This window comes from Saccostrea cucullata, unplaced genomic scaffold (assembly GCF_032062105.1).
Source record: "Saccostrea cucullata isolate Sc308-1 unplaced genomic scaffold, CSIRO_AGI_Scuc_v1 ctg3600, whole genome shotgun sequence".
Lineage (NCBI taxonomy): Eukaryota > Metazoa > Mollusca > Bivalvia > Ostreida > Ostreidae > Saccostrea > Saccostrea cuccullata.
Genome location: NW_026932600.1, coordinates 1 through 53,066, shown reverse-complemented (window position 1 = coordinate 53,066; position 53,066 = coordinate 1). Strand labels below are relative to the sequence as shown.

Here is a 53,066-nt window from a genome sequence, read left to right as displayed (position 1 = left end):
CGTATTCCATTTCAATGCTACAGAACGGGCTCCTTTAGTATGTTTCCACAACTGTTTACAGAATTTTATTGGTCTCTGTTGGTGTTTTTCCGTTGTCTACGAAGTTTTATCACCGCTCTCTCCCCTTTTTCCAAAACGTCCCATTTCCCATCAATGCCGATCCTGTCTTAATAGATTTTAAAATTTTGAAGGTTCAAGTTTTGCAACTTTGACGTTAAACTTTTTGTAAACTTCGTCATGTATAAGCCCTCCAAATTTCCGCGGAATTTTCAAAATACAAATGAAAATTCTAAAAAGATAAATACCAAAACTTTTTTTTTAAAAATAAAATTATTCGTTGTCCGGGTCATCATCCGAAGTTTACAATGAAGCCATAATTATGATTTCACACGTGACATTTAATATGATTTATATCTTCTAATATACGAGGGGTGATCAAAAAGATCGCAGACTATCTCTATATCTTCAAAACAACAATTCAGATTAGAATAAAATTCGGTTCACACATAGCCATATACAAGATCTATAAATCGCATATGCTGAATGAAGTTTTTCTCCTTGTTTGTGACGTCACAATGTGAAAATGACGTCACTATGTAGGTCATTTGTGACGAAAAATGGTTGTCTCAGTCCAACAAACGACTGTACAATTTCTTATATATCTTAGAAATTCTTCTACAGTATCATATAACAATTTGTACACAGTTTATTAAGATAAATGAGCTCCTATAAATTCAATTAATGATTGGATTGATCGTTTTAGTGAAGGAAGGCAGATGGTTAAAACTGATACTTGTCATCTTGCCCAGTGAAAGCAAGTTTGAAAAGATATGTGTTTTTAATTAAACAATTTGCTATCAAAGACCTCCAATTTATACTTTGAAAAATAGTTGAATATTTGAACAATGTTATAATTATTAAATACCTAAGATATTGTTTACTTTAGATTTTAAACAAATTAGATATGATAAAATGAAGGCACCCATTCTCTATCCACCTTGAATAAAGGTACCTCCCGAGACAGAAGATTCGTATTTAATGGTCGCCATGCTTATTTTTGGAAAGAATATTCTTATCAACCCATTCTGTTGCCGAGAGTTGACCATTTCGGACAAATAATTTGTTCTTGTCATAAAAATTAGCTAAAATGGAAAGAAATATAAAACTCAGAAAACTCTTTCAACTTTTGTGACAGAACGCTACGGAAGTGGTCACGTGACCGCCAATATCACCTGATTTGCGCATGCGCAGAAGGTGGTTGATGTGCATTAGAATTGGAGAAGATTAATTTAAAATATAATCAACATTGAAACCAAATATTGTTTCTTTTATGGAAGTTATTCAATTAGTTCGCAAACTTTTTGATCACCCCTTGTACATTTATCAAAGGATTATAAATAGGCTAATAATAGATGACAATATAACATTTATTTAAATTTTAGATTGTCCACTAACTTTTCGATAAGCCCTCGTGCATGCAATAGTAAAAACCGATAAAGAAATATGCTGCATGGACTAAATGGGTGAAGGCGAGGTTAAAACATCGTGTTTATTTTTATATTCATAATTTTTAAGTACTGTATCGTTAAAATCAAGAAGCAATTGTACATGTAATGAATGTAAAATTGTAAATCGATTTTTATTAAATCATGATCTTATAAAGCGTTCAATATACATGTATTATTTCCATTGAGTATTTAAGTAGCATACATAGCATAATTTTATTACCATCAAAAATAAATTTAGCTTTACATATACTTTATCCCGAAAATATTCTTTATTTGTAGATGATAAGACTCCTGGTTTTTCTATTCATTGTCAGTATGATAAATACTGTCCACTCCTGTAGAAGTTGCAGAAAGTTTGGGGTTTCATATGAAGGGAATAAACCATTCCAGTATGAAAGCGGATGTCGTCAATTCAAATGCCAGTGTAATTGCGACGGTTCATATGACTGTCCAATCATTAAGAACATCTGTGGAGGAAATGGATTAAGTATATGGGATGCAACATGGAGGAGATAGGTCTCAGCTTAATCAACTCTAATGCTGCAGCATTGACCAGTAGACTTTTGAAAAGATTTCTGCCCTACTACTACCGAATTGAAAAGACTATAACTCCACCGACCATTCTGAGGAATATTTATTATATTATATTAGATTGCATGATTTTAAACAAACGAAATTGTCTTGGTGTTTATTTCAGTGTGCATGTACAATAAAAAAAATATAAAATGAATTTCCGGAAAAATGTATTAAGAAAACAATTGAAGTGTTTTATTGTTGTAGCACATGTATACCTTTAACAGGCTTACAGAAAGTTCTTTAAAAAAAAAAAAAAAGAACATAACTCACCCGTGTTATAAATTGTCTACGGATTTTAACATTTAACAGATCATAATTTCGAACACAAAATCAATGATTACTCCTCCATGCCATTTTGATCCAACCTCTGCTACAACTTGAGGTTTGTGTTGGTCATGCTCTTCTTTGAAGTGCTCCAATTCTCCTTCGAGCAAGATTACGTGTTGTTATGGTCACATTACATTTAAATTACTGTGAACGATGTGAGTTAAGAGGGGGACTTTTGAAACCCCCAGTCTTTGAATCAGGAATCTGAAGAAGAAAACACCCCCTGTGGATAGATTAAGCCCCTTTGATTTCCCTTTTATTGATAGACAAAAAAAAATCCACCTACATCTGTGATCCTTGTACATGTAAAATTGTTTTTAATTTTTGTCTCCATATAAATATCATTTTATTTTTACTTATCTTCTTCTAAAGAAATCTTTTTTGATTTAGAAATTCTTTATTAAGATAAGTAATTTGTCAAAACATGTTTTGTAATTAAAGAATCTGTTTTCAGTATTCGTGAATATGTTGAAATAATACAAGGTGTCAATATGGACAATTAATCAATGTCATTTAAGTAAGATTTAAATGGTAAATTAAAGTTTCAACAAGCTGTAACATCGGGATTTGACAGTTTAAGAATCTGACGTTGCTCTTCAGTTTGTGACAGTTCGAACTGATCCTCGAAACAATCGTCTGCATACACAAGCGTCTGTCTGAGAGCGGAGAGCGCCAAAATATCGTCTGCGATTTTCTGCTGTGCTTCTTTAAAACATTTAAAACATTAGAGGGTGGAAACCCAATAACCTCAGACGCTTTGTCTACAGTTTGTTTACAAGCTTCACTGCTGAATATTCTGCGAACGTTGTCATCCACAAAAAGGGCAGATTTTATCAAACTTTGTCAAATAAACTATTTGTGGGATTCCAATTTAAAAATAAGACATTTCCCTAATAAAAATACTATAGTTACATGTAACTATAGTTAACTATAGTGAATCAAAGTGTCAAAGTTTTCGCCAAAGTATTTCAATGTGTCAAAGTTTTCGTCAAAGTTTTTCAAAGTGTCAAAGATTTCGCTAAAGTTTTTCAAAGTGTCAAAGTTTTCGTCAAAATTTTTAAAAGGTCAAACTTTTCGATAAAAATTTTAAAAGTGTCAAAGTTTTCGATAAAGTTTTTCAAAGTATCAAAGTTTTCGCCAAAATTTTTTCAACCTGTTAAGGTTTTCGCCAAGTTTTACAAAGGACAAAAATTTTGATAAAGTTTTTCAAAGTGTCAAAGATTTTACGATAAAGTTTTTTTAAAATGTCAAAGTTTTCGATAAACTTTTTCAAAGTGATAAAGTATCCAAGTTTTTCGATAAAGTTTTTCAAAGTGTCAAAGTTTTTGATAAAGTTTTTCAAAGTATCAAAGTTGTTTGTTATTACTGGAATTAATGGTTGCAACAGCAGCTTCGATTAATTCCATGAATGTCATGAAATTCAAAGAAAAAGGGCTTAATTGTGCCATAACACTTAATTTTCTTTAAAAGTAATAAAATTAGTTATAATACGAGTTGACAAAATAAATATGATAAAATGTAAAAGAATATGGGATGATTGATGACCATTTTTGAAATATGACGTCATTAATCTGTTATATTTCTAAGCTTTATGCAGAAACGTCTTAAAATTACTCTTTTTGGAGGTTATTTTCCTTTAGAAAAAAGTTCCGGCAACCGTCTACAGCTTCAGTTTTTTTTAAACATTTTGTGTAAAATGCTTTGAAAAAAGCACATTTATAAAAGATCTTTGTTGGCGATCTATGTGTTGTATGTTTCTGAAGGATCATACACTGAAAATTGATATCCTCTGCAACTTTGTAAAAAAAAAATATAAATTCATGACGTCACAATCATCACTTAAAAGGTCAAATAAGAAAAGATTTGTAAGTTTTTACTGCATAGAATTTCATAATTCAATGCGAATGAATTTAATTCCTAAAATCACTTCCATATTTTATATATATATAAAAAATACAATGTCAGATATATACTTAAACCGCATCTTGTTCTTATGAAGAAAATTTGTTAATGTAATACATGCTAAAAGTCCTTTAAAACGAAAGAAAAAGAGGCATTGCTATCTTAAATTCATATATCAACTCGTTTTTATTCAACAGCACATGCGTATATGTACGGCAGGCCAAACATTTGTAGATATCTACAATATTCTTTACTCATCTTCCAAATAATTTTTCTCATCAAAGGAAATAGATTAAATAATGAAAAATTTATCTTTTTTAAAATTCTATATGCTCAAAGCTTATTAAGAACCCCCTCTACACTGCACACTAAAGAGTTATGATTCTATGGTATTTTTTGCAGCAAGGACGATCTGCCCTTAGATCTTAATTCTAAATAACAGAATTATACAGTATAGTACACACAATTTGTAATCAATTCAAGTATAAATAACATTTTAGAAGGCCAAGATAAATCAAATGATCATGTCTTTTACGTGAACCTTCTCGATTCAAGTAATCAACAGTGATTCCTAATCACTGATACTGTGTTGTATTTGAATAATTTTCCTGGGTAAAAGCCACGTATCATATACTGAAAATAAATGATAGAAGCTTTAAATTTACACCTTTATATAATATATTTTTCTCAATGTAAAAAAAAAAACAATTTTGCATTGGTAGCCACATCCTTTTCTGTAGCGTGAGCCGTTGGGTTAAACTAAAATTAAAAGTGTATATGAAGATGCATTTTATTGAATACCAGAGTATATTTTGATTTTATTTTAATTATTTTAATTTATAAGCGATGATTTTTTGTTCCTTATATGAGGTTAAGGGATCAAAATTAGAGTGCTATATAAACAAGGAAAATCCCTATCTAAATATTTTGAAAAACATGCAGACTGACAGATTTAATGCTTTAAAGATACTTTCTAGAGTATTTTCATGGAGCTCTGATCAAATCTGAAAACTAGCCACTGCCAAATGGTCCACTGCATGAGGCCCAAAATCCACGGTGTTTCCAGAAAAAGATGACAGACGGTCATAAGCTAAAGAAAGTTGCATGTACGTATCCAAACATTAGTGTTGAAGGAAGCAATCCAGCGTCAAGGGCCCCGTCTGAGAATTCGATGAATTTTGTCATATCTCCACAACAATGCGTTAAATGCTGCGCATGTGCAATAAATACTATCGTTACGCTTTGGAATGTTCGGAGTGCTGCAGAGCTTTGGAATGTTCGGAGTGCTGCAGACTAGGTTATTGCCACCAATGTGTATCAATAGTAGATCCGTTCTAACCGGAAATGATGTTAATTTATTGTCGTGGGGAGCTTATTCTGCCAAATAGTGAGACCACCCCTGGTCAAACAAGACAATTGATACATGTACTGTTCACTGTCAAGGTGGAGATTGAAACAATCGTGGTTGAAGCTGACAGTGACTGATTAAAACTAGATCCCTTCTCCTTTATTTGTGTGAGGCTGATAAAGTCTCTGAGATGTCATCAACGAAGGAATGGAGGAAATTTGGATTAGGAAAAAACGATCGTTTTAAAATTCAATAAGTCTTGTAGTACTTCAAGGTGCACAGTTGGACAGATCAAAACAATGATCTTACAAATTTTAACTGCCGAAATACAGAACGATCAGTTGATTATTACAAGGAAAACACTTGCTTTTTGTCCACAACAATTTCGCGGCAGCATTCCAAGTAAACAAAGAAGTATATAAATAGGATGCCTTGCAGTAAACTGATTGGCTGAAACAGCTAGGGCCTTGATAAAATTTATGGGCGCGTTTAAACTGGATCACATGAAAAACCGGGTTTACAAATTAAAGATTTTGTAGAATTATAACAAAGATAAAGACATTGACAACCACAAAAATACAGACATGCAATTTTTAACATAAATCCGCTTTATTGGAAAATAAACCTTATTTTAAAATTCACCACATCGATCATAAAATAGTTCTTAGGAGAAGAAAGAGCAAAACACTACTTACAACTGTAGTAAGACTTTATTTTTGAGTTTCCTGCGCATGCCTGTGCTGTCACTTCCTTTCGGAATATGAGTTACAGTGTTGAAAAAACTTGATTTCCCAGCTCCAATCTAGCCTACTAATAAGATGTTCACTTCCGATAAACCCAATCGTCTAACGGCTTATGATTGGAAACCGAAAATGACTTCGGAAAAGCAAAGGATATATTTAAAAAAAAAAACCTGCAGTACATTTATTGATTCAGATCAGTTTCTTATTACATGTCTATTTTATATAATTTCTCTATCGTTTTACCAATTTTGACTTCTCAAGTATCTTTTGTTATTATACACTTCAATGTGAATAAATCCGAAGAGGAAAATTGTTGTTCTTGGAAAGTAGATCGAAATTGTATTGTAATATTAAGGGGAATGTACGACCACATTTAGTGCAGTGAGAACAAAATGTAAACATTTCTCCAAATGGCTCAAATACATTATATTTTGATCAAATTTTAAGTCCTTATGATAAAGATACAATAAATATGCATAACGGAATGCATGTTGTGCATACATTATCTATACTTTTGCAGAAAAATGCTTTTGATATGCTTACTAGAACTGCGCAGCTACAGAATTCAGCAGAGCCTTAAAAAATCCCCCCCAAAAAATACGCAAACTGTGCATTAATGTTCTCTCTACAACCATTTGTTGAGAAAATGTCTAAATTTTTCACTTTTAAATGATAATTTCAAATTCAAAACAAAGGTATCGCTGTCTTCAAAAAAGAGTGTAAAGAACCATGAAAGTAGTTCGTGGATAGCAGCACGTGGTTGATTTTTAGCACGGGCATTTTTGTTTCCAGACCTCTTCTTAACATGGAGGGACATAACAATCTTTAATGTAGATAAATTATAGTTGCAAAATATTTCAAATAATTGAACACTTTTAAAAGAGGAAATGTGTTATAGTGTGGCTTGAAGTAATTTATTTAGTATTATTACCGTACAGTTGTTAAATAGTGTACGTGTTGATATAAAAAAATTTTAAACTCTTTGATTCCTGGGCCCCAAGACCATAAACTGAGAACAGACTTAAGTCAAATATTCAAATTAATATACCATTAAAATTATTTTTGATAAGAAAACAAAATTTTTACTGCATATTTAAATTGGAATATTATTCAAACCTACAAATTCTTGGTAAAGGTATGTCTTATAAATAAGATGCTATTCAAAATCAAAATTTTGACTTAGTTGTTTTCGTTTTTATCAGTTGCTAGGCCAGGTTAGCACCATCAAAGTTGAAAATAAGAGTTTGTAAGTTTGCCACAGATAACTTATAATATCTTTTAAAAATTTTAATTATCATCAATGAAACACAAAATAAATTAAACACATAAAATCGATATGAATGACCTTGTTTTAGTACCTACTAGTACGAGGGGTGATCAGTAAGTTCGCGAACTATCTCTGTATCTACAAAACCACAATTCAATTTACAAAACATAGCCATACACAAATTCAATAAATAGCATATGCTGAATAAGCTCACAATGTGAAAATGACGTCATTATGCAGGTACTTGTGACGAAAAATGGTTGTCTCAGTGGAACTCGTTCAACAAACGTCTAAAATATTTGTGGTATATCTTAAAAATGCCTTTGAAGTAGCGTATAAGAATTTGTTCAAAGTTTATTAAGACAAATGAATTCCTAAAATTCAATCAATGATTGGATAGATCGTTTTAGTAAAGGAAGGCAAATGGTTAAATATGATACTTGATATGTTGCCCGGTGAAAGCAAGTTTGAAAAGAGATGTGTTTTTAATTAAGCAATATGCTATCAAAGACCTCCAATTTACACTTTGAAAAATACTTGAATATTTCAACAATAATATTATAGCTATCAAATACCTAAAGATATCGTTTACTTTTTGATCGCCCCTCGTATACTATGTCAAATAAACATTTACAATTTTCATTACAGCAGAGCAACATTTGAAAAGGAATGAAATCATTTAGAGTGGGCTAGGAGATTTAATGAATAAAAAAAACTTTTTTTTTCTAATTGCCTATTTTGTCAAAATTACAATTTTACAGAGTAAAGAAAAAAATCAACATAATTAAATATTTTATACCATCTTTAAAATGACGTTTGGTGGTCCTCCCAACTCAGGGAAAAGTTATTGGGTCCGTATTTATATGTGAGACAGAAATTCCTTTAAATTTAAACATATTTGTTGAAGGAAGAAAAAAAATATCGTTTAATGGGATGTCGAAAAAATGAGTCTGGACATTCTAGGCAGTAGATGGGAGAGAGGGCAATCAAATATTTTTATAACAAATTCTCTTATAAGGCTAGTACATGTTCCATCACATACTTAGTAATGCAATTTTTTTTTAATATTTGGCACTATTTTGAAAAACAAACATAGGATTTTGGGGGTGGGGAGGGGGGGGGGTAGCATGACTTTTTTTGCGATGATAGACATAGCATATGCAATGGACCTTTCTTTGCAAATATTGTGCTTGCTTCTAAATTTCAAAGAAACAACTCAATATATTTTATCAAGCATCGTATGTTCAATGAGCGAGAGCTTACACCTTTGTCAACATAATCAGACATGATGCGTTTTTATGTCCAAACATTACTCCATACAATGTGTAGGTCATTGCAAACAATCTAGCTATTTATGTGAGGTACCTGAAGGAAATCCTGTTACTGCCTATTTTTTCTAGCTAACTGCTAAACAAAATAGATATGTACCAACTTTTCAATGTAAGATATATAATTACAATTTGTTTTTCATGCACTGCTTATTGTTTAACATTTTCAAATTAAATGCTAAGCATCTTCCTTGCAGTACCCCATTTGAAAATAACTTCTATCGCCACAGAAAAAAGACCCCCCGTAAAAACATATGTTTAGGACATTTTTTATCTTTTTTTCTTGAGTTTTAAAGATACCAACCAATTATCAAGACTTGTTTCATGAAAAATTAAATATAATCATGGTAATAAACGCATCTATCTACAACAGATATATGCACATGCCAACCACGTGCTCAGTGGAATGATACTATCGAGGAAACGCGAGCTGTAAACAGAACAGTTTTTCCGATTTGCTAGTAGTGGGGTTAAATCGCATTTTTTCATTTATCAGACGATGCCATGTAACAAATAAAAGTACTAAGTAATATAACCTAATGATTATTACTTAGTAATTTCTTGTCTTGATGTTATTATGGTCGCATTTACTCTAAATTCAATGTTATTCGAACTCTGTGTACAGAGGAATGGCGGACGAAATAAACACATGACCTCAGGAAGACACCCATATGAAAAATCAAATTTTTAAGAATTATGGATAATGACAAGAAAATGCGAAACAAATGGTTGTAGCCATATTATCAATGAATCAAACTAACACCATTTTCAATGCATTTTTCATCTTGTGAATGCTCTAGCTGCGCAGTTCTAACATGATTAATTTCCTCCTAATTAAAACAAAATAAACTTAATTATTTACTAATTTTGGTCTCTAACAGTAGGTAATTAGTGCATTAGCACTTTGAGTAACTTTGGGCTAGATTACTAGAGTATTAAGCGCATTCTTGCTATTTCTTATTTTACACCAGACTAGATCCAATATGACTTGTACATCCCCCTTAAAGAGTGTTTCCATAAAACTAAAAAGATCATTCGTTTCCTTTTATTAAATTTCATTTATTTTCTTTTTTTTTTATAATATGATAATATGTAGAACTACAATCCAAATGATTTAAATGAAGGCTACAATTCTTTAATTCTTGGTATATTGTTGAACAACAGAGGGTCAATGTTATTTTTCTTGGTCAGAACTAATATGCTATTAATAGTGCACAGTTAGAAATTTAAGAAGATAAGTGACTGTCCTCTAGAGGGCTGAAATAAGCGACAATTGGCACCCTTTTTAAATTATATCATTCAATGAAATGAAATATTATATAAGAAGATTATTTTTGTAATTTTCATTGGCTAAAAGAACGTCAAGGGATATTCCTACTTTTGTAATATCCAGTACGAAAGCGCGTCCGCGGGAAATGATATTGCACGACACGCCGTTCGTTTGCACTGAAGTTACGTAGTACGTGACGTCATAATATAAGAAGCATGTTTTGAACCATTGTACGGAATGCCAGCCGAGTCTCTTCAAAGGACTATGTCAGTGCATTCACTTTGAGTGATTATCATACACCTATTTACTGGCAATGAAGACAATAGCAAGTTTATCGTCCCCAAGACAGCAAACTATTTCCCGAGGCGCAGCCAATTATTCCAATGCTGACTTTACTTTTGTTACGTGATAATATATACGTCACAATCCGTATATAATCAGAAGTTTTCCGAGATGAAAAGCGAAGGAAACAGAATGCTGCCGGTGAAAAGTTTGATGACTATTTCTCCATGGAAATATAGCACAAATATTATTTCACGGTAGGGGCTGTTTGGAAAAGATAGCATGTTTATTCGACATATTTTTATATAGAACAAATTCACAGAGGTATAATAAATATTAACTATTATAGACTTTTTGAAGGGTCAAAATGTGGTTATAAGGACTCATGGCAATATTAATATTAACCTCAGACACAGAATTGATAGCAAACTCGAAGGCTCACTGGTGGTTCAAAAATTATATATGTCATTATAGTTTTCCTGAAAGATTACATTCAGATCACTGAAGAAATTTTGAAAGTAAGAAGTCATTTAAGAACTTTGTTAATTAGCAGGTTTGAGTAAATAACGTACAACACCATTTCATCCCATGGGTATTTGTCTGGTTGAACGTTTTAACAAAACTTTGCTTTAAATGTTGGGAACCCTAGAAAATTACAAGAAAGATGACTGGAAATCTTATATTTTACCGTTGATTCATGCACGTTATGCGACCAAACAAGAGACGACTAGATTTTCACTACACCATTTAATGTTTGGTTGGCATCCAAAGTTGGCCAGTGATGCATTTTTGAATTTAGACATTCCTGAGATGTCTGATAAGCCAGTTAAACATCAAACATATGTTACCAAATTTAGGAAAAGCAAACATTTAACTTTGGTCATAATGTTGCAAGATCAAATATTGAAAATAATTCTGTAAGATAAAGAGAACTACGATAATAAATTTCATTTTTCAGAGTTAGAAATCAGAGACAAAGTTCCAGTTCGTCTTTTGGTAAACACTGGGAAATGTTAATTATCTGATAAAAGGAGAAAAAATCCATTTTCATATTAGATATTCCAAGTAGTGAAGTTTTTGTTTATAAAGTACAGAAGTCATCTGGCAAAGGACAGTGAGATTACTTCATAGAAACTTACTGTAACCTTTAATGTTATTGTCAGATGATGAGTGTCTTTCAAATAACAAGACCAAGAAAAGTTACAAAATCAGTTAACAAAAACATACGTGTCTACAGGAAGTGGATCCGGAACATATTATGGATCAAGTGATTCTGAATCCGAGATTTTACTGTTGACAACAGTGTTGTAATGAAAACACAAACATGGCTGCTGGGTTCGATTTTATATATGTTTAACGTTATACAGAAAAAGAAGGGTGACCTGAAATATAATAACAGAGATTTAATATTTCTCGCCTCACTAACACTTTTATGCGAATCAATTTAAACTTAGGAATATTAACAATTTAGAAAATCACTCCAGTTAAATAAAATGATCTAAATGATTGATACTTAATAATTATATCATATTAAGAAGTAATTTATCATTTATTTCTTATATCGTATATCCTAGACAAAATGTCACAATTTATCGTGAGATAAATTTGTGTTGGGAAGAGAGAAGAGAGAGCGTCTTCTCTCCTCAATATTTAAGGTTGGAGTGCTCGAGAAATTAGCATTGGTGCGAATACGCAGGGGACAGAGAAAAACCCGTTTGACCACTCACAAACTCGTATACTAGCTCTCACTGACCATTCACCCATATAAATGACTGAATGAATGAATAAAGCAGTGAATTAGCGTAGTAAATTCACAACGGATTTCATTAGTTACTATAATAATAAAAATATGCCTTATAATAATATATGAAAATGATATGAATGATAATGAGAAATATTAATTTAGTAGTTATAATTCACCCTGTGACATTCTCCTCCTCTTTGAAAAAAAAATGTGTCCTCACATTGCATCAAATAATATTGTTTAAAATATATCAACTGCAATAAAAATGATTAATATTAAAGCATATCATCAAACATATGAGTGCTAATATTTTGCTACATTTTCTGCTTTGTAGCAGATAACAGAGCCGTTTGTATTAGCACAAGCTAAAATACAAAATTATTTAACCAATTCATCAATGTATAATTGTCATAAAACTGACATCATGAATGGCTGAGCTAAAAAGCAATCCATGATTAATAATGTATCATATCTAATTAATTATAATCAACCAGCGAGCACGTAGGTCATAAAACTATCAACTATCACAACGTCCTAAAACCACTAACTGTAGATATCTATGTCATAAAACTATATACAACTAACTTTCTGCAATCTAGGTAATTCCTGTCTGTAATATTCCTGTGATATTCTCCTCCTAGATATACCATACCTGAGCCTCATGCTCACCTATAACTCAATCTCCATATCTATCAGGAGGATTTTTTACTCTAGTGGAAGGTCTTATACTTGGCTGAATAGTAGACAGACTCGATGTACAATCTCGCAAAAAATAATCTCGCATTTCAAATAACTTTCTACTCGATATTGAATTAAAAGAACCACTGCCCTGAATTTGACATCCATGTTTTAATATGTTTTCTTTTTTTATTTACAGATTCTAATTACATAGTTTTACAACACATATACATTTTCTGTAATTTTTTTTATGAGAGAGAGAGAGAGAATGAGAAATATAGCAAGAGAGATAGAGACAGAGAGAGATAGAGATAGAGAAGGGATAGTGATATAACAAACCATTACATAAACAGATTCTTCCAAGGCCTCCAGGCTTCGTTGATCCGTAGATATATCGACTTCACAGAAAAGTAAATATCGACCGAGCACGAACATTTTATTTTATTATTTTTTTTAACATAAATGACAAAACACAATTTGAAAATAATGGGAACAATGCACATGTTTCCTCTCTTTAAAGGGGCATGTACACAGTTTTAACTATAATTTCAAAATTTATTTTTCCATTTTTACTAACTTTTAACAAAGAACTTTCTGATGATTATCAAAAAAGAACGTCAGTTGTCAAGATAAAAGAGAGAGATTTAGAGCTCGAAAACTTTATTTTGTAAACAAGGTCCGTGTCATAGTTTTGATCATATAGGTCATAAAGGTCATAGGCGCTTTGGTCAAGGATACTGTATATTTTCTATATAATGCATTGTCGAGGAAATTCGAACTTACTTAACAGTTTCTTTTTAGTATACAGTGCGATATGTCATTTTTAAAGCGTGCATAAAATCGAATTTCCGTGACATTTTAGTGTATATGAAGCACAAAGGTTTACAAAAAACTAAAAATTAATACTGCACACTGAAAAAAAAATGTTACGAGTAAGTTCGAATTTCCTCGACAATGCATTATATAGAAAATATACAGTATCCTTGACCCAAGCGCCTATGATATAGGTTAATATACTAATACATGTTCGTTCAGAGTAGATAATTTAAACTAGAGGTACTGTGAGCGATGAGCTCACTAAATGATACCCCCCGCCTCCCATATGGTTATAACTGGTGAAATAGTCCATCTTTTCCTGTGGCCGGGAAACCCAAAATATCTGTCGGATCAAAAAGTAAAATAGGAGGTGCACAATGGCAATATGTAATAAAGATTCTGTGAAAGTTTCATCAAATTTCATTCATTAGTATGAGAGGAGTTGCGGATAAGAGATGGGTACCCCAAAGCGTAACAGACGGACGGACAGACGGACGGACGGACGGACGGACGGACGGACGTACAGACGGACGGACGGACGGACGGACGGACGGAAATACCGATTACTATATACCCCCACTTTTCAAGCGGGGGGTATAATAAAGAAGTTATTTTAAATACGATTCGACGGTTTCCATTGCTTTGCTGAATTTAATTTTGTTATATATTAGGGATGGCAATTTGTAACCTGCTAATCGATTACTCGGTCGGAAAGATGGCAATCGGTTAGAAAATCTGTAATCGGTTACATGTAGTCGGGAAAAAAAATTATATAAATTTGAACCTAATTTTGTTAGAAATTCATTTTTGAAAAGAAAATATCTTTAAATAAAGGTTATTAATTCAGCGTTTTTACATATCCAAGCTGACTTGGATGTAATTATGGTTCTCCGGATTGAGATTGTAGGGTAAATGGTCATTTTGTGTTAAAAATTTTAACAGTTAATTTCTGTTAAAACACCATGTCGTTACCCTGACTGTCCGGTATTTCTTTAATGATAATTAAATCACCGCTAAAAACTGTGAAGTAGTATTGTTTTTGCTGTTATCTATAGAATAAATTATTAAACAAACTTTGAAAATTAAGTGATGTATTTCAGATCCATTTAACATTTTTCTAATATTAATAAAGTCCTAAAAAGAATTTCATCGCCCGTCCTACTAGAAAATGTTTTTTTTTTTATTATTATTATTTTTTTTTTGAAAGCCGATATTTCAATTTGTTACCTTAAGTTTACTGCGTGGAGGGTCCTCCAAGATATATAAATTTTTAACTCATTTACCCAATGATCTGGGTCAAATTAAACTGTCAAGATTATAGCATTAATGGGACATCCAATTACTTTAAAGATTCCTCATCAACACTCCTTTTTTGGGTTTTTTTCTTCTTTCCCGCATTTCATGGCGACACTCAAATAAAGTTATAGTGATCATTGAGAAGGCAAGTGATTGACTAAACAGATGGACAGCAAAACGGGTATTTCTAAAAGGGGGAAGAATTATCAGGCATTCCCAATTTATAAGTAGCGCTGTACAATTGTATCATTCAGACTTAACACACTTGTCAGAGTTCGGGAATTACATGTTCCTAAACAACATTCAGGGAGCCCTAAAGTATTTTGCCAGTGAGGATTAAAGAAAAGAATATCCTTGTAAAGAATTAATTAATTTAGTACATGGAATTGAAAATTCTTTTGGGCAGATGTACGGTATTCATTTTGATGGTTATTACCCCCACCAAACCTGATTGTATGCCTGCAGATGCACACATAATATTAGGTGCCCATGTGGCCATATCCTCACCTTCAAGTTGCTTATGGAAACATGATGTTGATTGTTCACTGTTGTTACGTTGATGTTGATTAAAGAATGTTTTCGTATAGGCATTTTGAAGTAAAGAAATGTACATTAAATGATATGTTGATGTGTAGTGTACTGTATTATGGGTGTTTGGGTAGGATAAGTCTTTACTGCGTTTGATGATTGAATATATTTTAATTAGCTTAATATCTGTAAGTATGTGCTGTTATGAAAGTTTCTCCCTTAATAAAATCCATAATATTGAGTAATATTCATAATGTTGATTAAATAATATTTCAATCAAGACAATTAAATGTTAAGAGTTGTATATTAAATGGTATAAATGATGTTCACTCCTCCACGGCACCTGATCCCACCTCTGATGTTTCAGGGGTACGTGTTTGCTCTGCTCCCATTTTATATTGTTTTATGGACTTTGAGATTGAATACTGTTCGTTATCTCCATATCCTTCCTCATGATATGTTCATGTGTTGGAAGCATAATTGTGATCAACTCAGCATGATATTTGTTCTTTTGGAAGACACATAGAGAGAGAGAGAGAGAGAGTAGTATGACAGCAATAATTACTGTCTGTTGAGCCATGAATGTTAAATTGAGGAAGTTCATGTACACTTTAACCACCGAAGGCTCTCTCAATACCAGTGCAAACGAAATGTTCTATATTTAAAGTAGTAAAATATTAAGTTTAATTTTTTGGGGGGGGGGGGGGTCAGATCCAATGTAAGAAAAGCTTTCCTTATACATTGCTTATTCACTATTCAGTTAGAACACACTGAGTTATTTAATTAGTTTTGAAGTCTTCAAGAAATGTAGGCAAAAGCAATATCAGTTACATGTACGTGATTTTTCAAATTTTAGATTACATTACAGAGCATGCTAGCTGAAAGTTACATCACTAATTCTAATAAGAATTTTCTCAAGATATATTTTTACATGCGATATATTTTACAAAAATATGAAAACTAAAAATATTTTTAAACGAGAATTTTTTCTTAAGGAGAAGAGTTTTCTAGACTAAAATTTTTTTTTTAACTCATTGCCGTCTTATTTTAGACCTATCCCAATATTTAATACAACCACGAACCTAAAAAAAATTAAAAAACGTATATATTATACATAATATAAATATGAATTCTGACCCTTAACAACGTTTAGAAAGTAGTGTATGAAAACAACTGTAAATTTAGTGGTGTGAATCTAAAAATGAAGTTGAATTTCAGAAAACAATTAGAGTTTAAGCTTCAAATATAAATTTTCTACACCAGAACTATATACTAAGAATTATATACATGTATAATGTTATATACGAGAGAAACAGAGTGAATAGAAATATATTTTTGATCTGTAATATGTTTTTTATATTGTAGAAGTAATGTAAAATCTGATTGAAAAAAAATCGAAGGCAATTTACAACATTTACCCTTAGCAGCGTCATTTTTATTGGACTCAAGAGATCCTGTGCAGATGTGGGATTGTATTGCGAATTGCTACAAGAAGGATATGGAGATAACGAACAGTATTCAGTTTCAAAGTCCATAAAACAGTACAAAGTAAGAGCAGAGCAAACATTGACCTCCGAAACATTTGAGATGGGATCAGGTTCCATGGAGGAGTGAACATCCCCTACCGAGGGGACGTTCAATAAACAATGTCATTAGCTCGATGTCATACAATTAGAAATCATACGACATAAAACTAGACTTTCTATTATTATTGAATCTTTAATGAATTGATAACAGTCTATGTGACCACTTTTCATCACATAGTTTCATCGTGAGAAGCTGGGAAACAAGGGCTATTCGAAACATTGCATTAAAAATGAATGGTAAAGATTCAGTAAACTAGAGTGGAATTAAAAGCTTCATTAAAGCTGCTGTAAAACGTGTTAAAAATCTTAAAGAAATTTTCACTGAAATTTGTGACATTTACACCAACCAATGCCTGTTTTATAGACAAATAAGCAAGTGGATTTCAATGATAAAAAATTATATAATGGGCATCAAATCACTAAGCAGGAATCCACTACATTAAATTTCTTCATGACAGCGTCCAAACCCGCACCCCTGAAGAGTAAATGGGCTTTTCGGGATAAAAAGAAAGTTAATAATTTTTCACACTAACAATATTCGCCAGATCTTCTACCTTTTGACTTTTTTCTATTTCCAAACTTGAAATACCACCTTTCGGAAAGAAGAAACAAGTCCAGGAAATCATTTGATCTGCCTTTTTCCAGTATACTAAGGGTCATACCCAAAAATGAGTTCTAAATACAATCAGAAATTAGATTTAGAAAAATAACGGACATCTGTTTTAATCAAAGGAGATTAATTAGTAAAATCATGAAGATTAAATCATTGAAAAGCGTCTTTTGATTCTTTCCGAGCCCCGATGACATTATTTATTGTACGTCCCTCGTATAAATAATGGACTAACAATTGGTATGAAAAACGTCTGTCAGCATTTGACTACATGAACAAGTGTTGTCAAGTTGATCTGGTTGTTTTAATAAAATGACTTGTACGTATGTATTCAATAAGGAAGTTACTCAATATATGAATATATACCGTCTACTTTATTATACAAGTCTAGATCATTCAATTATGGAAAACAACACGGATTACCAGTTGTTACTACAAGAAAGACATTCCAATATTTCTGTGAGCAGCACAAGAATAATTGTAATTGGTGCTGTAATCGGGATCATAGGAAACCTTACCATTATCTTTTTCTACTTTTTTCGCATCAGAGAGAGAGGGGAGCGTTACTTTATTCCGTTATTGGCCATTGTTGATCTTGTGGCATGTTTGACAATCCCCCCTCTCTACATTATGGACAATATCTTTCTCTTCAATTACCCAAGTGATACTGTTTGTCGAATTCTTTCGTTTCTTCAGATGTGTGTTCCTGGAGCGTCGGCTCATGTACTTGTGGTAATATCTTTACAAAGGTACCTTTTGGTTTGCAAACCATTCGGTCCTAAAATGACTTTATTTTGGAAAAGAGTTTTCTTTGGAATAGCATGTGGAATTGCTATTGCATATTCTGTCCCGGTGCTACGAACTTCGGGGGTTTTAAGGAAGGTTGATAAGTTTATGAATCACACCGTTACTATAGAAATATGTAAATTTTCCGTTGACACTTCACCAGTATTAACCGTGTATTTTGGACTTTTATTCCTTATAATACTGGCAAACATTGGGATAACGACTGGACTCTATGTGCCCGTTTTGAGACAGGTTCAGCTTTCTTTTCGTCGGAAAATAAAAGTGAGAAGCACGCAAAATGACTTTAACTTTCCTTTGCATACCAAATCTTCACAGATAACACAATTAACTGAACTTGACAAAGGAAATTGTGGAATTGATGGCACAGAATTACAAAGAGTTAATGTGTCAATCGAAGAAAATGAACCACACAAACATGAACACATTGCAGAAACTTTAGAAGAAACATCAGACATCAACACACAGGAGGAAATCAAAGTTCAAAACCCTGATGGCACAGTGAAATGCAAACAGGCGCGTCCTAAAGATGGATCCGTGCAGACAAGAATCACAAAAATGTTTCTTGTCATAATAATTGCTTATGTATTGGCTTATATTCCACCGCTTGTAATTTTGATTCTTATTTATGCTATTAAAGATTTTAATTATATCACTCTGTCAGAATCTGAAACACTAGCCTGGCTTTATTTTGGACGGTTTATTTTTATGAATAATATTGTGAATCCCTTTATCTATGGCTACTTTGATACAAAATTTCGGAAACAAATACAGTTATACTTTAAACAATGTAAACGAAAATGCTTTTGTATTGAATGATTTTGCTCAAATTATTCAACATGCTTTGGGTTTTGGTAGCCAAAAAATAGAAACCACTTTTACTCTATTAAATGTGAATTTGAACACTTAGCTTAATTACAGTAAAATGTCATTCACATGAGGTCGTGGTAACGTATATGACGTTATAAAATATGAATCACAGCATGAATTAACCCTCAGAATTTCTGTTAATAAGCCGTTATAAGCTTCATTAGAGGGATATATACCCCCTCTTTATATAAATACACCATTTGCTGGCGGAGAACGCAAATTTTGTCCTATACTCGACACTTAATGCCATTGAGCAGGAAGGGATCTTTTTCGTGCCAGCACCCACTGCGACACGGGACCTCGGTTTATATGGTCTCACCCGAAGGACGGGTCTCCACGCCCCACCAGAAGGATCAACTCCTTATGCAAGTTGCATGAGATGCATGACTTGTAAATTGTAAATTTAAGGTTGAAAGTGTTCATCTGATGACTTTCTTTCTACGACTTTTTCAATGCACATGTATACTATACTACAGTTTAAACAAGATATATCATACATGTAGCATGGAATGTCCAATCGTCTCAGTTTGTTTTAAGGAGAACATCTTTGTGCAATTCATTTTTATACGCCATTATTGAATTACTGCATTCAACTAAAGATGGTAATGCTTTTTACTAATTGAATAATTTTAAGCTAAAAATTAAAATTAATTTCAATGTGATTTATTTGTTTTGTAAATATTTTGCCCTTTAAAAAGTAACAATAATGGAAAACAAATGACTACATTTTGTTTTTGATGTGCAGATGTAAATTCCATTCCAATATACACTAGTCAAAATTTCTAAGTCCCCAGGGAAGTTTTTGCTTTACACCGCTCTTATATTGAATTATTTTAACAGTATAATTTAAGAAGCATACAGGATTAAAAAGTAGCAAAACAATTTTTCGCACTTAATTTATTTATTGAAGCACTTTAACACAATATGCAGAAACGTTAAGGTACCCTAGAATTAAAAATTCACAACGTACAATACTGCATTATCCTCCATTCAAACGAATTCACAGCAAGACAACCGTTACTAAAAGAGTTCACACTATTTAAGAAAAAGTCTTTTATTGAATGTTTTTATATGTGGAGACTAGGTCGTCCTCTAGTTTCGCTAGATTCTGCTGCTGGAAAAGCTGTCTCACACTCAGATGTATCTTCTTCCATACATGTACGTTAGGGAACTTGATGCTTTTTAACAAAAAAGGTCATGGTCGAGTAATTACACATTTGATTACATTTTTTTTGGCCTTGACAGGTATTTATAGCAAATTAAAGGCAAAATTAAAAGCAACTAGTACATTGATATTAAGTTTTTGAACTTTTAGAAAAAATAAAAGTGGGGACTTAGAAATTTTGAGAAGTATACTTATGCTGAAAAATTATACTTAAAACTGTTTCTTAACCTTATTCGATATATTCAAGTGTTTTCCTCTACAATTCACACAGCAAGCGTTTTATATAATGTAGACATTCAAAACAAGATATAAACACAATTTAAAAGACTAATTATTAAGTGTTATGTACGAGTAGAAAATGTTTTAAGAAAATTGTTCTTCCTGTTTACTAAGCCATAACTGGATTACTAAAAGTATTAAATAAAGTATTAAATGAAGTACATTCTGAAATTACAAAAAAAATGCACTAAATTTACCTAATATGTAAATGAATCAAAGTACTCAGAAGTACAGAGAGCCGGGCTCATTTACAGAGTAGAATGGATTTCTTACATGAATCACGTTTATATTCTGATGAAAAAAATATTTTAAAACTATCAATATAAATGATAAGACACTGACAGAGTGTTTTTCAATCCTAACACCACGGTCCGATTTTGTCAGAATCAGAATTAATCTGGTACCCCCTGTAGATTAAAGCTAAAAGTTTTAGGGGGCAAAAAAATGGATAAAGAAGTATATTGGCTAAAATGCTCGCCTGAGCTTATTGGGAAAAAAATGATGAGATGTTGATCTCATAACATTATACAATTAAAGCTATATTTTAAGGTAAATGCAATGATTCAGAATCCAAAGGAGTAAAAGATTTATCAAGCCTTAAGGGTTAGGTAAACATTGTTTTTTGATGGTGGAAATCATCGAACTGACAGAAATAATCAGCAGTATTATACATTATTATATACTCCGCTTGAAAAGCGGGAGGGTATATAGTGATTGGGATGTCCGTCCGTCTGTCTGTGCGCTTTGAGGTATCCATCTCTTATCCGCAAATCCTCATATATAAAAAGTTGTGTTTGTGAAACAGCTATGCCCCTGTATGGCAACATAGCGAAGATTAAACTTTTCTTAAATGCAATTTAAATATATTTTGACCCAAAGAAGGGTCTTCTCACAAGAAATACAACTGCAAAATAGGAAAGCCCTAGCACCACTTGTTCAAAAGTAATGGCTAAGGATAAGTTTTTGAAAGGTAGGTCAAACTCAAAGGTCAAAGTTGATGATTTCTTAAGAAAATGTTTAATGTAACGAGGATAACATATGTGAAGTATGAATACCCTAGCCCTTACCGTTCAAAAGTTATGGCCAAGGTAAAAAAAAATCATAAGTACGGAAAACTCCAAGGTCAAGGTCAAAAGGTCAAGGTTTTTAGTATCCAACGAAAGGTAATGCCAAAAAACTACATATTTGAAGTATGAGAGTACTAGTATCCACCGTTTAAAAGTTATGGCCAATGTAAAAAGAACTTTATTCGGTAATAACCAATATTTGCCCCCCAAATCAAACTTTGATGGAGATATATTTAATTAAGTTCTTAAACAGGGGAGTATATGCTGACTTCAAAGCACTGAATATTTTCATAAGTAATGACGCCATATTTACGTAATGACGTCACAAACATTACGTTAATTTCAGTTTTTTATGAATTTTACAGAAAAATGTCAATATTTTGTCGATATTTTGAGTAAAAGTCACCGAGCGCATATGTGTTCAGGATCAATATTTTGATATAATGTGTAGAATGATAATATCAATGAAATATGTCAATATTGTTCCTGAACAAACTTGCGCTCTATAAATTTTAAAGCTAAAATTGTTGAAATTTTGTCCATTTTGTCCTCTTTCTGAAAAGGATATAAAATCGGACTAGTTTGTGACGTCATAAAAACAAAAAATTGTGAATACACTGCTTTGACATAATAATATTTTCTGTTAATTTATATTTCTCATACAACTTATTGAATTCAGCACATTTGAGGAAGTTTTCAAAATCTGACTTTTGTGGGGGCAAATATATGCAATATACCGCATATAGTTCTTTGGCATTTTTGTGTAAAATGGGATAACCTCCAAGGTAAAGGTCAAAAGGTAAAATTTGGTGGTACCCAAAGTAAGGTCTTGTCACAAGGAATATACATACTAAATATGAAAGTCATAGCTCCAATAAACGAAAAGTTATGGTAAAGGTTAAGGTTTTTGCGGACAAACAAACCGCCAGATAGACAGACGGACATACAGACGAACACGATAAAACTATATACCCCCGAATCTTCGATTACGGGGACATAAAAAGAAATGGTCTTTAATTAAATTTTCATATTAATATACATATAAAAAAGACATTACAACAATGAAAATGTTTGTTCTGATTTTCATATTAAATTCTCTGAAAAATATACTCAGAACTGAGTAAAAGGGTGGAGTGAAACAAGAATTAAGGTAGAACCTATGTCGGAAAAGTCTTTGTCACAAGATTTTCAAACTTTTCAAAATGATAAATTAGTACTTGCTTATCAATCAGTTAAGATATCATGATATGTTTCCTTGTTTTTTTTTTTAATCTAGAACAAGCTGTGAAACTTGGTATGGAATTTACACACTGCGACTTCACATTTTCAAATATTTTTAGGGGTACTTGTCATAAAGGGAATATGAAAAATCACAAAAATACTTCTTCAAACATCGTCGTTTATAAACTTTTTAAACAGAATAATATTAAACAATATTTTATCAAGAATAATTTCTTTTTTATTCAATTGACATAAAAGATAAGTCCACCATTAAAAAAAAATAGTCAAATGAACTCTATTATTTTTAGCCAATTATTCACACTATATTTGTAAATATTTTTTGAAAGTCTTTGTCATAATGTTTTCAATCTTCAATATGATGAAGAACATAGCCAAATGATTACAAAAAAATGATTAAAATATATACCTTTCCCCTCTAACTAATGAAAGATAGGCTATTTACCGATACTCATATTCTTGAACTTTTTGCACTTACACGGGATTTAATAATTAAATGACTGTTTGGGGTTACTTTCAGATTAAATATTTATCAGAAATTGTACTTTTTCTTTAAAAAGATCATATTTAATATAAAAATTGTAATCAAACACCAAAAATATGAATAGGTAACAAATAATTGTTAAATGGAACGCACATCATTTCATTATAGATATCACAAAAATGTACACCCGATCAAACGATCTACAACACGTACATCTTTGACTTAGACACATTTCATCAAGATATTACACTATATAGCTGGCAACTAAAGATTTCTTACGATTTATGCATTCCTTCAAAATGGTTACATACCATTCAAATTATTACGAAAGTAGTATGTACATTGTAATTTCATTACACTAGATAGTCTTGGGTTTGTCAACTTCAGGTCTAGATCTAGTAAATAAAAGGTGCCTACATATGTTCTCTTATTCCAGAAATATATTGCCATTAAGCATTATAAACCAAAAAATATATGAATTGAATCAAGATTATGTTGGCATGATTGAATTCTGTGAATTTCAAAATGCAATATTTTCTACCATTTTTATTGAAGCTGTAAAGTACGGGAAAAAGTGGCATTGAATTAATTATGACGTCTGAATGGGTTAGCACAGGTTTAACACATTTACAAGTTATGATGTCATACGAAGTAGGTTCTACGTTCTACGTTAAAAGAAATGTAATGAATACTGTGTGCTAAATCAAAAGTTTATGTCTACATGCATAGTTTTTGCATTAGAATGACTGCATTAGAATGACACTAGCCCATAGCTTTACAGAGCATATTTTTAGAACTTATACTTACACCACCCCCTTTCTTATTTAGGAGGTAGTCGATATTGAACAAAAGCAAAAATAAAACCACCCTACCTTTATTTTTCTAAAAGAAGGAATTAAAAATAAGCTAAAAATATTTTGTACTAGTCAAAATTTCTAAGTCCCCAGGCAAGTTTTTGCTTTACACCCCTCTTATAATAAATGATTTTAACAGTATAATTAAATAAATATACAGAATAATAAAGTAGGAAAATAATTTTTCTTACTTACTTTATTCTTATTTAAGCGCCATAGCACAATATGCTGAAAAGTTAAGGCACCCTTGAATTAAAAATTCACAACATTAAATACTGCATTATTCTCCATTCAAACGAATTCACAGCAAGATTACCGTTCCTCAAAGAGTTCACACTATTTAAGAAATTTTTTTTATGGAATGTTTTTCCATGTGGAGACTAGGTCGTCCTCTAGTTCCACTAGATTCTGCTGCTGGAAAAGCTGTCTTAAACTCCGGTTTATCTTCTTCCATGCATGCTCTTATTAGGGTTGAGATTCGGATGACAAGGGGGCTTATCGAAATTGTCTGTGCCTTATCAACAAAAGTTACATGTCTTCTTACATGTATCCCCCACTCCCCCAGTTTGACATTGAGGGGAGGACACTTCCGGTTCCGGTTCCATTGATTTTTCCGGATAAACTGTAGGATGATTTTATGGTGTTTGTTGAAAATCTAGCGATTTGTAACGGTTAAAAGAAATTCAGGTACGTTTTGTAGGTTTTTCTGGCGGTAATTAAAAAACTTTTAAGTAAAACAAAGTCATACAGTGAAAGGAAACAGAATTCTCGTTAACAACGACCAGTTTGGGTCATTTCAACTTCACTTTCAAATTATTGTATGGACATACACCTCATTTTAATCAAACCTTTTTTTCTGTTTTTCGTTATCAATTGAAGAAGTAAAAAGGTAAAAGAAGTGGAAGTAAAAAATATGAAGAATACACCCGAAAAACATATGGAAATCAAACTTCATGCTTTTTAACAAAAACCGTCACGGTCGAGCAATTACACATTCAATTACATTTTTTTGGCTTTGACAGGTAAGTATTACAAATTAAAGGCAAATTTGTAAGCAACTAAGTAGTAAATTGAAGTTAAGGGTTTTGGAATTTTTGCAAAAATAAAAGTCGGGACTTAGAAAGTTTGACAAGTATACTATTCTACTAATTTTTAACTGTTACTTTGCCACAATACTTTCAAGTATACCTCCACCATCATTTAAAGTATGCTTTAATCACAGCGAAGTAAATTATGATATGATAGTACTTGTGTGAAGGCTTAGCTTCATTTCAATATTTTATCTAGAGCCTCTTTCAGAATTATTGAAAGGTATAGAGTTTTATTTATATTTTTTCTTTTCATTTATTTTTTTTTTTTTTTTTTTGTTTTGATTTAACGTAATGTTCTTTTTTTGGGTGGGGATAAAAATTTCTTCCTCTTTCATTGTCAAATAGGATTTGCCAAACTTAAACAAACTAAAAATTTAAATGACGGAAAATTTAATTTTTCCTGTTGAAAAGTATTTAAACCTGATTTTGCATGGTTTGGTTTCAACAAGTGAAATATCATTCTTTAAGCAAACATTATAGGGAGGAATATTAAAAAGAAATTTTATTTGCTTGATAATTAAAGAATCTCTTTTCAAACACAATTTAAGCATTGAAAGACTACGTGAATCTCTTAATTATTTCATACGACTTTTGTATTTTCCTGGTTACAGAAAATATGTAAAAATTAGTTTCGCTGTAAAAAAGATATCAAAGAGTGTATATTTTGTATCACTTCAAAGGGGGTCAATTTTCAATGGGGGTCATTATTTTATAGGACTAACATATAAAATAATGACCCCCTAGGACCCTTTTTCTACAAAAAATGATTTTTTTCTACGGGTGGGGGTCATTTTTTGTCATTGAAAAATGACCCCCCGGTCATTATTCGATGGGGGTCATTATTCGTCTTTACACCGGCAATTGTTCTTTGAGCAATAAGCCCGGCTAAAAATGATTTGAAAGAGGCGACAAAAAATCAATAGCATGATGTAAAAGATAAAATATCACCGCTACACAAATGTTCAATCGCTTATTTTCAACTTATATAAGGTAGTTTTCTAGAAATAATAGAAAAAATTAAAATGTATGTAGGATATGATTTTGATTATAATTTTTACTGTCAATTAACGACAATGTGTCTTATCTCTTCCTTCTACAAGATGGATGTAATTTTAAAAAAATGTTGGTACCCTTCTAAGGCTCTTCTCATATGGAATACATAGATAAAATATGAAAGCCATAGATCAAACCGTTCAAACGTTAAGCCAAGGTCAAAGTTTATATAAATGTATGTCAACTCAAAGTTTAAGGTCAGAAGTTCAAATATTGTGATGCTCAAATAAATAAATTGTTACAGGGAAATACATTAAACATGGAGATAACAAACGGTAACCAAACCCAATACAAATCGGGAGAAGAGCAAACACGTACCTCTGAAAACATCAGAGGTAGTAGCTTCTGCCATAGAAGAAAAAGTATCGAAACATGTATATAAAATCCCTGGCAAAGACTATCAGGGTTTCGGTGAATTTCTTGTCTTTATTAATTCATGATTATTCGAAAACGTTAAACGCAAAAATCTTTTAACTGTTGTTTATCCAAAGACAAAGCTATGTTTAATATATGTATTAAAAAATCCATATTCTATCAAAGTGAATAGATTGCATACAATGCAAAACACGGATCTCTTCCAAGATGGGGTCACTTGTCTATATCGATATCTGTATTACTTCTACTGTATTTACCGCATTACCTACTGCGGAGGTTCAGATTTGGTAATATTTCTATATGTTTAATTCTTATTGTGGAGATAACTTTTACTGATTATCAAATGTAAATATCAAAATTCAATTCAGAAGGTATGAAAAAAAAAATTATCAATGAACAATTTTGAGTTAAATCTCATTAATGACGACTGAGAGTTTGTTCTGGTTCATTTAATCTTTACATTTGATCATTTCAAATTGTTGATTTCAAAAATTAAAAATTGAATATATAGTGAACTACATGTATCTTAATTAAGATATAAAGGCCAGAAAGTGCCTAGTACATGATCATGTAATGAATTAATATAAAACAAAACTTCGAATCAACAAAAGAGAGAACACAAGATTTCAATATAATCTCATAGACTAGGCTATATAGCATGTGCTGAATGTTAAACTTTTCATTTCCGACATTTTGTAGTTTTTATATGCAATATATTTTTTTTTATTTACAGCTCCGACTTCAATCTTGTACTAGTATTACTATTCAGACAATGAAAACATATTTGAAACTTTCTTATTAAAATTAGTGAAGAATGAAGTCACTGATATAAAAATAATAATGTTTGCTTTGCTTTTTATATTAAGAAGCTTATGAGGATTGTATCCCGGGGCAACGTTTGAGTCAGAAAAAATGAGATAGGACATACGGAAACTTGTCGAGAGAAATTAGATTTTCAGTACAGTAATTGACATATTATAATTTATTGAACAAAAATATCATGTGATGACTTTAACTTTCTACCGTCAACTTTTCTTACTTACGAAGCAATATACCTCCATCAAATGCATACAGATTATATATATCTAATTTGATTCGATACGCAAGAGCATGCTCTATGTATGAACAATTTCAATTGTTTAAAGTCATCATTTCGTAAGTTCTATGGTGAATTCAATGACCTTGTCAGTAAATACAATTCATCATTGAGTCATTTTATTAATCCATTATTTATACACTGAATCGACGACAGATTTTCTCGTTATTATCCGATCATGACGAGGAGTGCACGGCAGGTGTGACCGGTCGGCACTGGATGTTCAATCCTCTATGGCACTTAATCCCACCTTTGATGTTGTAGGAGGTACGTGTTTGCTCTGCTCTGCTCCCGTTTTGTATTGCTTTAAGGACTTTTGATCTTGGGCACTGTTCGATATCTCCATTTGTTTCATCTTACCTAACATAATTTAGTCTGAATAAAAAGATTAAATTAAATTCAGCTTTATTCTATGTGGATTATTTCTTTATTTGTAGATGATAAGACTCCTGGTCCTCCTATTCATTGTCAGTATGATAAATACTGTACATTCCTGTAGAAAATGTAGAAAGTTTGGAATCTCTTATGAAGGAAATAAACCATTCCAGTATGAAAGCGGATGTCGTCAATTCAAATGCCAGTGTAATTGCGACGGGTCATATGACTGTCCAATCATTAAGAACATATGTGGAGGAAATGAATTAATTATATGGGATGCAACATGGAGGAGTTAGGTCGCAGCCTAATCAAATCTAATGCTGCAGCATTGATCTGTAGACTTTGTAAAGATTTCTGCCCTTACAACTACCGAATTGTAAAGACTACATGTATATCTCCACAGACCATTCTGAAGAATATTTATTATACATTAGATTGTATGATTCATACATTGAAACAAATGGAATTGTCTTGGTGTTTATTTCAGTGTGCATGTACAATAAAAACAACATTTAATGAATTCCAGAAAATATATTAAGAAAACAATTGATGTTTTATTGTTGTAGCACATGTATACCTTTAACAAACATACAGAAAGATTTGAAAAAAAGAACATAAATCACCCCATGTTATAAATTGTCTATGGATTTTAACGTTTAACAGATCATTATTTAGAACACACAATCAGTGATTATTCCTCCATGCCACCTGATCCAACCTCTGCTACAGCCTGAGGTTTGTGTTGGTCATGCCCTGCTTTGTAGTGCTCCAATTCTCCTTCGAGCAAGATTACTTGTTGTTATGGTCACATTTCATTAAACAATGTGAGTTAAGAGGGGGGCCCTTTGGAAACCCAGTTTTGGAATCGGGAATATAGAAGAAAATACCCCCTGTCGACAGATTAAGCCCCTTTTGACTTCCCTTTATTGATAGTCAGAAAAAGTCCACGTACATCATTCTGTGATCCTTGTACATGTAAACTTGTTTTAATCTTTTGTATCCATATATTACTCGTATATCATCTAATTTTACTTATCTTCTTCTGAAGAAATATTTTTTGATTTTAAAATCCTATATAAAGATCAGTAATTGGTCAAAATATGTTTCGTAATTAAAGAATCTGTTTTCAGTATTGATGAATATGTTGAAATAATACAAGGTATTAATATGAAACATTGCAAAATGTCATTTAAGTAAGATTTAAATGGTAAATTAAAGCTTCAAGAAGCTGTACATATAACACTGGGATACTACAGTTTAAGAAGCTGAAGTTGCTCTTCAGATTGTGAGAGTTCGAACTGATCTTCGAGATAATCGTCTGCATACACAAGCGTCCGTCTGACAGCGGAGAGCGCCAAAATATCGACTCCTATTTGCTGCTGTGTTTCTTTTTCATAGTTCTTCACTGGGAAAATATGAGAGCGTGGAAGCCCGATGACCTCAGCTGCTTTGTCAACAGCTTGTTTACAAGCCTCACTGTTGAATATTCTGCGAACGTCGTCATCCACAAATGGACAAATTTTATCCAACTTCGTCAAATAAACTATTTGTGGAATTCCTAAAATGAGACATTTAATAGTAAATGCTATTTCTGTTACTGAATATTACTTTTATTCGAGCAATATGTCTTACATGCATGTTTTACAAGAACCCCGATTAGCGAATTTCTACTACCAAATTATGAAATTCTGTTATATTATGGCATTAACCATAAATGAATTTCAAAGAACAAGGGCTTAATTAGGCCAAAAAACTCAATTTTCTTTTTAAAGTAATAAAATTCGTTATAAAACGAGTTTACTAGATGAATATGATGAATTGTAAAAGAATATGGCAAAACGGATTACCATTTTTGAAATATGACGTTATTCATATGGTATATTTCTAAGCTTTATGCAGAAACGTCTTAAAATTATTCATTTCGAGGTTATTTTCCTTTAGAAAATAGTGTCGGCATTAAACCGTCACCAACTTTAGTTTTTTTTTTTATATATTTTATGTAAAATGCTTTCAAAAAAATCACATTTATAAAAAAAGATCTTTGTGTGCGATCTATGTGTTGTATGTTTCTGAAGGATAATCTACTAAAAATTTATATCCTCTGCAAAAAAGAAAATATATATATATAAATTCATGACGTCAAGATTATCACTTAGGGTGTCATATAATGAAAATTTGTACGTTTTTACTGCATGGAATTTCAATAATTCAGAGCGGATAAATTTTAATTCCTAAAATCACTTCTATATTAAAAAAATACAGTGTAAGATATATACTAAAACCACATCTTGTTCTCATGAAGAAAACATGTTAATGTGATACATGCTAAAAGTCTTTTAAAACTAAAGAAAAAAAATAATTGTTTCATAAATCAAATAACAAGCGTTTTTATTCAACAGCACATGCGTATATGTACGGCACGCCAAATATTATACAAATATGGACTCAATGTAGGTCAATATGCATTTATAATGACCCAGGATGACGGATATTGACCAAAGATACACAGAGTATATCGACCGAGGGTGCTAGCCCAAGGTTGACATTCCACATGTATCTGAGGTCAATATCTGTCATCCTGGGTCATTATAAATGCATATTGACCTACATTGAGTCTATATTTATCATATTATATGAATGATAATTTCCCAAATTTATATGTACAATGTATGTCTTCCTTATGTTTACAGAGATAGTATTAACCATAACGAAGTTGAATGTAAATGTTTCGGAATTTATTGAATGTCACTTAGAGGAACTTGTTTCGGTATTGAATTTTAACCCATACGGCCACAGCATAACAATAACACAAGATATCTATCTCCGAGTAAAACAGAGTACCCCCTCCCCCAGATTGAGAATCGCTTTATATACATTTGTAGAGGAAATGCACTGACAAAATAAAAATGCCTATCCATCTCTTCTACGAAAAGATTAAACCATACATGGCATGCTTGACAGTTGTCTTTATTGATCCGTTATCGCATAAACAGCGTCAAAACTCTGTTCTCCGAGTGGAAAAGTCGAATTCAACTATGGAATGGTATGTGCTTAGTATTCCCGAAAAATGTTCACAGATATCCCTGTAATTGTTGTGTTTTCTCAGCCTCAGAGTTCTTTACTATATGTTTTTAATTTTCCTCACCTACAACTTGCAAAGTTGCTAGTTTCCATGTTTGTCTAAAGCTAAAGTGAAAACGAGGCAGTTCGTGCAAGTCATTATTCGCTTTCAGCGGTAGTTATTTTCAATAATTACTACTTATTGACCAATCAGATAACCGGATTTCACAAAGTTATAAAATATTTTGAAATATTTGTAGATATCTTCAATATTTTTTACTCATCTTCAAAATAATTTATCTTTTCATCGAAGGAAATAAAGATTTAATATTGATAAACTTATCTTTTTCTTAAATTCTATATGTTCAAAGCTTATTAAGAATCCTGTCTACACTACACACTAAAGAGTTCTTATTTTATGGTATTTTTTGCTGTTAAAGTGGTCTGTCCATATATATTATTTTTAAATAATAGAATTTCACAGTATAGAACACTGTACACAATTTGTAATCAATTCAAGTATAATTGACATTTTGAAAGGCTATGATAAATCAATTGAACAAATTTTTCACATGAACCTTCTCTGCGCAAGTAATAAACAGTGATTTCTATTCACTGATACAGTGTTGTGTTTGATAAGATTTCCTCGGGGTAAATACCAAGTACCATAGAGTGAAAATAAATGATAGAAGCTTTAAATTTTAAAACACCTTTATAGAACATAGTTTTCTTAACATCGTACCCCGTTCAATCATAAGAGAATGAAATTCTTCCATTTTCTGCGAGACTGATCCTTGAAGAACATCAATGGTACTCGCATCCATAACAAAAGCTACACAATGTATTTTATCCTTAAAGGTAGGTTTTGTATTAAAGCCAGGGTCCTTTTCGGTAGCATGAGCCGTAGGATTAAACTAAAAATTAAAGTGTATACAAAAATTATTTTTTTTTGAATATTTTCCGTTTTGAATTTATAGGCAATGAATTTTTGAATAAAACATATGGAGATATCCATTTCCTCAAAATTTCCCCAGTAATAGAAATATGCTCAAAATTTATTTTCGGTAATTAAGTAAAGAATCCTACGTTGTTGATTTTGATTTTCGTGCATGCTAAACTAATCCATTTTATTCATCAAGAAGTCATTTTTTTTTTGCATAATGAACATTTATATTGCAAATTATCAAGTGAGATTTCGAATTTGCTAAATGGCTTTATCTAAAGTAGATGGTAAAGAATGCAAGTCTATTTATAATCTGCATTTTTGTTTACCTTGTGTTGATCAGGGAGATGTCCGTCTAATAAGGATACCATATCCTGATGTTTGATGCACATATCTTCCTCAATTCCACGTGTATCACAGAGGCGGAAGTTTAAATACCCACCAGTTTCCGGGTTTCTAATTCGATATTTTCGATACTACAGTGTAATTATTAACAAAAAATGAAAAAAAAAATCAGTTAACATTTAACATATGTTTAATAGTGCATTTAATTCTCAATTTTCATATGAAAATTTATTATTATATAGTTTTCCTTTTCTCTTGAAAATAATCCAGTAATTCAATCTTCCGAATTTTTAAAGATTTTTTGATATATAATAATAATGAATTGTCAAAATCTTTGTCGACAGTTTCATTAGTACGAATAAAAGTTAAGAAAATAGTAATAATATTTTGAATTTTTTTAATGTAAGTTTGAAAATCAGTTCAAAATCCTGAAAAGTTTATTGCATCAACCATGGAACAGATGGGCAAAACACTACTTACAACTGTAGTAAGACTATGTTTTGAGTTTCCTGCGCATGCCCGAGCTGTCACTTCTTCTCGGAATATTGAGTTTACAGTGTTGAAAAAATTGGATTTCCCAGCTCCAATATGCCCTACTAATAAGATGTTCACTTCAGATAAACCCGAATCGTCTAAGGGTTTATAATTGGAAACTGTGTCCTTTAATTTTCGAAATGTCTACGGAAAAGCAAACATTGCATAAAACAGAACATTAACAAATCCGCTGAATCAAATCTACGCCAACTTCTTGAAAAATCAATTTCCGCCAAATATCGTACGCGCCAAATAAAATACATTTACAGTATCATTTAAAGTTGAAACTATGTGGCAAAAGTCTTTGTCACAAGATTCAAACTTTTCAAAAAATGATAAATAATTACTCGCTCATCAATTAGTTAAGAGCACATGACATGTTTCCTTGCAATTACATGTAGTGCAGCCTTTGAAACTTGGGATGGTAGTTACGTTAGATTTGCAAATGAATATTTATCAGAAATTATAATTTGTATTTTAAAAAGATCATATTTGATAGAAAAGTTGAAATCAATCACCAACCATTAACAATTTGAAAATAATACATACATAATTTAAAAAATAACTATGAAAAGGAGTGCACATAATTTCAAGCTATAACTCAACACATTATACACAATCTTCAGCACACCTTTCCTGAAGATTTTTTTAGGGTTTTGCATTCCCTTAAAATAGTTGCAGACGCTTCTTACCACTGCGCCAAACAAAATTTAATAAAACAAAATATGATAACTTCATATATAGTGGACTTTATGATATCTTATATGGAATTTTGTGGAAGCATTGAGGACTTGGCCAAAAGCCACAGTGACCATGTCTTTTGTTTATTGAAGAAATATACTTGAGATGTCAACGAGTACCCACGTACTCGATCGAACGTCCGAGTATCGAATACAAAAACTGGTATTCGATTACTTGGATGTATATATTTTTCTAGTTCCAAAGAACATATATTCATCAATTTTTTTTAAAATTAATTTAAATGTGCATACGATAATTAGATTGCCGCCGCCTACACTTGTAAAACATCCGTTATCGCCAATGGTTGTATTTGTATATGTAGAGTAATTAGTGCCAAATTACCCACTTTTCTCACCTTTTGCGATCCTTAGTTGTTGGATGACTTCAATGATTTCTTTTCGATGAGGATCATTTAAGTATGGTCTGATGTTATCTTTGAATCATTTTAAATTTTTAGTAAACGTTACCGAAATCTTACATGCATAGGTATGCCGCTACCGACTTAAAAATGTAAAGAAATGGTAATACATATAATTAAATATTTTGAAAACAAGTCAGCTATCCGGAGTAAATTTAGCTGAGGGGGGGGGGGGGGTTAAAACAATTATACACGACAAGGGATCTCAAGAATGTCCGTTCCCTCTGCTTCGTTAGTGTGATCCTTACAAAGATGGGTAGCAGATTGATTAAAGGTCTTCCGAAACATAATTATTTATAATTATTGGTGTATCAAATTGATGTCTTTCGTGTATGCTTTTTTAAAATAAATCAATTAAGTACAATAAATCATTTCCTTTGGACTCTGTTTTTTAAACATGCACTAAAAGCATAATAAAAAGTTAAAAACAATATTGGTGTTTAAGAAAAATTACGGAGTTGTACATGTATTTTCATGTACAATTAAACCGAGTATCCGGGTACTCAATCGGAAAACCGTCCGAGTAACCGGTATTATCAAATATTGACAGATTTGACATCCCTAAAATATACTAATAATAATATTGCAAAATTATTACCATTTAATTTATGCACATGTATTAGTTTTAAGAAGACAAAGAATTACCTGTTCATCCCAGCAAGGAAACTCTCTCCATGTCTCATGAGAGGGCTTTGGAAAAAGTAAACTTTTACCAACTGTAACATTTTAGAGAGAAATGGTTTTTTTTCTTATTTCAAGAATGTTCACCGTATATAACGATTGTTTTAAATTCCCATTTGCTTTCTATATCTTAATGTAATTTTTATATTTGCAAAAAAATGTCAGAATTATCAAATAAAAACCAAAAACAATAGAAAAATAACAAAAAAAAAAAAAAAAAAAAAAAAAAACAGTACCAGTAAGTTCTGATTACAGATATTGAAACTTTTTTTAAAATTCAGTAAATACTTAAAATAACATAAACGAGGGTTGTCCCAAAAAGTCGTGGACAGTAAAAACCATTTAGTTTCTCTTTGCTAAAGTTAATTTCTTTTCTTGTCATAGCAACAAATAATATTTTATGACCACGCATTTCAAGTTTAATGACGATACCACTTTTAAAAAGAAAATTATGAAAAAAAAGAAAGCATTTATGGGTCAATATAAAAGAAAGCAGCTGAATGGTTCATATTGAAAATTGGAGATACAATTAAATATTTCCGTTTCTTTTTTTGTATCTAAATTGATAAAACTGCACAATATTTTGGGAAAAACAACATTTAGCAAACAGTAGGGAAGCTATTTTTTACAGAATATTCTCGTAAAAATTATCAAAACTGTGTTTTTCTCCAATGGTGTTACCTTATACAATTTTGTTGTATAGAACCAAGTGAAAAATTTATGAATGCAAGCTATGATAAACATTTACTAGGATTATTCAGGTTTACTGATAAGTCCAAAAGGTATCGTTGTCCAGTGATGAAATTTAAGTTTTCAATCATATTTGGACATTGACATGAGACATAGTACAATAATTAATAGACGCACGCTAAACTGTGCTGTAAATGTGGTGCCATGTGTGTATAAATCAAAATAAAGTAACATAGTTTATGATTTTTTTAAGGAGTGAAATTAGGTAATTAAAGTAAAATTTAAACTTATTAAAATGAAAAATAAGTTTTAGGTCAGTTACTCCACTGACTCAACTGTAACATCAATGATCGAAAATAGTGATACCAATGACTTATCACTTAACAATTAGCAAGTGAAAATTCTTGTGAAAGACAGAATACACAGCATGGCTCACATACAAAAATGAAATAAGTTTCTGGTATTTCATGCTTAAAATGATCTTATAACAAACAGAAATCTGGTTATTCCAGTGACAGAGACTTACAATGTATCCCGTTGTGACCATAGAATAATGCAGAGCAACATGAGATGTATTGTCATTTAATCATTTGAAGAAAGTGATTTATGTGGATATGTAAGTAACTTTAAAAAAATATATATAGAAAAAAAAAACCTATAGCAAACGTTATATTTTTCTTATATTTTCCTTCAATTAAGCCCACACATATACTGTATAAAAATGCATGGTAAAAGCTGAAAGAAATACAGTGTTGGTTTATCATTGGTTTGAAAAAAATAATGTTTGTAGGGTAAAAGGTTCTCAATTGTGAAAGATATAATGTTTTAAATCCCCCATTCTTCATTAAAGAACTAGTAGATAAAATGTATTAATCAAAATCTCTTGTCACTGGTGTTACTTCACTGTCATTGGTGTTACCATAAAAGGTAACTATTCGTTGAGAGATTTAAACAAACTAAGTTAATTTGATTTGTTTTACTTCACTTAGGTGATAAACTCTGACCTTCATGCAAGGCGTGTGAATTTTTAAGAGGGGAAAATATATTTTATGAGCATAAAAAATGTTTGTCATTGAAGTTAAATGTAAATGATCTGAAGTTGTCATTGGCATTACCATATATTTAAAATGTCTGTAAGTGGAAAAAAAATTATTAGAAAATAAATCAATTACTTTCAAACACCATGAATTAGGTTTGCAAAGCAGAATACAAAAAAAAATAATTTTTCTATATAAGAAGAATATATCTCTCCAAAACTACTTGTTTTGTCAATGGTGTAACCATTCCTGTCATTGGTGTTAATCTCTAGGAAGTATTGCCAATGACAGTAAAACCAATGACGTATTAGTCATAAAATTATCTTGTATCTCTAATTTACCCTGGATAAAGTTAAAGTTTTGTACACATTGCTAGTTCACCTTAAGAACATCTTTCGTAAAAGAGTTCAATGAATATCTAAAATCGCTTTGAATTAACGATGGACACACCACTGACAAAAGAAGTTTGTAGTCCACTTTCTTTACTTCTGACGTTCATCAATATGTTCAGATCATGAATATCAAGGAACAGTTTCTGTTTTATTTGGTGAGAAGTGATGTAATATGACTTAGGACTGTTAATATTCTCTTATCAGGAATGATCACTATTTTGTAGCAAAAAGAAAAATAGAAACACCAATGACACAACTTTTTTTTACAGTCAAATTTAATGCTGTATCAGGTAAATGGAAGACGGGGTTCATTTTTTTTTTTCATTTTAAGATTTATTCTATTTAACATTTGTTTTATGCATACGTGATTTTTCAGAAAAAAATTCATATCATTTTTGGCGTATTTATCTTTATTTGAAGAGAAAAATTCCATTGACAGCATGAATTTGACTGATTGGTGTGATAAAATCATTCATTGACTTAAATGTAATTAATTATGTGAAAATTTCCATTTAAGGAGTGAATTTAATAGCTACCCATTTTATACGGTATAAACTGGGTTGGGGCAGTTTACGCTTTATAAACCGCGAAGCGGTTTATAAAAAAAGCGTAAACTGTTCCAACCCAGTTTATACCGTATAAAATGGGTAGCTATTAAATTCATTGCTTATAATTTAATTTTCATTCATTTGATGTAAGAAAAAAAGACGATTGTTCCAACAAAATGACTTTAATTTGTACAAAATTTGAATGTAACATCGTGCGGATTAATACGTTTTTGACGCGAGTCATTGTGACGTAGGTAAACCATTTTATACAATATAAAATAATTTTTTATCCAATCAAATACAGCGTTACAACCAGAATTAAATTATTAGTAAATAGAAAGTATAGATGTCATAGATTGTAAAGCAACAATCCAAAAATGGGAGAAAATAAGAAATAAGATTTTACACAGAAGTGACACGTTTAGCTGCTTTTTTATATTGACCCATAGGTGCACATCGGAGCACAAAAACAGCGTAATTAACGTCTTTTATAACGTCATGATCTATTTTTCTGCTATACACATGTCTGTTAATTTATCTTCCAATAAATTAAATGTTTTTTTTAAGTGAAAACCCATTCTTGTCTAAGGGGCTTATCTATATTTACTACTGTTCATTTTTTTTTAGAAGATTAGAAGACATTTAACAAACAGTACTCTTCTTCTTACATGCAGTGACTATGTTCGGTTTATAGAAAAACTATCATTCAATCGCATACCCTTTAAAACAACTTATCTTTTAGAAATAATGAGTAATGTCATTTCTATACTCTTTTTTCTCGTCTCTGATGTATATAAAACATATCCAAAACAATTTATAACATTTCCGTGCGCCGGTTACGGGTTGAGGACGTCAATTTCATCAAACACAATTCCAACAACACTTTGAAAATCAATTCACCAATCGTCAGTCTAATGCTATTTACCGATATATAAAAATGGACATGTTATCTAGATTTTGTTCTGATTACACTGATTTAAATTTGAGTTCAATGTTTTACATAGTACCAAAGAAATAAAGAAAATTTTAATGTAATTGTTATATGCGTAAATTATTCCTAATTTCGTTCGTGCACCGACAGACCATTGCGGCATTCATATAAATCGTTCCAATGTTAATTATATGAAAGATGTATAATCAAGAATTCACAAATTTAGAGAACATTGAATATATTATGTTTCTGCAAAATTTGGTTAGTTTTGGTTGAATGTTAAAAGAGTCATAAGCATTCTCTACGACTTATTTGGACAACCCTCGTAAAATTAGTGATATGGTTTCTTTTATCAGGCGAGCAAGTTTGTTGGTGAACTTTTTATCAAAAATGCTGTTTAAAAAAACGTGATTCCAAATAAATAGCAAACAACAACAATGTATGCTTATTAAATTGATATTTCAAACCTTTAACTTTATACACCTCTAGATCAAAGACGCACATGGGATATGCGCACCACATAGGCTCATTGTCTCCCCTATAGGCAAATCTGAAATCAGCTTTTCCATTTAGTTCATAATTTTGGGTCCCTGTACATCTATCCACAGTTGGTTCTACAGTTCCATAAAATGTTAACAGATCTACAGTTGCATCATCAAATTGGTGGTTCTGAGGGGCCCCAGTTTTTCTAAAAGCCATTTTCTTATGTTTATGAACTAATTGTTTAGGTTCATCAATATCCAGAAGACTCCCTGCACCAAAGGTTGGCCCAAATTCCTTCGATGCAAATGCAGCATGTTCAGGTTTTATGACGGGATACTTCATTGGCTCTGAAACACCACTGTCGCGTAAAGTGAAAACGAAGGCTTTTCTATCCTCTATGCTTGTTGAAGGCCTTCCTACTTTCCAGTCTTCTGAAAGGAATCCCCCGTACACGCTATTATTAGTATCGTAAAGGACCGTTACTGTAGGACCATTGTAGTCACAGGACTGGTGAAACCTTGTCGCCGAACAACCATCACGACTTATTTTATATAACAGTTCAAAACTGCTGCTTTTGCCAATAAATGTGGATAACTGTGCCCTGTCCTCAACTGTCAATAACTCCTCGGACCTAAAGAAACATTTTAAAAACGTGCATATAAGCATATAATAAGTTTTCAAAAGTTTATATTTTCGATAGACTTTAATATATTTACACATCACTGAGAAAAGTTATGTTTTGTTTTTTACTTTCAATGTTATTAAGAGACAGCAATTCATTAACATTATAATGACAACTTTAATCTTCTGAAATTAAACACAGAATTGAATGTTTGACATCATTCGAGGCTCAATAATTTATCTGCGTGCCTTCGTCCGACTGATCGACTAAAATGGCGCGACTATAAACGTTTGTAAGTCTCATGTTTTCCCTGTAATATTCATTTCGGAATCAAGAAGGATAAACAAATGTTTTCTTTTTAAAGATTGCCTGGAAAAGAAATCTTGATGTCCAACATCTTATAATTCACTTACCTTTCCATCATTAAATGAAAGTAACTTCAAAATTCAAACAGGTGTCAAAATTGCACGATACATAGAGCATATTTAATCTTGCTGAAATCTGAATTGGTTATGGATCAAGGATTTTTTATTTTCGTTCCAGTGAACATATTGTCCCGACGAGCTGAAATAAGAATATTAATACGTCTATTGTTCAAAAGGTTACGTGAATCTTTTACCTTGAAATCAGAAACGTCATTGTGTTGAAAAAAAAAATTTAAATAAAGTTTGCCATATCATATTAATTACATATACAATGTGGATACCGATTTAACTCTTAAATATTTAAAAAGATAAATGTAGATGGTATATTACCTTCTATATATACAATACAATGGAATGAACGCAATAAGATATTTTTTAACCACTTAGTCCATCGATTATTTCCTTTCAAATATTGATGCATTGGCCCAAGTAAAAAGCTTAAAGGGATAAAATCATATTTCAAAAATAAAATAATATACTTTTATTGCGGTAAAGAATATATTACATGTACCAAGTGCACAATACCCAATTAACTCCGCCATTCATTTTGAAGAAACATAATCAAGACTTCCTTACAATTTTCTAAACGAGTTGAAAGATTGATGCTGTTTCATGTTGCTTGATCTAATCATTTTTACATCTGGTACTTTTTTGTTATATCGAGTGCAGCGAGGCGGCACGAAGTGTACCAAGCTCCATAAGCAGCGTGTACGAACTGAGGATGTTCGGGTTGAAATCTGCACATTGTACTAACATTTTTTTATTATCAAATTCCACACTTCAAATAATCCTCTACAGTGCATAGCATATAACACAAATGTACGCTACGCAGTTATAACACGTTTGAGGAGTTTACTGAAAACTATATTATGCAGAATGTAATTCTGAAAAGGTGTGTAGTGTTGTACAAAAATGCACTGCCTTCTCCCTAAAGCGGTTTCATCGTAAAAATATAAGTAAATGTGAAAGAATGATTTTTGCATGTTCGTTTGATTAAAATGTTAATGAAGTCATATTTTGAAATGTTAGTATATCAAAGTAGATGCAAACGCATTTCAGTTATGAAACTTAACACTTAACCTAAATTAAATATGATTCAAATAATAAATATTATCAAAAGTCCTTGATGATATAAAAACATGTAACGACATTAAGGGGAACGATGTTGTTTTGCACAATACCAAAACGGTAGAATGCTCTTTGTGTTTCTTACATATATTGTATAATATTGTTATGGGTCAGAATAACCCTAAATGCCAGCAAAGATCAATCACACAGTTTAAACTTAACAATAATTTATTTACAGTAATATACAAATCATTAAGTACAAACTTAGCAAAAATCTAAAAATACATACATCAGAGTGTCCGTTGCTGCACACAATGTCCCAGTGAAATTATATCCCAGTAATACCTCAATGATGCTTATACGACAATTCTCTATGCATCGAATTGACAGGGTATTTATACAGTAATATAAATCTAGAATATTCTAGAAATTGTAAATACATGATATTCCTGGAAAGTTCTAGACATAAACAAAGTTCAAGAATGTTCTAGAAAAAATGACCAAACATATTGACCACTCTGGAATGTTCAAGAAACTTAATGTTAATAATAATATACATAATGAAACAATACACATCTCACAACACCTCCCCCCTTAAAAAGTTTGAATGTCAATGAAAACTTATATTATTAAAATAAAAGTTATGTACATTAATACAAAATCTAGTATGTTTACGATACTCTTCACAAGGCGTCTGCAATAACATTGTCTTTGCCTTTGATATGCTTAATTGTTATGTTGTATTCTTGTAACAACAAACTCCATCTAGTCAGTCTTTGATTCTTGTTTGACAATTTATGCAAAAATGTCAGGGGGTTGTGATCCGTATATACAAGAATTGGATGCAAAGTAACATTCAGATAAACATCAAAATGCTGTAAGGCTAACAACAAAGCAAGGCATTCCTTTTCAATGGTGGAATACTTTTGTTGACATTTTGTAAGTTTCTTTGAAAAATAAGAAACAACTCTATCTACCTTATCACTATGTTCTTGAAACAAAGCTGCCCCGATTCCAACATCACTAGCATCAACAGTAAGCTTAAATTGCTTAGAAAAATCTGGAGTTGACAGAACTGGATTGCTCATAAGGACAGATTTGATTTTATGAAACGATTTTTCACAGTCCTTTGTCCATTCAAAGTTAACCCTCTTTTGTAAAAGATTTGTAAGTGGACTAACAACTGAGGAAAAATTTGGACAAAATTTTCTGTAAAACCCAGCCATGCCCAAAAACCTCATTAATTCTTTCTTGTTTGTAGGAATCGGGAACTTTGCAATAGCTTCCACTTTAGCCATAATGGGTGTAACATAACCTTGACCTACTTTATGACCTAAATACTCTACATAAGCATGGCAAAATTCACTCTTTTCAAGGTTCACAGTTAAATTTGCTTTAGCTAAAATGTCAAATAAAGCACGCATGATTCGGAGATGTTCGTCCCATGTGTCACTGTATATGATGACATCATCAATGTAGGCCTCGCATCCCTCAAGGTCTTGAAGAAGGGAGTGAATCATTCTTTGGAATGTAGCCGGTGCGTTTTTCATGCCAAAAGGCATTACTTTATACTGGTAAAGTCCATCTGGTGTAGCAAAAGCAGATATTTCTTTTGCTCTTTCTGTTAACGGTACTTGCCAGTAGCCTTTCAACAGGTCAAATTTACCGACAAATTTCGCGTTTCCAATGTTGTCAATACAGTCATCGATTCTAGGTATTGGATATGAATCAGTTTTGGTAACAGAATTCACCTTTCTAAAGTCTGTACATAATCGGTAGGTACCGTCCTGTTTTGGTACAAGAATACAAGGTGAACTCCAGTTACTTTTACTAGGTTCAACAATGTCATTGTCCAACATATACTGCACTTCCCTTCTTAGGTACTGCAATTTTATTGGATTCAGACGGTACGGATGTTGTTTGATAGGCAGAGCGTCGCCAACTATAACATCATGACAAGCTGCATTAGTTTTCTTTGGAACATCCGAGAAGATTTGACGATACTCATTCATCAAGTTTTTAACTTGTTCTTTTTGGTGAATGTTCAAATGTCCAAGTTTGGCATCAAAATCAGCCAAAATTTCTGAGTTTTTCAAGCGGACACTCTGATTACAATCTTTATCATTCATTTCTACACTTGTATCACTTTCAATACAATTTTGAACAGTCTTAGCATTGGCTAAAGTGGAAACTGGTTTTACAGAATTTCGGTCACACCTTTCAAAATACTCTTTTAACATGTTAATGTGACAAACCCGTTTCTCTTTACGTCGACCTGGTGTCTTAACTATATAGTTTACATCACTGATCTTGCTTTCAATTTCATAAGGGCCATAAAATCTGGCCTGTAAAGGATGACCAGGAATAGGTAAAAATACAAGAACCTTATCACCTGGCTTAAACACCCTATTTCTGGCATCTTTGTCATACCACATTTTCATTTTCATCTGAGAACTCTTCAAATTTTCTTGTGCTAATTTACAAGCATTGTAAAGTTTTTCTTTGAAATCAGACACATAATCTAAAAGATTAAGATCACTAGTCTCAGTCAGCCACTTTTCCTTTAACAATTTCAAAGGACCTCTAACTGTATGACCGAACACCAATTCAAAAGGACTGAATCCAAGAGACTCCTGGACTGCTTCTCATGCAGCAAATAGCACAAGATGAACCCCTTCCTCCCAGTCTTTCTCATACTGGTAACAATAGGTCTTCAGCATTGTTTTTAGGGTTTGATGAAAACGTTCTAGCGCTCCCTGGGACTCAGGATGATAAGCAGTTGATCTATATTGCCTTATACCCAACTCATGCATGACTTGCTGGAACAACCCCGACATAAAATTTGAGCCTTGATCCTACTGAATTACCTTGGGTGCTCCTACAAAACTGAAAAACTTGGTTAGGGCCTTACCTATGCTCTTTGCCTTTATATTCCTAAGAGGTATGGCTTCAGGAAATCGAGTGGATGTACACATAATGGTAAGTAAATACTGGTTTCCAGACCTAGTCCTAGGCAAAGGTCCTACACAATCCACCAACACTCGACTAAACGGTTCTTCAAAAGCTGGAATGGGTTGGAGAGGAGCAGATGGTATCTTCTGATTTGGTTTACCTACCATCTGACAGACATGGCATGACTTGCAAAACTTCGAAACATCCTTTCTTAGCTTAGGCCAATAAAAATGACTCAAAATCCTATTATAAGTCTTATTGATACCTAAATGACCAGCCATAGGTGTATCGTGAGCTAAACTCATGACATCTCGACGATAAGCAGCTGGGACCACTGTCTGGTGAACAACACGCCACACTTCATCTGGAGAAGCGTCAGGTGGTCGCCATTTTCGCATAAGGATGCCATCTTTCATATAGAAGCATTCTCCAACTTTAATAGCCTCTTCTGGTGGAAGTGCCCTCTTACTAAGTTGAATGATATCTGGGTCTTTATGTTGTTCAGAGAGTAAACGTTCTCGGCTGAGGATGTCCTTGCCTTGGCTAACATCATCCTCACCACCAAATTTTGGTAAAAATTCTTTCTTCTCTTGCTTCTTGATATTATGTGGTTCCATGCTGGTTTGAGTGCCATCAAGGTCAGATAAGAAAGTGTCATTCAAATCAATATCAACAGAGGAATTCGTCTCGTCAAAGGCTTGAGTATGGTCTGCCTCCATTTCTCGTCTTCTGGCCATCGCTCTAGTAACAGCACAGGCTGGATAAATGTCATCATCTTCATCATCGCACATAACATCTGGAGTGATTTTCTCACAAACTATAGGATCTGGTACAACTTTTCCACCAGCTAAATCGTTGCCTAGCAACAAAGAAATGCCTGGAACGGGAAGAGTAGGTCGAACACCTACGATAACAGGTCCAGTAACTGAATCTGACTTCAAACTAATTCTATGCAGGGGAACATCAATGACGCCTAGCTCCACACCCTGTAATAAAACTGACCCACCAGTAGAAGTCTGCTCAGACAAAGGAAGCACGCCCTGTAACAATAACGTCTGTGCAGCACCAGTATCTCTCAAAATCTGGACAGGTTTAATTTCGCTAGAGTCACCGAGTGAAACAAAACCCTGAGACATAAAGGGCTTATAATCCTCCATAGAATCAATAGAACTGGACTGTGAACCCTGGACATCAGGAGTGTCAGAACAAATCGAAACTAAGGCTTCTCTATCACCTCGAACTGCCGCACAAGCGTGTGGTTGAGTTTTATCAAAATCATTTTTTCTCTTAAGTTTAAAGCATTCACTGATCAGATGACCCTTTTTCATACAATAACTACAAGTAGGAAGCGACACTATTCCAGAAGATCCTTCAAAACGTCCTGGACCGGACTTAGAACCACCTTGGGATGGAGACTGGGAACTTGTGAAAGACTGAGACCCTGAACCACTCTTTTTATATGTGTCTGAATTGGTAGAATTGCTGCTAGTCTGAGATCTTGATACAAAATTCTTTTTATGAGATAGAGCATAAGTATCAGATATGACTGCTGCCTCTTCAAGAGTTTTTACATTCTTATCTTCTAAATGTGTTTTCAAATCTTGAGGAACACATTCCTTAAACTCTTCTACCAGGATGACTTGGCGCAAATTAGCAAAGGTTTTATCAAGTTTCTTAGATCTAAACCAGTGATCGAACAAATATTCTTTCTCTCGTGAAAATTCAACAAATGTTTGGTTATCAAACTTCCTATACTTTCTGAATTTTTGTCTATATGCTTCAGGTACTAATTCATATGCTTTTAATATTGCTGCTTTGACCTTCTCATAGTCTGAACTTTCAGCTACCCCTAGTGCAGAGTATACCTCAGCTGCTTTGCCAACCAGTACACTTTGTAACATTGTTGACCAAACATTTTGTGGCCATTTAAGATTCTCTGCGACTTTTTCGAATTGGGGAAAATATTTGTCTACAGATTTTTCTTGAAATTTCGGAACTAACCTAATGTTTTTTGCTGCGTCAAATTCATTCTTGACAAATGACGGTTCTGGTTGGTGCTGTAATCTTAATTTCTCTAACTCAAAGTGCTCTTGTCTTTCTAATTTGTCTAATTCAAATTTTCGTTCACGCTCTCGTTCTTCTCTTTCTAATTTGTCTAATTCAAATTTTCGTTCACGCTCTCGTTCTTCTCTTTCTAATTTTTCTCTTTCTAATCGCATTTTCTCTAACTCTAATTGAAACTGATATTCTGCCATTTTGTAAGAGCCTAATTCTGATTTAACTGTATATTCTGGAAGATCATATTTTTCAAAGATGTTTTCTTCTACTAGTTTGTTTGCAACCTTAATTCTAATGTCTTGCTTTCTCTGAGAGGATTTAACATCTAACCCAAAATGCAAACCTAATGCGATCAAGTCATCCTTTTTTAACGTATCAAAAACCTGAACACTTGGTGAACTAAGAAAGTCTGTGACCGAAAATACCATGTTGATTTTTGCTGGCTTATAATTTAATTTAAAGGTTCAATTAACAAAATTCTGACAATAAACTGCAAAAGTGCAAAAAAAAAAAATTCTTGATCCCGGACGAGCCCCCAATTCTGTTATGGGTCAGAATAACCCTAAATTCCAGCAAAGATCAATCACACAGTTTAAACTTAACAATAATTTATTTACAGTAATATACAAATCATTAAGTACAAACTTAGCAAAAATCTAAAAATACATACATCAGTGTGTCCGTTGCTGCACACAATGTCCCAGTGAAATTATATCCCAGTAATACCTCAATGATGCTTATACGACAATTCTCTATGCATCGAATTGACAGGGTATTTATACAGTAAAATAAATCTAGAATATTCTAGAAATTGTAAATACATGATATTCCTGGAAAGTTCTAGACATAAACAAAGTTCAAGAATGTTCTAGAAAAAATGACCAAACATATTGACCACTCTGGAATGTTCAAGAAACTTAATGTTAATAATAATATACATAATGAAACAATACACATCTCACAACAACATAGCATTACTCATCAAATATTATAGTTTGAACAAAAAGTCTATTGTAGTACATGTATTTGTATAATTTGCTTAAACGTGCTAAAAATTGGCATATTTTCCTATATACTCCTATAGTGAATAAACCTGAATTTTGAGACGGTCCCTCCAAAATACCTGGACGGTAGATTTCCCCAAAACTTTGCATGTACACTACAGGTAATGTAAATTATATATTGTATAAAAATGAAGAGTTTCGCTATTGCAGTTTTCACACAATAAAACCATAGTCGGCCCCCTTAAACATTTCTTTTAGAATATTTATGTAATTTTAGATAATGAAGGAAAAACGAAAATGAAAACAAGTTAATATTTTCTTAATTTTATTAATTCATTTCTATAAATGATGTTCTCTCATAATTTGTCTGAATATGGTTGTCTAGATTTTAGTTAATTGTTCTCCTGATTTTCATGTCAGCATACTTTAAGGAATAGTGATATCCTTTCCATTTATACCAGTTTATACCGTCAGCATAGGATTTATGCTCTCCTCTCAAGTACAGACCGTTAAGGTTACCTTCGTGACAAGCTCGGTACCACCAACCCCCTTTCAATCTATTTGCACACGATCTCTCATTATCCCGATCCTTGGTGACGAATGTAGCATTGTTGTGAATAGACATTGAGTTGACTAAAGAAATACATTGTTGACATTAGAACATAATGTAATCAATATGTGGTTAACATAAAATAATGACGTAATCAGTTATTGGCTAACATGCAAAAAAATAAGTTACCAGCATTCCCGGTGTAACCTAGGACCTTTAAGAGATATCCCGATTCTTCATTTCCAACATTGAAGGTACTGTAGCTAGCATGACGAGAATTTCCGGAAAAATCCTTCAGGTCGATTCTTAAAGAGTAATTCCCGGATTCTGAAAGGGTGTGGATTTTGTCATTCCCTGTTCAGAAAAAAATGAGAAAAGAGATTCATTCAGTTTTTATTCAAATGTCCTACATGTATAAATGATGATGATACAAGGGAACGCCAGGGGATTCTTAGTACTTGGCCTTAGCATGTGTTTATGTGTCCTAAGTGAAGAATCTTCCATATTTTCTTGCATTAAAAAATGCGAAACAACGCTTAGGGATTATATATCCTTGTTTCATGAATTTAAAAGCTAATGAAAAAATATAAACAAGAGACATATTAAAACAATGACCCTAAATTAATTTTGATATCCTTATGTAGACATATTCATGTTTGTTTTGTTTGTAAAATTCTCATATGTTTGATATATAAGTATTTTCACTGTTTGCACATCTTTAAAAGATTTAACATTTTTATATAAACCCTTTCTTTTACAATTGTTCAAAAACTTTTTTTGGTATTGTTGTAATCAGAAATATAAAAATCCTTATTAATTGATAATAAAAGAATTAACTTTGCCTCGAAAACATTTATGAAAAAAATATCCAGAAGCACATTCAACAGTTGACATTACCAAGCCAAAACTCATTTGACAGATTTCCAAATCCGGTCTTGTACTCATACCAGGTTCTGAAAAAATCTTCAGATCCATCCTGCCGCCTTTGTAAAACCTTTAAGTAGAATATTTAATTTAACAAGAGGTCCATGGGCAACATCACTCACCTGAGCACATGGGCTAGTTAAAAAAAAACACATATCAGCCTAGCATTAAAAATTTACTTTTTGGGGAGGTGGATTTTAATTGTCTGTTACTTTAGAATCTCACTATATCAATAAAGCATACATGTATAACTTTGCCATACTTGAAAAGAAGATTTCAAAAATTTTTTCCAACATATTATTTGATCTCCAATTGCGACCCCTCACTAACCCCTAACTCCGTTTCAAAGTTTCTCGAAGTTTTTAAAGATGCCATTATTTTTTCATTATTCATAATTATCTCCCTTCGGAAGAGGGCTTGGTCCCACATTTGAACAAACTTGATTCCCTTTCACCCAAAGATACTTTGTGGCATGTTGAAATTGACCCAGTGGTACTTGAAAAGAAGATGGAAATGTGAGAAGTTTACACCGACAACAACAAAGAGGACAGAAACACAACGGAAAAATTTTGACCAGAAAAGCTCACTTGAGCATTCGGCTCAGGTGAGCTAAAAATAAATACGTCTGGATTCCCTGAGTTATTGATGTGATAATTGACACATACATTAACTGTTGAAATTAGCTTATAAACTTTCTCATATACCGAAAGGAGAAATGAAGTCGTTTTTGAGAGTTGTACAGCTAAACAAACTTTTTAAACTCACATGGTTTTTCGCACAGATTAAAGTCACATTTTTCTTACAATAAAGCTTAGAATTATCGAGACATAACCCTTGTTGTGTTATGTTGTTTCATGTTATAAGTGCACTTTCTCTAAAATCATTTTCGTAAGTTTTAAAAGTCAGTGTTCTAAAAGGAAATTTCTTTATAAATTGTATGATGTTAAATGTGTATGATTCTAGCAAAGGCTTTTACAAATTAATTAATGGACCTTTCTTTGATACTATTTGCTTTGCACATTTTCTATACTTGTCTTGATTTTGTCGAAATTAAGCGCCGAAAAATGACAAAACTGCATAAAGAAATCATGTAAAAGGATGGGATAATAAAGTATTGTTTATCTTACAACAAAGTAAATTGTAAATATCGAAAAGAAAATTCTTTTATATTTATGGTCTTAAACTCTGAAATTTTGTGATGGAAGGTATCTTTCATGATGCTAGATTTCAGGAGGTTAACCTGATGATATACCATCTTTTTAACATAGAAAGCAGTCGAACAGATGAGAAATACTTCTTTCATCTTGCGCCTTAGTGTTTTATGAATGTTCAGAAAATACAGAAGTTACATGAGCTGCACTGTTCCTGCATAAAAGCAAGGCAAAAGTATGCTTTAAAGTGAAAGATTAAAAAGACAGTTACATTTGACAAGAAACAATGAAAATACTTTGGAAACTCTGATAAGATATCAAGCAAGAGCATATAAAAATCCCACCAATTATTATGAGTGAATTATGTTTAAAGAATTGGAATATGATCAAAATTAAGTCATAAATCATTTTAGAAATATATTTTGTTGTCACATTACATTATTTTTGCATTATAACAATGTGACTTTGATTTGTGCGAAAAACCATGTGAGTTTCAAATGTTTGTTGAGCTGTATAACTGTTATCATTTTACACTTTATTGTTACTTTTTTCTCAAGACCTATAACGAGATAAAATACGAACATACTTCCATTAATGAATAATTGTGGCCGCGATCATATTAGCATAAATTTTGTCTCACTTCTAGGGAAGAAGATATGCAAGCAGGTTTGAACCTGGTATACTATTACTTTTCTATGTTATGGAAAATGAATTCACTTTTACATATTCCAGAGGGCTCACGTGAAATTCATTCTTTTTGTTCACTACAATAAGGATTCTTCATGATTACAAAGAGTAGGGAAAAAAGACATGTGCTCGTTGTTAATTTCAATTTGATGTTTATTACCGTCCATCCACCACCGTCTGTTTCTTGATCACAGAAAACCTGGAAGCTAGACCCGTTCTTTGGAAAAATTGTGTACACCCTACTCTCCCTGTGACCTTGAAGCAAGAGGTCCTGACAGTCTCTTGGATAAAATACGCCACACGTGTCTATAAAAATAGTATGATTACACTGTGATCATTTTAAAATTTAAAATATCAAGGATTCAATTAAAATTAAAAATAAATCATTACATAATATTTCATTAGTGAAGTTGTCGATATTTCCCATTTAATGGATGCAAATTAAATGAAAAAAAAAACAACAATGAAATAAGTTTTTCCGATGTGGTTGAATATTGGTTAAACGTATACCTAGGACATATAAGATGAATCATATATAATTATGTAATATAACTATTAACTATTGCTGAAAAATACGTTCATGATTTAGTTCACATAAAAAAGAATTGTTCACACTTAAATTCAATGCAGTTCACGTAAGAAATACTTTTAATGATAAATGGTAATATGAAGATAGAAGCTGATGTGTACAAAAAATCCTATTTTTTATTTAAAAAGATTTTGCTAGGTGACCATGGTCAATTAATATTGTAATCATAATGATAGTTTTGGTTCATTGATGTTTTGTAGATTTGAACATACGTTTCACAACATAGAACAGTTTCTTTTTCTTCAAATTCCGACTTAAGACAAAATTCACTTATTTGAAAATTTATGGAAAGTCTTAGGACTTATTAAGAAAACTGTTATTAAATGTATTTTTAATATGTTTTAAAATGTAAAATTATTTTTGCAAACACCCTGTTAAATTGCGATGTAATAATATTAAAATATTAATTTCATTTTAATTATTTCTAATTCATTTAATTGACTCATAAATGATATATAAACGTGATTGGAGATGCAACATATGAAATCAAAAGTCACATGTAAAAACAAAATTCATTTAACCTTTTCTACAGCTCTGTACTAAACCACGCAATGACATCAATTCTTGTTTCATATCTCTCACATCTCCTTTAGTAGCGCATTCTATGTAATTTGCCATTTCTTGATTCCCTCCAGTTGTTACATTTTCATTGCAAGTACCCTGTAGTTGTTTAACAAGTTGTGAGGCAAGTAAAAGGGAATTCTTTACAGTCACACATGGGTCCGTTGGTTCAGGTATATTTGCGGTTGTCGATACGAAGAATAGTGCAAATAGTACAATGCTCATTTTGTTGCTCATCATTTGAGATCTAGTTTACAATTAAAACTCAATTAAGGAATGTTTGAAAGTTCACACAGACTTGTAACGTAGGCATATTTTTTAAAGCGCTAACGTTTCATGAAAAATATGCCTACGTGCACGTCTGTGTAATTCACATACCAATTATTCACACTAAAGTTAAGCACATTCCTTATATTTACATTTTACGTATTTGGAAGCAACTAAATTGTACTATCGCCGCTGCTGTACGATACAGCATGGGAAATAATCACAATAAAGCTATCTTGCTGACTCAGTGGGGAACTTTAGACCGATTTTTGTTTCCTGCGGTAATTAAAATATGTCAATTCTAATAAACAAAACTAGTTTGCAGAGTTGTTGCAGTTAACGTATGCCATGCAATGTGATAGGGGCTTGCTGATCTGTTATATCACGCCTGAAAATTTAGAATAAATTCAGCGAAGTGAAATGTCTTGCCCAGATAGACTCCGTTGGGCCAACGTTGGTTTTTGGTTGTATGGTTGGTGGAGTGTTGGCGTTGGGGAACAGATGTAGGCCCAACGTTGGTCCAACGTTCATTTACGTTGGCATGAAAGCTAAACCAACGGTGTTGGAATGTGATATTGGCCCAACGTTGGTCCAACGTTCATTTACGTTGGAAAGAAAGCTAAACCAACGGTGTTGGGCATGTGATATTGGCCCAACGTTGGTCCAACGTTCATTTACGTTGGCAAGAAAGCTAAACCAACGGTGTTGGGCATGTGATATTGGTCCAACGTTCATTTACGTTGGCATGAAAGCTAAACCAACGGTGTTGGGCATGTGATGTTGGCCCAATATTGGCCCATTGTAGTTACATGTTGACAAGAAACATAGCGATTTGGTGTTG

The 53,066-nt window shown here is 32.2% G+C and overlaps 4 protein-coding genes across 4 annotated transcripts; 1 reads left to right on the top strand and 3 right to left on the bottom strand.

The window, feature by feature from the left end:
• Window positions 1–18,292: 18,292 nt before the first annotated feature.
• LOC134235571 (uncharacterized) lies at window positions 18,293–20,608 on the top strand. The gene has a single exon (XM_062717704.1). The coding sequence runs from the start codon at window positions 18,440–18,442 to the stop codon at window positions 19,430–19,432; it is 993 nt and encodes a 330-aa protein (XP_062573688.1). The 5' UTR covers window positions 18,293–18,439; the 3' UTR covers window positions 19,433–20,608.
• Window positions 20,609–29,814: 9,206 nt separating this feature from the next.
• Window positions 29,815–40,410, bottom strand: LOC134235570 (uncharacterized). Its single transcript, XM_062717703.1, has 7 exons — window positions 40,403–40,410; window positions 39,352–39,998; window positions 35,251–35,327; window positions 33,393–33,590; window positions 32,897–33,043; window positions 32,367–32,538; window positions 29,815–30,122 (listed from the first exon to the last, which is right to left on the bottom strand). The coding sequence occupies exons 1-7, from the start codon at window positions 40,408–40,410 to the stop codon at window positions 29,815–29,817; spliced, it is 1,557 nt and encodes a 518-aa protein (XP_062573687.1).
• Window positions 40,411–47,855: 7,445 nt separating this feature from the next.
• On the bottom strand, window positions 47,856–49,345 carry LOC134235569 (ficolin-1-A-like). The gene is made up of 4 exons (XM_062717702.1): window positions 49,301–49,345; window positions 48,944–49,040; window positions 48,236–48,400; window positions 47,856–48,129 (listed from the first exon to the last, which is right to left on the bottom strand). Exons 1-4 carry the CDS (start codon window positions 49,343–49,345, stop codon window positions 47,885–47,887), a joined length of 552 nt encoding a protein of 183 aa, XP_062573686.1. The 3' UTR covers window positions 47,856–47,884.
• Window positions 49,346–50,869: 1,524 nt separating this feature from the next.
• Window positions 50,870–52,215, bottom strand: LOC134235573 (intelectin-1-like). Its single transcript, XM_062717705.1, has 2 exons — window positions 51,919–52,215; window positions 50,870–51,114 (listed from the first exon to the last, which is right to left on the bottom strand). Exons 1-2 carry the CDS (start codon window positions 52,196–52,198, stop codon window positions 50,870–50,872), a joined length of 525 nt encoding a protein of 174 aa, XP_062573689.1. The 5' UTR covers window positions 52,199–52,215.
• Window positions 52,216–53,066: the final 851 nt, after the last annotated feature.

Bases quoted from the DNA above. Each gene is read 5' to 3' on its own strand.
- LOC134235571 (XM_062717704.1), top strand. From the start codon at position 18,440: ATGGACAATATCTTTCTCTTCAATTACCCAAGTGATACTGTTTGTCGA.
- LOC134235570 (XM_062717703.1), bottom strand. The intron at 33,591-35,250 runs GTAATTCTTTGT...GCTTTTCCGTAG, and splicing joins TTCCTTGCTGGGATGAACAG to ACATTTCGAAAATTAAAGGA. The intron at 32,539-32,896 runs GTAAACAAAAAT...TTTAATTTTTAG, and splicing joins ATCTCCCTGATCAACACAAG to TTTAATCCTACGGCTCATGC.
- LOC134235569 (XM_062717702.1), bottom strand. From the start codon at position 49,345: ATGGCATCTTTAAAAACTTCGAGAAACTTTGAAACGGAGTTAGGG. The intron at 49,041-49,300 runs GTTAGTGAGGGG...TTCTACTTAAAG, and splicing joins ACTTTGAAACGGAGTTAGGG to GTTTTACAAAGGCGGCAGGA. The intron at 48,401-48,943 runs GTAATGTCAACT...TTTTCTGAACAG, and splicing joins GTCAAATGAGTTTTGGCTTG to GGAATGACAAAATCCACACC.
- LOC134235573 (XM_062717705.1), bottom strand. From the start codon at position 52,198: ATGATGAGCAACAAAATGAGCATTGTACTATTTGCACTATTCTTCGTA. The intron at 51,115-51,918 runs GTTAAATGAATT...CTATTTTTATAG, and splicing joins AGTACAGAGCTGTAGAAAAG to ACACGTGTGGCGTATTTTAT.